The following is a 52255-nucleotide window of genomic DNA, read 5'->3' on the forward strand; positions in this document are numbered from 1 at the left end:
CAATACAGTATTTTACTTAAAAAACAACGTTCAATTTGATAACGGTGTACTTAAATCATAAGATATGAAAGATTTTGTTAACAAATTCCAAAAATGCTTTATCTTGTATACTAATTTGTTGTATTAATAAGTGTTTCGAGGAAAAAAACGACTGTACATAACGTGCGCCATTTTCTTGTCCCCACATTTCTGCACCTTCTACACTATTGCGTTCGCGCTATCTTAGCTACACTCGAGAAGCCGACGAACACTCCCCAGCAATCCCTAGTACACTACCCTAGTTCGTTTTACACTCGCGAGTGTAGAGTGTAGCTAGCACGAACAAACCTCATACTTTCCTCCGTAACGCCGTATTGTAGGCAACACGCGCAGCGTTTTGAAGGCATTGCAGATCTCCAATATGGAGCCATACAGAGCTCTATCTAGAGAACACATTAGGAAACTTGAAGACGAAACGATTGAAGGTAAATCAACACGCAATAAACTCAAAAATGCATACGTGGCAACGCCCAGTAACAGGCAACCAACAAACATAAGAACAACGTTCTAGTAGCTTCCAGGCCGATTTATATCAATATAAGAAATAATAATTACAGAAGAGAATTATATACGAAAGCACACATGTAAACCTGATTTAAAACTACGAATTATCAAATGGTTAAATACCCTAAATCTGTTAAGATAGTTATAACACAAACACCTAAGAATATTCGCAGCAGCGTGATCCTAATAATGTTAAGTAAATAGCAACTATGTCTCATAAACAATCGCTATTCTACTCCAGGTGAATAACGATAGTAATCAATTATAAGACATATGCAATTCTACATATTTACACGCTATAAAACTAACAAAACAACAAGTAACTGATATGGTAATCTTAATATATAGTCTTTATAACGAACAGGATAGTAAAAATATTTAAGAAGTAAGCTACGACTACAACCCTGCGCATCGTGACCCCAAAAATGCACACGGCACTAACGTCCACACCATTATGGATCACCTCTAGCGCACGTATGCTGTGATCACCATATTAGAAAATAGCTGCTAAAATCGGCCCAGGCCGAGGGCGCCATGGCAGAAGGGGGCGCCATGGCAGACGGGGGCGCCGCGCGTTGGTGAGATTCGCAAGTTTGCGCGCCTCTTTCTCTTTCCCGCCTTTACCGATCTTATGCGCACTACGACACGTCCTGACACGCAAATACGCATTGTTTTCCGTACGCTATTGCATACGTAACGATCTGCAATCTGCAATATTCGATAATACATTTGCTCTATTCTATATTCTTTTTTGTCAGACACCCACGCAAAGATATTTTGCACATTGTAGTACAAATGAACAGATGTCGCATAATACGTTCTTCTAATAAAATAGAAAAATAAATGAGCGTTAATAAAATGAGTGGCGCCAAACACCGTAAATTGACGATAGAAAAAGAAGAAAAACAATCGTGTATAGCCAAAAAAATTTCGCGAATTGATAATTTTTTCGTGCATCACAAAACAGTTGAAACGACGACTCGAGCATCAAGTTCTGCTACAGCTGAATGTTCGGGCGAGGTACCTAAATATTGACGCACCCTGATAATAAAATATATATTTTCTGCATTACCGTATCCTGCAATTCCTCTCCTCATTCTCCTGATATTTCAGCAAATATCGCGTTCGCATGTAGAATCTATTGTCGGAAATAACGAGGAGGAAAAAATAGTCGACGAGGTTACGAATATCGCAACTTCTGCAACTGAAATTCGTGATGATGATGATGGTCATGATGAAAAACATTCTTAGATCTTGGTCGTGAACCCTACCGATTCCGTATCGGATTCTGGAAATTTTTCTGACCCTGGTCTGTGGCCAACACGGAAGTCGGAAATGATTGATTTCATTATACGAAATCCGCCGAAGCAACAGGATCCGAGAACAAATAATTTCACAGCTTCGAAACGTGTCTATGGGTCTAAAACAAGATACTGTACTGCACAAATATTTTTCCAAAAAACACTAAATGGTGAAATGCACCGACGAGAATGGATAATATATTCCCTCTCGAAAGGTTGCATACTCGTATATTGCATACCTTGTAAGCTGTTCTCGACATCGATAAACGCATTTACAGAAGGCTTCAACGACTGGAAGAATGATGTGCGAATATCAGAACACGAGCGAAGTCTTAGTCATCGGGAAAATACACGAAAGCTTGTAATGCGAGGAAATATGTTGGGGAAGATTGACAGTAAGTTGCATATGCAATACATTCAAGAATGTAATTACTGGCGAGAAGTATTGACTCGCGTTATAATTGCTATAAAGTTTCTTGCATCCCGAGGATTAGCTTTTCGAGGAACAAACGAAAAATTTGGCTCGGATAGCAATGGCAATTATTTGGGCATTCTCGAATTGATGGCTCGAAATGATCCGTTTCTCCAAAATCATATTAATCGATTCGGAAATCCAGGAAAAGGAAACGTATCCTATTTTTCTAAAGATATTTGCGAAGAGTTTATTGTGATGATTTACGATGATCTTCTCAAAAATTTGATTTTGGAAGTAAAGGCCTCTAAATATTATGCTATAGGTGTAGATTCGACGCCTGATATTTCGCATTCGAATCAGTTAACGTTTATTATCCGGTACGTACGTGAGAACGGAGAGCTTACTGAACGTTTCTTACAATTTATACCCATCAAAGGTCACAGCGCTACTGAGATAGAGCGGGCGATCATGCAGGTATTGTTCGATAAAGATATTGACATAATGGATTGCCGTGGACAATCATACGACAATGCCAGCAATACGTCGGGCTGTTACGGTGGGGTACAAGCGAAAATTATTGAACGTAATCCTTCCGAGATTTACGTCCCATGCGCAGCGCATTCCCTTAATTTAGTAGGCCAAGCAGCTGCTGATTGCTGTTTGAGGGCAACCAAATTTTTTATGTTCGTGCAACACGTTTATACATTTCTGAGTGCATCTACGTCCAGGTGGGCGAGAGTAAAATCGAAGGTCGAGAATCAGTCTGGAATGCTGTAGCCAAAAAGTTTGTCCGGCACACGATGGTTAGCTAGAGCGGAAGCGTGCCGAGCACTTGTGAAATCGTGGGAGAGCTTGCGAGATGCTCTTGACGATATTGCAGAAAATGCTTCCGAAAAGCCATCCACAAAATCCGAAGCCAAGGGTTTGTTGCAACAATTTGGATTGCTTGCGACTGCTATAATGGTTGTGACTTGGAGTGATATCTTGGAGCGTTTTGAAAAAACAAATAAAAGTCTTCAGCGCGTTAACATCGATTTGACAACAGTTGTACAACTGTATGATGCACTCCAAGCATATGTTATCGATTTGCGTGATCGTTTCAACCACTACGAAGCCAAAGCGAAAGAGCTATCTCAATGCAACGAATACGCACATGAAAATCGGCGACGCAGAAGAAGGACCGTTAAGTTCGACGAAGTAAACGATAATGAAGCGATATTTGATGAGAAACAAAATATGCGTATAAATATGTTTCTTGTCATTCTCGATCGATTGTCAGGCGAATTAGAGAGAAGAAGTCTAGCATATAAGAATGTTAACGCTCGCTTTGGCTTCCTCAGCCGTTTGCCGTTACTCACAGATGCACAGATAATTACCCGGTGCGAAGAATTATAGACGACATACTCTACCGATCTCGATAACGATTTTGGAGAAGAATGTTTGCACTTTCGGAATTTTATCCGGGAAATAGAATTGACGGAGGATGACACCAACGTTCGAAAATTTTTAATGATTATTCGTGAGAAGAATATTGTTGCGACAATTTCGAATATGGATATCGTTCTTCGAATGTATCTTACTCTTTTCTCGAGTAACGCTACCGGGGAACGCTCATTTTCGACGTTGAAAAGAGTAAAAACTTATTTACGGAATACGATGGGTCAGAGCCGTCTCTCTAGTCTCACCTTTTTATCTGCGAACGCAGAACTTGTTGATATGGCAGAGACCGATACAATTATCGACAAATTTGCAAGCTCAAAAGCAAGAAAGCGATCGATTTAGTCCGGTGCAACATGAATCTTTATTATATGATATATATTGTAACGGACTGCTGCTCAAAATCGCATCAACATCAACGATGACCGTGACATACACAAATCATGACAACAACTGACACAGACAGCTGATCGAGAACACCATCGACATCGACCGTGACCCGCTAACATCCAAAATAATACACAAAGACGACGGACGCTGACCAACGCATACCAGGACGACAACCCAGAACCGGACACACAAATAAGGAAATGACGTCGACAGGATAATCCAACAACAGCTCTGGGAGAGTATAAAACTGGAGGACCACGAAGAGCGGTTACCAGTTGTCCGGCAAAGCGCCGAGCTGCGTCATTATCGTACGAAGCGTTTCTCGTCTAGAGAGCGTTATCGAAATTAGCTTCACGACATTTGGAGAGGAAATTCAAGCAAAGAGCTTAGTCCGAAATTTGAAAAGAGTACAGAAATTAGAGTCCACGATAGCCCAGGATCTCTAGAGGAAATATTGAATAGAGCCGCGTATTTCACGTTTGAGCTGTAGGGAAATTTAGGAGCTGAACCGACGAATTCTGATAGTTTTATTATTTCTTTCATTTTGTTTTTATTCTTTGTTTGTCTACGGTTAAATTTTGTAAAACCATATCATATCATAACTGACAAAGATCATTGTACTTGAATTTATCGCTATTAAAACATGTATTCTATATAAACATACACTCGTCTGTCTCGTAGTCAACATATTTCCGAGCATATAACTTTACCTTGAAAAGGGGAGGGGAATAAACGAACAGCCAGCCAAGGTAATCCCTGGTCTGGAAGGTTGGCGGTGTTTTGGGTCAATAACTCATAACAAAATATAGGAAGGCGACTCTGCTTATTCCGAGTTCGCGATTAGAAGGAAGTACTGGGAAACCCGTATCTCCGACTAGGTGACATACGCCTCTCTCACTTGTCTCCAGCCGTGAAGCAACGGCTCGCAAGCCCTTGTCTTACTGAAGGGAGCAACGGGCGGAGGTGCCTGTTCACTCATCCAAGCGGCTTTGGTGATACCTAAGTCCGTACAGTTCGACTAACCAGGGTTTTTGGGTCTGATAAGCTCATTCAGCTTTTAGCCATCAGAGGGGGTTCCTTATAAAACTATTGTTTCATCAGAATTTGACAAAGAACACACAATAACGGGCTTATCTCATTGGCTCCGGCCCCAAGATAAAACGTAACCGTTACAATATATATGTATATATATATATATATATATATATATGCATCTCTCCTACATACATGTTTGACATTATAGTATATATTTTTGTTACATTATTTTTGAAGTATAATAATTATTAATTTTGTCATATGATTTTTTGAGTATTTCATGGGGGGGGGGGGGCGCTAATTTCATCAGGCCTAGGGCGCCAATTTTCGTAAACCGCCCCTGCTCGCGTAAAGCTATACCAGTGGCGGCTAATTCATGGGTGTTAACGAACGAGGGCTTCCTTAATGGAGAAATAGATACCATTGATAGATTGGTCGAAGAGTTTGAGTTGAGATTTTTATAAATTGTCTGCCGGCGCCTGAAATCGAGACGTAGTATGTGAAGTCGTTGGGACATAGGATATGTAGCGTTTCTGTTTTGGAAGCTGAATAAATCTATGAATCCAAGTTAGTCAATCCAGTCCAGTACGTGCCAGTGAAGGATGTCAGTCTCATGTCGCAGTTTGTGGTTGCTTATAATTGCTAAGGATTCAAGAATAGGTTTACTTCGCAAAGTTTATGGATTCCAATATGGAACAGCGGTTTGTTTAGTCTGCGTATGTGGATGTTTTGAGTTAGGGTGCACTTTGAGAAAATGAGTTACGATAATTCGAAGTACGATGTGCGGCTTAGGGCTATCGCTAAATAGTCACTTGCGGGCTGTATGAATACGAATTTGTTATTTGTTGAGTCGTATTTCAGTTTTGCAGGTATGGGAAGTAGGTGGTAAAGGTTAAAAGCGTCGTTATTTAATAACGAGATAGTTATGACGTAAATCAGTCGTGGTTTGATATAAGTAATGTCCACGGTCGATATTCTAATCAGTTCATCGATATCGGAAATTCGTGTTGCGGTTTCAAATTTCGAATGTGTTGCAGACTGGATATGATCTGTACTGGGGACAGGACCTTTGGGTGAACCATACCATTTTGTGCGAACAAGACGGCGTCAAACAGGTTATTTAAATCAATTTCGAACTCGTTCATGTATACGTCTAGCTCGACTAGACGGTTAATGACAGTTATTGGGAATATGTTATTTGATATATGGGTTTTGGATATAATTGCCTGGTTCCTAAGTCTCATGAGTACGTCGTCTTGGTCACGACCATGCTGTATAATGTCATCGAGTTTATTTTAATAGATTCCGAGAGTTGACTGTACAACGTGTGTTTGTTCGTTAACTATTGTCGCTAAGTGTTTTGTGTCATTACACAAGTTTTCAATTAGATCGTTTAGGTATTGTCCGTCGTATGCGTCTAGCGTCCCGAAAAGTGATTTTGCGATCGGACCTATGAAGTTTACGGCACCGAGTTTGTTGTGATGCATTACGAGTTTAACAAATTTCGCACGAGATTAACTGCTGATGCGGTGGCCCATCAATTCGTTTCCTAAGTCTAATATTTCCTGGACAAATTTAATCTCTTGGTCAACATGTGTATACGGTCGCCTGTATTATAATGATTCTGTGCTTTAGTACGTTTATTACGAATTATGTCTAAATATTCGGAGATGCGTTTGGGTTTCTAGAACATGTTACCAAGGTCGATAAGGTTGATCATTTTCCATTGCTCGTTAAAGGTCCGAAGGTTTCTTAGTTGTTCGAAGTAGATACCCGAATTAAGCTCGATTCGCTTCATGGAATATAGTACTGAGTTATCAGTGCCGTGAACAATTATGAAGGACCTATAAGAGTATGTTATGAAGATAAAGTCTGTTTACATGACATAATATTTTGGATGTAGGATGTGCGGGGGGGGATTTTCAGAAAACGAGAGTCGGCCTTTATATATACTAACTTCAGTGTGCTGCCTTAAGTTTATTTACGTGGACTACTTTTATCTTGTTATTCGAAAGATATATTTCGGTATTGATATCGTTTATGATAAGTTTTATCTCGTACGGCCCTTTGTGATTGTCTCCGAATTCCGTTTTGGTCTCACTGAGTAGGTAAACTTATTGACCGGGGACGAATACGCGAGGGTGGGAATTCTTGTCATAGCACGTCTTAGATTTTATGTTCTGCTGCTGTAAGTTTGATTGCAGGTTGTTTGCGGATTGCTGAGAAGTTATTGATTAAATCAAGTACAAGGGAATTGTAAGTGCGAATGTAGGTAGAACTTGGTGAAACGTCTGTAGGGAGTCTAGCCTTCATGCCGAATACTAGTTGGTGTGTTGTGAAGTCTGAGTCTTCATGTTTTGCCGTGTTGTAGCAAAAAATTGCAAATCAGGTGAATTCATGCCAATTGTTGTCTAAGTCTGTGTAATGTTTTATATGTTCGATGAGTACCACGTGGCTCCGTTTGAGTGAGCCGTCTGGTTGTAGTCAGTAAGCTGTCTTTCGTAATTGCTTAATTTTGAAAACTTTACAGAGGTTCTTGATAATAAACTCATGAAATTTTGTGCTTGATCAGGATTGTTAGCAGTAGTATAGCATGGAGATTTCAGAATACAGATCCCTACCTTACCGGCAAAGCACAACTAGACGCAAACCCTTGAAATTTATCCCCACCCTTGTCAAATAAAACGCGCTTTCCCTCACCTCCGTTACTGTCCCCCATCCGCATTGCGTTGTACGGTACCGACGTTTACAAGGTAAGTAATGTTATTATTTATTTACAGCAAGTACCCCCTGCAGATATATTGTATGAATTGATATTGAAATAAACAAGTTGAAATTATTTTTGAAGGGTTCATATTATTAGTAAGAATTTCTTCTCTGCATGCACGATGTACGGAGACTGTAGTGTGTAGATGTTTATGTTTACCCTTTTCAATCCTTTGCTTCCGATGAGAAGCCCGTAAGACGGCAATGCCGTCTAATGAATGAGATGCGGGTGTGCAAATCATTAATCTACGAGAGAATTTTGTTGAGAATATGTAAATTTGAACAACTGGTGAATTTGAAAAATTAACGACGGAGCCAGGAATCGAACCTGGAATCTAGCGATGCTTTACCGGAGACTTACTCCACTAGACCACCTAGCCGCCCTGACTCTGTTGTCATTAATTTCTCTCATAACCAGTGAGTTCAAATTTGTTTTCATGTGCCCGATTTGTATGAGTAAGAATTTCTTCTCTGCATGCACGATGTAAGGAGACTGTAGTGTGTAGATGTTTATGTTTACCCTTTTCAATCATTTGCTTCTGATGAGAAGCCCGTAAGACGGCAATGCCGTCTAATAAATGTTCATATTATTATTGAAGAATAAATAATTTGTCGAATGAAGGTCAAACAATTTAATTTTTACAACATGTAAAATCGACGTTTCGGCCGGGCCCCGCCAACCATCTTCAGGCTAGAAGGATACAGGAATGTTTTGATAAACATTCGTTTCTTTATCTTTAGACAGTGTATTGATTATTAACAAAGTTATTTAGTAAATTCTAAATATAAGTACATATGTTACTACGAACGATATACTGTCAATTTATTGAGGACAGCATGTTCTTGAAGGTTGGGTTGCATAAAACTATAATAGTTTATGACTTTGATGAATATTATCAAATAATATATACAGACATGTCGAAAGGCAAATAAAGGGTTTAGAAATGGAATTTAAGTTATAGGAGAGCGATGTTACAAGATTACTTACAAATAAGTGACAACCTTTTCTGCTTAGATGTTAATTAGACGCCATGATGAAAGGAAGTAACAAGAGATTGATGGCAATTTATTACCAATATCGATAATTCAATACGATAGTCAATACAATAGACCAACCGATGTCATTAGACGTGAAAATTTTATTTTTTTGTAAACTACAGTACATCGAAATATGGATGACTTAGATTTTGTATATCTGTACGTCTATTTTTCCTAATACATATCATCTCTTTGATATTGCGTTTATACCAATTTGGTTCAAATCTTATAACCTTCGCATTGTCCAAATCAAAATAATGTCCTTATTGTTAAGAATGAGCTGCTAAAGCATAGTGTTACGGTCATGGCATTCAATATTCGATTTATGTTTGGAAATTCGTTTCTTAAATGTTGTGATGATTGCCCAATGTAGGTTTTATTACATTCTAAACAATCGATTTTATGAACAGTGTTAATTTGATCTCGAGCAGATGTTTTGGTTTTAAGAGAAGTGAAAAGACTATTCCCCTGCTCTCCTATATACATACTTTCTCTGTGTTCTAGCACGTTTTTGTACCGCCTCTCTTTCCGATTCTACTCTAGATTTTTCTCGTCCGTGCTTCTATCAATATTATCGACCGTGTTCTATATTACCTTTGGGTAATAAAGTAATCCGTATTGCCTCTTTTCTTCAACGTAAACTATCATAGTTTTATGCACCCTCACCTTCAAGAACATGCTGTCCTCAATAAATTGACAGTAAATCCTTCGTAATGACAAATGTACTTATATTTAGAATTTACTAAACAATTTTGTTAATAATCAATACACTATCTACAGATAAAGAAACGAATGTTTAGCAAAACATTCCTGTATCTTTCTAGCCTGAAGATGGTCGGCGGGGCCCGGCCGAAACGTCGATTTTACATGTCGTAAAAATTAAATTGTTTGACCTTCATTCGACAAATTTGTCATTCTACACAACTACCTGGTCACGAATAACTTACAAACATATTATTATTGGCAATGGGCAAGAGGGAAAATTGCATTTCAGGGCAAGATGGAATAGTAATAGTCGATCTTGAAATGAAGAAATGATGCAGAAGGCGATGGATAAGATGGAATAAGATGATCAAATGTTGCAACATTCGGAGCAGCTCTCACTAGATGATGTGTTTCATCTATTTTATGGCGAACAATATGTGGAACCACTTACAGACTGGGTACAGTGTTCATTGTGTTGTGGTTGGGCACATGAGCTGTGTACTGATATAGAAGATGGTTGTCTCGTACGTACTAATCGTAAAATGTAGGGTTATCCTATACATTCCATGTTGCCCGTGTAAGCTTTCCATTTTTCCCGCAGGTTAAGGCCAAGATGTAATTTTTCATGTTTCGCTTCATGAGTCATAACAGATTTTACACTTAATATCAATTATTATCAATTACATCATTATGTAGGCGTGTAAGATCGCTCTTAAGAATCATTAAAATCAAAGATAAATATTATGTTGTTTTATTCTTTTTTAGGTCATACAGATAGATATTCCATCTTCACAGCCAGTATGAAGTTTTAAAACGATGTTATCAACGTGACAGGTTATGCTCACATTAAGGTCTTTTATCGCCTTTTTCATTAATGCGCCTTCAATCGATGGAATTCATTCAACACAGGGAACCGACAAAGGTTGCATAGCAATGTGTAGTAGATGTAGGGTAGACTCAGTTGTTTTTAAAAGAAATACAAGATGTACCGCCATATTCTTCACAAATTCTATCCGCAAATGCAGCGTAATATTTTAAGTAAACACTTTTTGTGAGCATAATTACCATTCTTGTTCATTAAACATTCTTTCAAATCATAATTTTCGTTATCATGTAGCTGTACCTCTAATTCAGCTCTGTGTTTGCCTTCAGCTTACTCTGTTATTTTCGAAGCACAGATAGCGATAATTGTTAGCGAGAAATGAATATTTCACGTCGGGCTTTCCATGTCAAGTCAACAAACGGCTGACCTTCGCACGGTTAGGATTTTTAAACTGTCGGTTTATTACATTCCTTAGAACGAAGTAGACACTATATATTTTTTGGATATTTATCTCACTCAATTTTCTACGTAAAAAGTATTCAATTTTGAAAATTTAGCGTTCAGTAGTTATAGTCCATTGAAAATATTCTTCATAGAGATAATTTTAAATATGAGACATTTGATAACTACAAATTTGTATGAGATAAAATCTAAAAATACTTATTATCTACTTTGTCTCAAGAAATGTAAAAAAAAGTTGGCAAAGACGCCAAGAAGGTAAGGATTGTACGTTGTCGAGTTCGGATCATCTCCCCATATAGATAAGGCTGTTGTTTTTTTTTGGTTGAATGCTCAAATAAGATTTTTCTGTAGCGCATGCATGATTTTCGCTTTTTTCTTTGACCCATTAAGAGGGACTAGAGTCTTCAAGCCGGCGGACAGAAAAAAAAAAAAACAGAAAACGCCAGCAAAAATATTTTTCAATATTTAAAAAAAAATTATCAATAATTGAGATAAAATATGTTTATTTACTTATAACGTGTTTTAAATTGTGAAAATAATCCATAGGTACATGCGTTACAAAATAGTATATTGGGCACCAAGGGCTAAGCGGATTTAGTTGGTAACCTTGTGTGGTTGCTTCGTGCTAGCTTGCCTTCGACTGGTACTGCAATCTTCACACTCAGTTGAAAAAGCTTGCCTTACGCCCTTGATACGCAATATATTACTTCGAGTTATATTTACGTTGATGTGCTACAAAAAATATTTTCGTGTCAGTTAAAATTGGCGATGTTCAAATAAAATCTGCGATAAATGCAGTGATTGAATAATATTCTTCGGCCCAATAAAGTTTTCACCGAAAGTTAATGTTTACGTTTTACCGAAACTTTTGTAAAATCATATAATGAATTTAGATCACTTCAAAAGGGTCAATACATTTAACATTTAGTTTTACGTATTTGAGAATGAACACTTATAGATAACTTTGTTCTTTCATTTGTTAATTTGTAATTTGAAAAAGACGGAGTGAAACTTATCATAAGACTATTTAAGTTAAGCTTTTTAGCCGCGGTATTTTACTGCAACTCGGTGTTATAACTATAATATTAAAACTAAACGCAGCTCGTCGACTATAACGGTTTTATCTGTCATTCGACGTGCCGCGATTAGTGCCGGTCCACTAAAGCGAATTAAAGAGATTGAAGAACAAGAAGGATAAGGAAAAGTAAAGGATAGCCAGTGTACATAACGTACAGAGGACGAAGAATTAACGCTCCGCGCTTTCCTCTCGGTGTTGTGCTGCGCCCAGAAGAGAAAGAAAGAAAGAAAGAAAGAGAAAATAAACGGATTAAGGGAAAAATTTAACAATCTACGAATCTGTTTGAATTAAACTTTTTATTGATATTTTCTGTTGGTTTTCAATCTCTTACTATCTTCATAATTATTTTCCTGTTTAACCTGAAAATAAATTTCACCTATCTTTTTTTGTTTCTTCTATAATCATTTGCAACGTTCCAAACTTATTTCTTTTTCATTTCTTATCAAGAGAACGAGAGAGTGAGACATTATTTTTTAGTGATTTATCAAGTTTCAAAATGACCAATCGCCATGTATACGTTTTCATTCGAATTTTCCATCGCTTCGAATAATTGGTATTCTTCATTCGCATGCTGTAATAATAATAATAATTGTGTATAGAATATAATAATTCTTTCAAAGTGGTATACGTAAGGGGGCGTCCATTAATTACGTGAGGTAGTTTTGAGAATTTTTTGACCCCCCCTCCCCCCTTGGTGAGATATTGTAAGATTTTTCTCGACCCCCTCCCCCCTGCCCCAATCTCACGTGAGATTTCCCAAAATTTCTATTTTGGGTATAAAAGCGTTGAATTTATTAAAAAAAAAAAACACAATTTGCTTAATTATTTTTATTTAAGACTAGTATTGCATGAGAATATTGCTGTAATCTTAAATCACAGTGATAAAATTAGATAATAAATAATTGAACGAAAATTAATAAAATATTTATTCTAATTCAGTCCATGGAGACTCGTGCACGGTCTCAAGAGTGACTATTGGAACCAACATATCCAAGTGATTTTCAGTGAAATCATCTGCTCCTTCAACTTCGCTCTGATTTAGCCACTCTAAGCCGTTGTCGCTTGCACACAGAAGCTTATTTAAATGTATTTATAATTCAGATTAAGTTAGTGTACGATTTTTAAAATAACAGAAAATTTTAAGATACTGAACTATTGCGAAACAGAAATGAAAGAAAGAAAAAAAGGATTCAACCTACCTTATAAAGGAACGCTAAAGTATTTCGAGCCTTTCTCTCCGCCGCTTCTCTCAGAAGCTCGTTGATCTCATGTTGAACGTGCTGAACCAAATCTTCTTTCTTCGGAAAATTATGTTTTGCTGTGTTCCATAACTTTACCACCTGTTCCTGACAGCGCTTTTTTGTCTTTAAGACGTGTCTTTTGACGTGAGCATTATAATAATCTTGAAAACTCATTTTAAATTAATAAAAACGTCGGCTGAATTGTGTCAGGTTTTGCCATATTTTATTCAAGACACGTTGTTTACTTTTATCTAGCTTTAGTTTAACTTAATTATAACGCAGTTTCACACCGTTTTCTGCTAGAAAAAATTTCGTGATATTTCCCAAGACCCCCCCCTCTCCCCCAAGTGAGATGTAGTAAGATTCGGTTCGATCCCCTCCCCCCCTGAACACCTCACGTAATTAATGGACGCCCCCTAATCTGATTTATTATTATTATTATTATCATTATTAGTATCACTGATGTTGTTGTTGGTGTTATCGTTTTTGTCATTAAAAATATTATTATTACTTTTACTGCTATTGCTAATGTCACTACACTACTACTATTACAAACTACTACAACTACCACCAACTACTATTACATCTATTATCGATTGACGAGGTGAGAAGAACGGCTTGCAGGGAGCTAATCTATACATACAATTTGACGAAGGGACAACATACGAAAACGAAATAATGAATAAATTCATACCCCTCGGACTGACGTTAGACAAGAGTGAACAGAGTATATAATATTAATAAAATTAGATAAGGAAAGAAGGAAGGTAAGAGAAAGAACTACGAACAACAGAGGGGAAAGACGGAGTACGAAAATTGAATAAATGGAACTAAACAGTGGATCAAAGTATGTTTAACGGACGCTTAACGTTGTTTGTACCAGTCCGTGTGTTTCACTACGATTTTTATTACGTCACAGGCGATTCAATTTATCGTTCCTTACTAGATGGAGCGAAATTTTTAAACTTTTTATGAACAGTAACTCGTAGACCTCTCGTGACGCAATGAGTCTACCTATATAATATAAATAACGGATAGCACATCACCATTTAGCAATTTTATAAACCTCCGTGAAGTATCACTTGTGCTGGCAAGCCATAGTCAGTCATGTCTGCAGAAATTGCCGCAGCGTTCACGTGCCAATATAACGCAACGAACTATTTGTTGGAGGTGCTTTTATTGAGCATTTGTCTTACCAATTGTAACGTACCTCAGCCGGGAAATGTGCCGATTATTAGTCAGGAAGATCTGCCGCGGCCAGAAACGACGATTCCTCAAGGAACACTCCGAGGTACAAATATGGTCACACGCCGCGGGAGAAGTTTTTTTGGCTTCAAAGGAATTCCATTTGCTCAGCCCCCCGTTGGAGAACTCAGGTTTGTGAATCAGGTTTAGGATTTCTGATTAGTGATTTAACGATAATTCTCGCCCATCAGTTTGAGGTGAGTGTCCCAGTTATTGATCTTGTCCCAATTATTGACCTTTCTTGGTTGTGTCTGCTTGAACCTTAGTTTTAAACTTGACAAAAAAAAAAAAAAATTTATAGTGTCTAACCCTCTGGTAATTGGTTCTAGTCATCAAGAAATTCACAATTCGTAATGACAATTAAAAATTTTGCTAAATAAAAGGTTCAATAATTCGGTCTAAACGTATCAATAACTGGCACACTTACCTTAATATATATCAATTTGTGCCACAGTATTTGAGGTGGCTAACAAAGTTCGTTGATTTTGCTGATAATATCATGAATTCTACTAATTAGTTATTCCCAAGATGCAATCATGTAACAGACTAAGTGAATCCCAATTTAAATAATTCATGAACAGTAATCGCTTATAATTTAGTTCTAATATTGCAGAAGACTCATAGCAATGTGTTTTTGCGAAACTCGAAATCTTGCAAACATATTGCGCAGTATTGAGGAAACTTAACTTGGAATATTTGAGATGTTTCATACCATAATGCGCAATGTATATTCAACGTAGTCATCACCCCGCGGCAACGTTTGTGTCTCTGTTTTTTTACGTGTACTTACGATATTTCTGCAACGATTTAACGAAACATTTCTAAAATACCGTATTTCTGACTTTTTAAACTACAAATATGATGCAACTTCGTAATATTTTGACCATTAGAATAGAAGCAAATATTCTAGCAATAATATATTTTTACAACGCTGCAGCTGCGTTTGTAGAGAACAAATATTGTGCTAATATTTTTGTAATACAGAGCATGCGGTGTGAACCGTAAATAGAGGAAAATAAATTGAAATGAGTAGTTTTGGATGTTTAAGAAATGGATTCATACGATTTTCGTAAAATCTTGATCAAATGCGTTTCTTACTTTTACGTTTTTTTCGTTCGTACGATAAATTCCGATGGTCTCGGCAATATCTGCTCGTAGACTACATCAAACAGTTTCATCTGTACCTTACTCGCTTAAACGTTTTTCACACCTATACGTCACTTATTGGTGCCCATAAAGTGCTACTTTATTTTCACCTGAAACACGTTCATCTTACCCCAGACCTGAACGTGAATCGCAGCTGATTTTTCAGTCGAGACCAGAGTTTTCATCTTTCATACACCTAGTAAAAGGTTTTTCAAGCAATCGAAATACAAGTAATAAAATTTGTGGCAGATGCATCATCGAAATCTGATAGTTTGAGAACAGACTAAAATAATAGCGAGAACTACCATATTCATATTAGTGAATCCAACAAACATTTCGTTCAAAATTTGATTTATGTCGCATTCCTTGTGAAAATGCCCTGCTCCGCGATATGGAGTTGGAGCTGTAATTTCACATATTATGCCAAACGGGGAAGAACGTCTAATCGCGTTTGTATCAAAATCATTGATAATAGCGGAACAGGGTTATGCACAAATAAACATAGAAGGTTTGGCTATAGTTTTTGGTCTTGTTACGTCCGTGAAGGAGGTTTACTCTCGAGCGGTTATAGGAATAACCAGATTCGGCTTCGCTTTTACGTACTAGGAAAACCGGAAGTTGGGATGAGTGTTGAATAAACTTAGGTGTGATTGATATATCGATTATGTGTTTATTGCGTAAAAGTTGAGATAGCCATAGGAATGAGGTGTGCTGTGCGAAAGACATATAAGAGGTCTAGATGTGACGTTGTTGAGAATTAGAATAGGAGTGTCTCCAGAGAGGAAACGTACGGGTGCAGAAAAGGTGTGAGGATGCTGAAGGATGGGAATGGAATTAGATGAGTAAGGGCGCTGGTGAGTAGCGTGAGGCTAGATAGAGATAAGAGAACAGGACAGAGATCATGATAAGAATATAAAAACTGTGGGAGAGTTAGCGAGCAGGAAAAATAGAGAGGGGTGGTACGCTGGATGTAACAGTTTTAAAAAAATTTTACATCTTCTTGGAACGTTGCAAATTTGTATTATTTACTGACTAACAACCTTTGACAAATTTTTAGATTCTAAATCAGGAGTTCCAAGAATGGCTGTAGCTCGATTTTAAAATGTTGAGATAAAGTATAAACGGGGAGAAGATATGGGAAATTCAGATGGACCGAGTCGATTACTTTTGAAAAGTGAATTCATTGAAGCGGGGAAAGTTATAATATTTCCACAATTCAAGATTGTCCATTGTTTGGAAAGATAATTGTTAAATTCAATATGAAAGATAACATTTTCGAATAACTTATTGATTTTACATTGTTTGGCGGGCCGATATTTTGTCGATCTCACAATTTCACACCATTTCTCTCGCGTAAAGATGAGTTGTTTGGTAAACAGAATTGTATAATTTCGTATCATAGAGTGGTTATTCCCTGTTTACTAAAAAAGAAGGTTCTTGCTTTGTTGCACGAAGGTCGTTCTGGTGTTGTGGAAACAAAAATGTTAAATAGAACGTAGTTTTCGTTGATGGCCTAAGATTGAAGATCGTTTGACAATCTCGTTAAAAAGTTTGAAACTTTCGTGAAATCGGTCAGAGGAGGAAAGGTGAATTGAAGCTCGGGGTGTGCAATTAAAATAATTAGTTCAGTGACTTGTACGGTTTTAGTTTATGAGACAGGCTTTTTTTTAACGACACATATATACCTTTGTTTAGCTAATTTTACTCTCTTGAAAGCCTTTCACCCGGCGCGACTTGGGTCAGAGCTGCCGGGGCTCAAGAATCTATTCAACAATAAATTTCATTAATTATAACAATCGTCGGAATGTTTGGGCGCCAGTTGTTTTAACGATAAACAACAACGACCAATTGAATCTCAGGGAGTGAGAGTGAGTTGGAAGACCCAGTGTAGAGAGAGAATGAAGGAAGAAAACTCAATAGATAGGATCAAATAATTCTTACAGTTTCGTTATACTTGCACGTTTCTCGTACTTTTATTCCCAGTCCGGGCTTCTCGGGGGTCGACTCTTTCAACATTCTTCGTTATATAATATTAATAATCGATGTTACAATACTAATTGGACGCGGCACAAATGTTCTTAGACAGAACGGTTACCTGACGGTAAGGCCAATAATCGACATCTCCTGTCACATTTATGAAAAATCGCATTTTTGCCATGCGGATCTTTTGAAAAATAGAGACGAGTCCTCTAACTCAGATGTTGAGTTGAGAGTTGATGTTAAATTAACAATAGCGGAGGAGATGAATCAAAGAGGGACTAACGAATCTCACTGGGATCCTGAAACAATTGAATCTAATATATCAAACGAAACCCTAAGTAAGGCGATCGAAGCAAATAGTTTATCTGATTTCAAAAGACCAGCAATACTAATATACAATATTCTTCAATGACAACTGTTTTCGAACTTGAAAATAAACCGAATTTAACGCCAGTACGAAAGTCGTAGAGAAAAGCGAAACCTGTAAATAGGTTAAACTTTCAAAGCGTTACTTATGACGGAATGGCAGCTTAATTAGGTGTGCAGGAATGTGGTATATGTATTGTGCTTAGAACGCGAACGAGGTGGGGTTCAATCTTTTGTTATGGTCTATGTCGCGTCGATCACAAGTCAAGCCTCTTCCCGCCTTTCCCGCGCCCAGATCGTTTGACATGGCTAGCTAGGTTTGCACGCTATTCTGGTACTTGACTGTAAATTTCTATTTACAAATAATAAATATACTTCAGTCAAAACATGACTGTGTTTTAATGTGGAAACCCAATAGCAATGTACGCAACGAGAGCAGCAAGTTCCAAAATTCAATGACGGCTGACGTAATCGAAAAGCATTGTATCACCAGTAAGTGTAGGCAAGGAAATTCTGAAAAAAAAATGCGCGACACATTTTTGTAAAATAAACTATCATATTTTTTCAATTCTGCATTCCTTAATTAGAAGAGTTTCGTCGGGGAAGGTCATTGAATGACATGTTGTCAGATTGATAGCGATCAACGTTTTGGGTTGACCCAGTACAACCATCTTCAAGCAACAATTTATTTAAATATAACAATAAGGCAGCTACTTAATTTGATAGTGCCAAGTGCTAAGTGCACTAACCATTTTTGTAGGTTAAACACGTGTGTACCACTGTTACGTTAATTAAATTTATGCACAAATTACAATTTTGTGAGAAAGAGAGATTAATTTCAGTTCGAGAGAGAAATATATATGATGAGTTGTAAAATACAATCTGAATGAGGAACAAGATTTGCAATATTTTACTATCCTTAGCGCTTGGGTGTCGGTTTCACGGTATAAGAGGAGGAAGTGATCGCTTGTTAAGAAGTCAAAATGCTTGTCTTACCGTATATCGATGACTTAAGTTGTCTGAATTAATCATAGATCCAATTTTTATTGGAGTTTCAAAGGCACGAAAATTTGATAATATTATTTTAAAAAGATGGACTTACAATTAGTTAAATGATGCTAGGATATAAGTGGCTTATGTGTTGAATGTCGGTGCGTTCGTTAATTGTATCGTTCTTAGAAATGTGTATGATTACTTTAATAAGACATTTTGCCAATTGTCATCTTCATCGATAATCTTGACATCATCGAAACTAAATGTTTGTGAGTAAAGCGCTCGCTGATAAACACACTGACGAAAATACACAAGTTAAAGTTGGTGAAGTTGCATCAATATTACGTCCACTTGTATCCAAAGCTAAAAAAATCATTACATCACACGTGTGTCCTGTAATACCCCACGCTATAATAGAAACAGAAGTTGAAAAACTCAATATCGATCCTGTACCACAAATGAACTCTATCAGAGCAGGAATGAATATACCAGGATACACACGTATTGTAAGCTTTAGACGATAAATGTATGTGTAACCTACGGACGTAAAAAAAATTTCAAACAACCTGGAATTTCTGCATGACAACACCAAATATTGCGCGTATTTCTCCGCTGAAAAACTTACTTGTTTTTTATGCAAAGAAGAAGGTCACCTAGCGAAATACTGCAAAAATGCAGAAGCCAATCAAGTCATTAATACAGACCAAACATTAATCAATGAAAGCGTTAATACAAACAATCAGAACATAAACGAAAATGATGAAAAAACAACGAAAAGTCAAGAACAAACAGTAAATAACGACTTTCCTGCCTTACCTCAAACTACTCAACAAAAACGAGTGCTATCAAGCAGTGGCTCCTCTGCCTTAAACAAAAAAGCTCCTTGCTGTGAACATTATAAATTCCTTCTAACATTGTTTATCTTGTAAGTCTTGCTAAACTAGAAGAATTTATCGCTAACATGCATACGGTGAAAATAACATGTTAAAAATAGCTCAAAAGTACACAAACAAAATGGTCCCTCTAGTCATAATGCTAAACCACTTATATTACAATATTACTGACCGTAACCGGAAAAGGAGAATCATGCGTACATGGAAACTCTTGAATCCAAACGACAATATACAGATTTCAGCGACAGCTCGATAGATGATACAATGCAAACCCAATAAAAACAGCATCTACTTTAACAAGAAAATAGCTACGAACGCTAACTCACTTAGAATTATGTACTGAATTATATTAATAGTACGCGCAGTATTAATCAACAAAAAAGTGAACTGAGCTCTATACTAGAAAATATTGATTTATTCGTGTGTGTAGAATCTTAGCTAAAAACTGAAGATAAATTTAACATACCTGGTTTTGACACATTGCGCAAAGATAGACTATATATGCTCGCGGTGAAGGTATTTTATACATAATTCGAAAAAATCTAAATTTTAGCGACTTGAAACAAGTATCATCTCAAACAGAAAATATTAAACTATTCGGCATACGCTCTACACACACCTTCAATCGATATTATTACTTGCTACAGAGCCCTAGGAGTAACTCTTACACAAAACGTTTGGAACAAAATAGCTGACTCTATCGGTCATAATCAAAACTCAATACTGCTAGGAGACTTCAGCACACATAACAAAAAATGTATTTGCATAAACACTGATACAAACGAAGAAAGACCAGAGTGTAGTATTGATCCAAAAATCTGTTTGTAGAACTTATCATCGAGAGTGCAAATCCGGAAATTTCAGGCGAATTGAAAAATTAACGACGGAGCCAGGAATCGAACCTGGTATCCAGAGATGTTTTGCCGGAGACTTACTCCACTAGACCACCTAGCCGTTCTGACTACAATGTCATTAAATTCTTTCATCACCTGTATTCGAATGTTTTTTGGTCGTGTGCCGTGTATTTGTAGAACTTGCAGATTTCGTTGCCAAGAGGCACATTTGAACTATCTATTACTCATTGAAAATTTAGAATACTCTGAAATAACTCAGAATAGTTCTGTCAGCAAAAAGAACTTAGATTATTTGAGTACAGCACTTAATACTTATAATATTTGAAAACTTACTTTTAGAATTGCAAAGCGCAATTTAAAATACGCGAGGAGCATAATTGACAGATTCTATAAAGCTTTATTCTACGTTATTTCATATTATATTCTTTTTCGTATTTCATTTATTTTACATTTTGTTTCTATACGAATTACGACTTTTCTTTATTATTGGAACTTGTGATAAAGCCAATCTGTTTCCTTGTTCGGTAGAGTCATTTCAATGCTCAATTTCGATCAGGTTAAGCAGATGGTGACAGTAAACCTTTTGGAGTTTCACGGCACTAATAATTCTCTGTCCGACAACGATATCTGGGGATCTTGAACCAGACAGAGAGCCACGGATCACCCCCTGGTCTGAGGTTATAGAAAAATCGTAATAAAACGAGCTAGGCACTTCAGACATGATTTCTGAACCCTGTTTTGGGAAGAAAGGCGGCTCTGACTAACACCCGAGCCTGAGACAACCAATGTAATTATTTAGGATGTTTTTGGATCCACGAATCCGATCCTTCTTTTCCACCATTTAAAAGAAGTCCTTTAAATTCATCTATTTTAGTCTTTATTAATCTCAAGGCAAAGACAATAACGTGAGGTTTTCACAAGTCTGTTGGCTTAGAAAGACTCGCACACGTTACAATAGATAGCGTCGGTTATAATCACGTTATATAAAGATCTGTAAAAATAGACGTGTTTAAAAATGTCGTCTTAGTAGTATATTTGTTCGAGGTATTAGGTTATATTTGGCACAAGAACTCGTGATTGCAACGGAAATAAAGGATTTTATTACTTGGCGAATAAGTCTACCCACGTTTACTGACATCAAAAACGAAAAGAGGAGGAAACGGGAGCGGTAACATAGATATAGTTTCAATGTTTAGGTGTCACTCGTCATAGTTAAGGGGGTGACGCGTGTATTCAAACGTAGTGATTAGATACTAAGATAATACTACATTTCTATTTCGAACAATGTTATTAACACTAGTGAAACAAATGTGACAAGGGTCCTCTTTTACAATAACTTAGTTTAATTAGATTATGTATGGGTTATGCCTAAGTCTAAACTCTTTCAGTTCACAATGCACTTACAAGTATCGAATTTTATCACTCTGCCTTATCAAAATATGTGTGAAATGACACTAGTAAGGCATAAAAAATTAAAACAACTCTTTCAAAAGAATAATGTAATTGATAGAAAAATATGAAAGTACAAAAGATGAAATCTTTCAATGACAAATTAGTCAATGCGTAACGTGAGCTTGCTGATCTCCACATATTTTTTCAAATCTCGGGATAAGACTTGATACTGCTACTGTCATTTCTTCCTCGACATTGATTTTTGACCGATATTTGCTCTTTATTACAGCTACAGCTGAAAAGCATAATCGTTATGTTAATCTAACAAATATTGGTTACGCAGCAAGTTTATAATTTTGTTAGAAAAAGTATTAAGTTGCCTTCGCACTTTCTGCTGGCTACATCAATTTTTTGACAAAATCGTTAGACCATCTGAACAAAATCCTAATACTGGAAGTTGTATAGATAACTTTTATTTAAAATCTGACGCACAAGATGTACGGTCTTTGAAATATATGAATGTAGACTAGACTATTATCTGCTTTTTCTGTCTATAAACTCGTCAATAAATACTAAAACATAACTAAATGAAAATACTAATATTGATTATTGTACACTTGTTAATGATGTTAAAAATACAAATTGTTCTGAAATACTGCATGAAACAGATCCTGAAAGAGCCATGGATATTTTTATAAATAAAGTAAAAGAAGTAACTGTTGGTGCTACTAAAGAGAAAAATAAAAGAAATAGGCCTACTCCGAGAAGTAAATGGTTTCCAAGTGCGATGATCAATTTAAGCAAAACTAAGGAATTGTTATGTAAAATCTGAAAAAGGGAACTTAATAATGAAATATTGAAAATTGATTCTAAGATCTACTATGTAATTATATTAATTGTAAAATACACAAAAATACTCCCTCTCTGGTTCCATCCTCAGGCTGATCTCTTGTGAGAAGGTGGATAAGGAAGGGCATATGACAAAGAAAAGGGAATGTGATGAGATTGACCTTATTGTGCGTGAACTGCCTTTCGCTGCCGTTAAATATTTTACGGGGTAAGGGGAGTCGGAGGTCACCAGCACGTATAAAATACGTATAACATCCGTAAAATGCATTAATTAGGGATAATATACATATTATATTAGCTCGCAGGAGTTGGGCGGAGCTAATATTCATCGCACATTTGTGCGATTGCCCGGTTCTTTTTGGCTCCCGGATTACAAAATTCTTTAATAGTTGGCTGATGGATTGGCCAGTGCTCCATATTTCGCGCTGGGTGTTCCTTCACATTTAAAATCGTCACTAAGTTATCAACACGTGACTCCACTTGGTGCCGCAAAATGCAAAATTGAAAAGTGAAAATAAGTAAAAACTCTGAAACATGGCTTATTCGCTAGCTTGTCCTGGCGCTCTTTGTCTGATTTAATTGCAATTCCTATGGCCATTTCCCTTATTTTGGGTTCCGCCTAGGGATCGAAGACCTGTTCGTAACGAGTATTAAAATTCCACGTCACAATGTATATGAAGATGATATGATAAGTTTGTTTAACAACAGCGTAGCAGAACTAGAAATGTTAATCTAATCCTATCGTTTAACCGTTTAAGAATTGTGAAAAAGAATTTTAACTCGTATGCGATTACATTTCCTAATAAACTGCCCGTAAAACTAACGAATATTTCTGCTAATGCATGTACTTTAAACATACTATAAGAAAAAAGATGCAACTTTTTTTGTATTTGTTATGTACTTCAGATATCTGATTTTATATTTTTTACCTAACATAGGTGTAATTATGTTATTAGTTCTGATTTGAAGTTTTTAATTGCGGCAGACGTTCATACTTTTTCGTTCATCAATGCCCACGAACAAGTGCTGCGGTATTTTCTGTGGGTACAAGTGTGTTAATGTTGATAAGCACTTGTAACGGTGGTGAATGAATAACTAAATGAATAGACGATATGTAGCATGCGAATCAAGTTCAAAAGTTGACGTGAGTGGAGCAATTAAATGGCATGATGCATAGGGTAGCTAGGTGGTCTAATGGTTCAAGTCTTCGGCTGTAAGCATTCGTAGTATAGATGTTGGGGTCAATTCCCTGTACCGCCGTCAATGTCTCAGTCACCGAAATTTCTGAATTTACCGCGTGATATATCTAAAGTATTACTTAGGTCTTTCTGTCATCAATGTTATAAGTACAGTTTCTAGCTTAACTTTGAACTACGGACAATAATTTGAACCATTAAACGAATAAATACTTTCCACCAATCAGGTTCAAATCACCTTTACCAGCAAGATCTTGGAATGGGACTTTGGACGCTGGCAGTAATCCTACTCCATGTACACAGCTGGTCAACGGAAGGATAGTTGGAGGAGAAGACTGTCTGTATCTCAACATTTATACGCCACAGGTTGTATCCAAATCAGGGTTATCCTTTACAGACACAATGGGGTGATTTCGTTTTAGGCAGTTTATTTTCCTCGTTGCAAGGTCAAAAGGAAAATCTGATTCTACACTTATATAATTGAGATTTCAATTTACGATTTAAAATTTATTCACAGTCAACGTGTATACATCACAGTAAACGAAAAATACCCTTCGATGAAAATGGTCTTAGTAGTAATACAAGGCCGGTTCTGGCTTCGGATTCCTACTACCGACATCTAACCCAGACTCAAACCCTTCTCCGTGATGACGTCACCGTTATCGACCCCTCCTGTACCGACCCGGAAGTCAAAATTGCGCTGCCTTTGTTTATTCATGAACGAGGAAACTTACGAAGACACTTATTCTATGTGAAAATAACTTGGACCAGGGAATTTAGTTGGGAAAAAGCCGTAAGGCATAAAAAACCCAAATTTATTTATATTTCAACACAAGAACAAAGGTTAGATGAAATCAATTAAATATCGAAGAGGTATGAATATTTAATAACGTGTGAATGATTAAGTGTGGGAATTGGGAGGAGACCGCTCGACTCCACGAGGAAAGTCAGGAGGAGAAAACGCTCGACTCCTACGGACGGGCTCGTTAGCCCGTCGCGTTATATTGTGAGAGACAAGCTCGATCGTATGATTCAGTTGAGAGACAGCGCTCGATCGTATGATTTAGTTGAGAGACAGCGCTCGATCGTATAATTCGTTTGCCAAAGGCAATTGCTTTAAGAAGGTTTATTCGATTTTATATGGGTTTATATGTTTTTTGCTCCGGGACTCCGTGCGTACGGTAAAAAGGTTTCGCGATAACTGAAACTTCAGTTGCTACAACAAGAGTCCTTTTTTTTGAAAGAAGACTCTCGCGAGCTAGCAAATGTTATTTGTTTATGTGTGTGTATATATGTGCTGATATACATATATATTTATGTTTTTACTCTTCCTACGGAACAGCCTTACCAACAAATTTATCTTTCGAAGGTGAAAATCACGCTGATTTACCAACAATTTGTTGAAATTTTTTATTGATCAAAGCTCAAAATTACGCTGCTCGGCCATGAATCTCACTGTTATGCCCTACCGATGGTAGAAGTATAGCGGAAACGCAAACCCTTCTCTCTGGAGCGTTTTTCGTGCGATTAATCTGTCAACCTCAGAAATGTTCTCGTTACCCTTAGGCGGCTACTGATGTGACATTAAACACCTCACATTTTTATCCCATCATCGCGATATCAACCGCGTGACATTATTTACCTAATTATTGGTACTGAGAACTGCTGGTCGCTTGCAACTCCGGTGTAATATCAACCACGTGACATTCTTTGTCGCATGATTTACAGTTCCGAGAACTGTTTTGTCAATGAAACATCTATTCAACTCTAAATTGATTTTTAAATCTAAGAAAATATTGATGAGTGTGCTATTCTGAATATCAAGGAGAAAATATGAAGGTTGTCGGGCTGCGTTTGAAGCTTGTTACTGTTATGTAAACTATTCAATGAAGCTAGAGCGGACTCATAAGTCGAGTACAGAGTGCAAGGTTGGCTGACAGCTGCGGTAGGGTACAGTCAAAGCTTCGGACTTGAAGAGTTGGGTTACTATCGTTCTGGAATGCAAAGCATCATTTAATTGTGTTGGAGTACAGCTTGATGAAGGTTATGATGTAAGGTCGATCACACACACACACACACACACACACACACACACACACACACACACGCACACGCGCACGCGCACGCGCACGCACACGCACACGCACACACGCACGCACGCGCACGCACACACACAAACACACACACACACACACTCAAATGTGGCACTCAAAATACTTAGCTGCTGAACAAAATTTTGCGAAAGACGTCAACGGTTGGAGAAAAAACAAGAATTATCACAACGATCAGACTGTTCAAATCATTTTGGTTACACGAACGCTAGTTGTTTAGACACACGTAACGAATTCACTACGGTAGTTGAAATACACTTGTATTGACTTGTATAGAATATAATGCCACCTTGTTACATCGTGCCTCCGTATATCGCGGTTTTTAAATTTCTCCTTGACGTTCCCATCCTCTGCAGCCACTCATGCGCATTAAGGGGGTCGTCTAGTCTATAGGCTATTTTTAAAGGTTTTTGGTTTATTTTCTTTTTAAGATAAATCATTGCAATAAAATTTCTCATAATTTTCACACTAGATTTATTGAAATTTAAAAAAACTTTATACATTTCTTGGAAACAAAGTGTTGAATATAACCTGATGTATACTGCCCGATAGGAACGTATGTAAAAAAACATGTGCTTGAGCGTAGACATGAATCCAGCTGTTTTCATCAGAAATCAAAAGTACAATCGGCATTTTATCTTTAGGCTTGTGGATATGGCATGAACCAAAATAAACGTTAAACCTTTTAGTTAAAATCTTTTACATAGTTTAAAAAAAATATATTGAAATTTGCGTTTTTTTCACTTGTTCAGCTCGAAAAATAAAAACTACCAAAGCAATCATGATTATCCCAGTTCACGCGATAGGTATCAGGATAATAAAGATCATATGAAAAATTCAGCAGGATCGTTCTAGTGCTTTCTGAGATATCGTGCCAATACTTTGAAAAATGCTGTTTCGAGAAAAACGCATTTCAAAGTTAGCATGTTTAAAATTTTGACTTCGGTTTTGACGTTAATTTCTGTATCAAATAACATGGGAATTTTTCTTACCCTTAATCGGCGATTCTTGGGGCATACATGAGGCTTACTCCCACATTCGCAGCTTCCTCATAGGCTGTTCTTTCTAGCATTGAACTCGTTATATCAACAAGATCCGTCTGCCAGATTTGATCGATACCGCTCACGTCTATACGGCGCCGAAGGTAATTCCGGCGTGCAGGCTTATGCAGTTCCGTCACGAGCGCTGGCTTTTCCTCGTTCATATTTCTATGCTCTAATTCTGGTGTCCAAGTTGGAAATGGTCTTAGCGTCTCGAATCGACAGGGCTGTGTCCATTCTAATGTCTACATATAAGGTTTTTCTCGTGGATATCCCCGAAGTTTAGATCATTTGATCGAGGTTGTGGATTTGTTTTTGCAGCAAGTTAAATTTTTGTTGTAAGATTTTTGAAGTTACAGCATTGTTTTGCTCAACAGGATCTGTGACATTGCGGTGTTTTATTCTGTAAATTGTAATGTTCACCACCGGAAGAGCCGCGATCACGTCGCGAAACACGTCAAAGCTCATCTTGAACATGGATACGAAAGCGATGAAAATAGCTTAATAAATGATCCCTGCTTCACGTAGTTCTTGGATAACGGACATTATTTCGTTGTGACTCAGAGTTCCCGTTTGAATACCTTGTCGAGTAATCATAGCTTGCGTAAGTAGACTTTTACCCTCTCCCTGAGGTGATGAGAAATCAACTAGCAATTCGGTAATGAAATGTTTCAATTCGTAACTGATATCGCTTCGAACAGCTCCATCAGATGAGTCATATTTTGTATGTGCGTTCGTTGTGAGGATTATGTTTTTATAATTCTCCTGATCTCTGTTGCTCATATAAGACTTGTCTGGCTTTTTTTTAACAAAAGTTCCGGCAGACCCTTTGTTTTTGGGTAAGGCGTGTCACCTGTATAGATGCAGTCAGTCTCAAAACTTATCAAAGAATTACCAATCATGAGTCTATTGTTTGAGAGGTGGTGTACACCGTACATGTTGTTTAATTTGCTTTTCCGCTTCTCATCTGTCATAATTTCAAAATACGTATCCTCGGTTTTGTCAACAGGTGTTTCTATAATTTTTTATCTCCGGCCAAACAAAGGAATCATCCAGCTCCGAGATTGTTTCGTTGTTTATTTTTCATCTGCTTTATTTCTTCTTCAATACCTCTCACTTCTTGTTTGTCAGGTTTTGTATCGTTTGTAACATTTACAAGTTCTTGCAACGGAGTCACTACTGGTTTGAAATTTCTGAGCCATAGTTTTCTCACCTGACTTAACCAATCTGTGCTTTCGGCGGAGCGTGGCACTTGCTTGTGCGATCTGATGTAGGATTTCTTTTTGCTTAGGAATTTTGGAGCTCTGCATGTTGACGCAATTGAGTCTGCGACCCTACTGCATTTCTCCCTTGGAAACGCAAGACGTTATAACTTTTCCAGGCTGATGAAAGTATCGAATCCTTTCCTGTATCGTTCTTGGTTGAGCTTGTTGACTTTGTCGATCACAAGAAACCCATACTTATACCCATTTCAGTATGCCGAGCACACATTTTTAAACTTGAATAGACGTATCGGTGTTCAGATGCTTGATGTATAAATGTTCATGTCGTCTTGTTTGAATAAGACCAGTAAGTTTCCGTTGTCGTGTATGAGGTGTTTGGGAATACGTACGTACGTCTGACAGAGATGAACACAATCACAGTGCAATTCCTGCTAATGCAGAAGTAGGCTCTAATATTGCCCTACTTCTTGCATACTACATCATCAAATACGATCATTGAGTTAGGTTACGACATGATGAACATACATTACCCAACGCATACTGTGCAGCTCGAAACGTCATGTAACTTCGAAATTGGTTATTGAAACATTATGCTGTATGGATGGCGACGCCTAGTGATTTATGTTGTTGTGTAGAAGCATCTGAAACAACAATCCCGTATTTCTGGTTGAAATATCATGGTTATGATACTGCTGAATAGAACAAATTTTGTAGTAACGTTATAAAGTATTTACATTTCACCTGTGAGCTAATATTTTTTTCAATGAAGCTTTTGCGAAGAATATTCATAAATTAATTTCACACCTTCACCTTCACTGTTGAGAGTGGAATTTTGAAGCAATTGCTTGATTTTAAAAAACCTAAGGGGTACTGTTAGAATGTTACCCATTTTAAATACTTTTTTGAAAGCTCTTTCCATTTTTCATTCTAAATGTATCTATTGACTCATTTTACCTAGCAGTGACCAGAGATCACCAGGTTGATCCCACGTGAAACGTTCTAGAGAGGAGGGTTTGCGTCTCCGCTAAACCTCGACCATCGGTAAGGGAATGACAGTAAGATTTTTGGTAAAGTAGCGTCATTTTGACCTTGGAGCGATAAAAATTTAGCGCATTGCTGGTGAAATGCTGGTTAAATGTATCTATTGAATCATTTTACCTAGCAGTGACCAGAGATCACCAGGTTGATCCCACGGGAAACGTTCTAGAGAGGAGGGTTTGCGTCTCCGCTAAACCTCGACCATCGGTAAGGGAATGACAGTGAGATTTTTGGTAAAGTAGCGTCATTTTGACCTTGGAGCGATAAAAATTTAGCGCATTGCTGGTGAAGTAGCGTGATTTTGATGTTCGGTTGATAAAATTGGGGTAAAGTAGTACGATGTTGATCTTTGGGTTAGTCGTTACGACGTCATCGCATAGAGGGTTTGAGTCTGGGTAAGATATCAGTAAGAATCGCTAGTAGGCATCTGTCTCCAAAACCCTCCTTGTATTACTATTGCTCTATGTGTATCTGTTTAGGGTTAATTCAGCATTATGAATAAGATGTGCTGTATCTGAAATATCACATGTTCAATTCTGTTAAATCAATTACATGACCTGCATTTTTTCATAGCTTCCGAAATACGAAAACGCTACATTACTGCCTGTAATGGTGTACATCTATGGTGGACAATACAGAGCAGGAATTAATCACCCTGAGCGATGGGGTCCACAGTTTCTTCTTGACAAAGATGTGGTGTTCCTAGTTCCTAGTTACCGTCTTGGAATACTGGGATTCTTTAGCACCACGGATGAAGCTTCACCCGGAAATTATTGCCTAAAGGACATAGTTCTGGCCTTGGAATGGATCCAAAAGAATATTCAATACTTCGGTGGTGATCCTAAGCAAGTCACTATATTTGGGGGAAGTTCAGGCGCTGTCACCATCCATTATTTGACGTTATCGCCCTTGACGCAAGGTGAGATTTGATTGACAATTTTGTAAAGGAATCATTCTAGAATGATATAGTATGTAATCATTCACGACGTTCCGTCTACTAGCATCAACAACTGCAATTGTAGAGTTTTTGAACAGATTATTTTTTCTATGCATGTTGCGCTATATGCTCTTTTATGTTTTTCGATGTCAATTAGACGTATGATGTTCATTCATTGAAGTCGGCCTTTTTGGATCGAGGTTATTTCAGAAATTCAAAAATTAAAACGAATTCGTGAATTGAAACGACTGCAGTTTAATTTAAATGACTTTGAATAACTTCAAGTTACTTATGAATAAAAAAATCACTATCGAATGTAAGTTACTTCATGTGAATGAACCATATTCCAAGTAAGTTCAGTCAATTGTATATGACTTCATGCAACTTTGAGTCATTCCATGAAACCAACGGCTTCAAATGAATTCACATGATTTTCGATAACTTTGAGTTCCTCCATGAATTCAAAAAATTGCTACGGAATTCAAATGACTTCAATTAACTCCCAGTTACTTTACATGAATTCAACTGCAGTTTTGTAATGAATTGGGGCTTTGCATGAAAGAATTTTATATGCGTATTAAACGGAGCAACGAAAAATCTTTAGGTCATATTTTTCTGTTCTTTCCATTAAACAAAGTTTGGTAAAAATACAGCACGTATCAAACTACAACAATATGAGAATACCTATGTTAAAGTAAATCTACATATTATGAAATTAATGAATTTCAATATCTTATAATACCCACAGTTACACATTTTAATAAAAAAAAAAAAAGACCTAATTATTTTGTGTTCCTCTGTTACACACATCGAAATTTTTTCTTCTTCAACAGTAAAGATCTAATTCAAGTGACTTTACGAATTATGACGTGGATTTTTCCTGCACCTCGGTCACTCGGAGCAAATGACCGAGAACTTACCGCGTGCACACTGAATCGGCGTCCGCGCGGTATCCTGGACCTAAAAACAATATCGCGAAATCTGTTGGGCGCCTGTAGCGGGATTCTGTAACTCTCTACCGACAATTGTCGCTGTCGCTAGCTAGCGACAGTTGTCGCTTGCATCGACGATGCTAGCGATGTAGGGTGATTCTGTAACTTAGACGTAACGATATTCATCGGTGCAAAACTAGTCACAGGTGCATCGATAAATGTCGATAGATTTTCAGCAAATTTGACAACATCGCAGATATTATCACTGAAAATCTAGTAACTTCGGACAGATTATTTGTGAACGCAAACAAAATCTGTATCTTTGCCGTGATCTTTCCTCGAGTTGTATAAAAAAACTTTTCTCCGATTAATCAAACATGGAAAAAAATGGAACAGTGCAAGTATACTGAGCCCAAACAGTTCCAATGGTTTTAGCTACTTTGAGTACTATTAACTATATAAATGTTGCAATGCTCAACTAAACTGATTTGGAGAAAAGGCCTTATGTCCTCTGTTTGTCATCTATTAATGATTAGAATCATTCTATCCAAGTAATTGTATAAAATTCAGAAATATTTTTTTAGGTTACTTTGACTGAGCCCTCTTTATAACTCTATTTCTCAGCATCGAAAGAGTTGATTAAAGACTATTATTTAATCAACCCTTACGATATCTTATAAATGGACTTGTATATTTGGAAAGATATTGAGGATTGAGTCAACTTAACCTTAAAAGTATGTTTCTGAATTTTATACAATTACTTGGATAACGAACACCGTTTTATATAGAACGTTAAAACGATCATATTATTGTGCTGAACAAAATAATTGCTTGTTAAAGTGGATCTTCATATTCACTTGCATTATGAAGTTTACAATCTTTCTTAAATCTAAATACTATTTTGAAGGCTAGAGCAAAATTCACGCGCAACATATTGACACGTTGTTGCACCAATACTATCGCCCACTGTGTCACTGATTATCGTTACGCCTTAGCGAGACTTCCATATCCACCGCTAGCCGACCGACAATTATCGTAACCTAACGATTCGAACTAGCGACAAATGTCGTTAACTGTGTCGTACAGAATCACCACTAGCGAAAATTGTCGATAGGAGGCGTTAACGATAGCGATGATCGTCGTTAGAGAGTTACGGAATCCCGCTACTGGCGTGATAAACACGCCTTGAAATCGTTGATGCGCTACGTCGCGACGATACATTCGGCAGGTCAGTACCGCGGAGAGGGGAGGGGTAATTTTTGGGTGGAGAGAGATATGCGAAATACGTAACGCCAACACGTTATTTTATGAAGTAATGATAAAATCAACTAACATATTTTCTCCCAATGATAGTACTAACAAAAAAAAAAAATTTATACAAAATCAAAAAAAAAATATAATTCTTTAAATGTCGCTTGTGGCGACTCCAAATACAAACGAGAAATAATAATGCCACGGTAGCTCTTCGCGATCCGAAAGGCTAAACAATAGAAATGCTGATTCGTAATTCGCTATTCGAGATTCATAGTCAACTACTTAGAGTTAATAAAAAAAAGAAAATAAGAATAATATAACAGAAAAGGAGAAAGAAAATTAAATGAATAAATCTGGACGACCTCTTAGTCTTACTGGCGCTAATCGCTGCCTTAATAATAAACACTATCTCCAAAACAAAAAAAAAACAGAATTTTACTCGACGCGCTAACTGCGTCCGTCCTCTACTAACTACAGCGCTAATCGCCGACTTAACAACAAACCACTAGGTCAAACTAAACTGAAATCGTAATCGACGCGCTAACCGCGATCGTTACTAAATCTAGAAAATTCGTTAAGCCTACGGGAGCTAATCGCCACTTTACTAATAAATAATAATTCAATACTTAAACAAAAGAGAATGTGACTCGACGCGCTATTCGCATCTCCAGCCGTTATTTTTAATGGCGCCGGTCACCACTGGGATCGCCGAGCTGTTATCTAAACGCATCCGAACTCGACTTTCTTCGCGACATCTTAACGCAGTTCGCGAGTGCGAACGCTCCCACTTTGACGACTCGCGACCTACACGCGAAGTTACACTTATCGTACTTGATTCGACGTGACCCAGGGTAACGGAATTTGGTTACTCCAAAATTGCAGTTGTCTTGCTGCGACTCAAACCTGTGACGCTAGTCGACCAGGTCGGTCTCTTAAAATTGGCTCTACGTTATTCCGCGCAACTCAGGCTACGGTCACCAAACGAGAGAATCGGCAAACGAATTTCGAGGATTTTCCGACACGCAAATTACAAATGGCTATCCTTTTTCGGACAAGCCCTCGCTCAATCCCCCTCGAAATCCGATCGCAAGAATATCAGCAACGCTTACCGCTCCATATCCAGTGTACAAACGGTCCTACTCCCTCGTAATTGTGGCCGGTTATCGTCCCTCGCGATCACTACTTCCGAACAACATAGAAAACCCAATAACCTAACCTAACGCAACTTCGACACGTGACTACCGTCTTAGTTAGTCGCCAGAACTCGAGTGATCTCAGATGACCGATCGGCCGCAACGCCGATCTCGTCACGCTAATCCTTCGTGACGTCATCACCCTAAGAATGCGCAACAATACATCTGTCATCGATTTCGGAGATTGCGCAACTTGACGCGCACCTGTCGTCGCTACGCGGCGCAGAACTTAACGCTAGATCGCGATGTCGTCTTCCGCGCAGCTCTACGGTGTCCTGGGGTTGGGCGGGGTGGTTCTCCCTCGTCGCTAGCTGGTCTCTCGCGGTTGCCTTGGTCAGGTGTAGGCGGAGTGAGTGGGGAGGCCGCGGCGCGCCGGCCGCCAGCGGGGGAATCGCATCCGTCCTGGATTCCCGCGCTGCAGGGATCTGCGATGTCTTCCCCTCCGTAGCCTCGGCATCCTTCACGCAAGATCTCCGCGGTTTTGCCTCGCCTCGAAATATCTTCGGCGTCGGAGTTGGGCGCTGGCTTGTGGCCGGTGTACTCAAAAAAAAAAAAAATAAATAAAAACAAAAGCCTGCAATATCTTAGTCGTAATTCGCTATTTCGTCCCTGTCGAAGCTTGCATGCGTGACTCCAGTTCTGGCGCTCTCTATTATTATTTCGCGACCCGATCTCCGAAACCCTTATCCCTGGACTCCGCCCAAGGTTCAGAGAGTACCTTGTAACGGGCATGCCTAACCGAAATGCCACGTTACAGAATATAAGAGATGGCAATTGAGTTCAAATGACGTCGAACAACTCCAAATAACTCCATGAACTCTAAACTCAATAATTGGATTAAAATGACTTCAAATTAGTTTAAGGTACCAAAAGTGAGTCCAATTAAGCTCGTGAATTAGAGAAATTTAAATTGGATACAACGGATTTTATTAAGCCTGGGGGTCATCTTTAAATTACGTCACACCAATTTCATATAGGTTGAGTTTGAGAAAGGTTAACATCATCTATAGTCGACGCTAGATATACGGCCCTGCCGTAGGGCCCGAGGAGAGGAAAATTCTCCGAAATCTCTAATTACTAATAGCTCCCACTGCCGGCGTCGAAAGCGAGTATCGTGCGCGGTGGGGGGTGACAGCGCAGCTCAGTGTGCGATGGGCGCGCTTAGGTGGGGGAAGCCGCATTTGCGTAGGTCACCGTGCGGGTGAGGGGCATTCGCTCGGCTGGCCTTATAGAGACTGAACGCAAGTATGAGTGGCTACGCCATAGCACGAAATTAACCAATCGGTTTGAATGACCCTGTCGCTAGATACAGTAAATAACGGTTTACTGGATATTTCTCCAGCTGTTACAACAACTAATAGTGCAAAAATTAGCTTTGCCTTTCCTTTCACTGGAAGGAGGCATTTTCTGGGTACGAATATTTGTTTTTTTCGGAAAAATGATGACAAATGACCACCAGAGCACTCGTCAACGTTAGTGCAAGTCCTGCCGATAGGGACAAATTAGGCCACTCGTGGCGCCACTGATACTAGCGCTCGGTCTCGATACTAAAAGGCCATTTATCTAACTTCCACTGTACAAGCTAGGCAATCTAGCGACCCGTCAGCTCTTGTAAGTAGTGAATCGTAACACTTTTGACAATACTGAGAAAACCCTGTTATGCTGCTGCCCGTTGATCGGAAATGTGAGTATCCTCTGGATCGTGGTCTAATCGTGTTGTTGCAAATTATTACCTTATAGTAAGCGCGGCAAATATTTGGAAACAGTGACGTGTGACAAAATCTACAATCACCCCGACGTAGATCATAACTGTAAAACTGATAGAAGTTTAACTTGTAGCAATACATTCGACCGTTGAACTGATTTTTTGAATATCAGGTAGTTTCGGCGATGACGCTTATACATGTATTTATATGTTCGAACATGCCAGGTATGTTGGAGTGGTGGGGGTGTATTTAAATCTTGTACTTCATAGTAATTTTGTCGGCAGCAAATTATAAATGGTTTTGATATTCATGGGCTTTATTATAGTTGGAAGGATGCCTGCGACAAAGACGATGCATTTATGGAGGTCAAATGTGGTTCAACTATGTTTGTTGATAATCTATGAATTACACAGCGGACGCTTACCGATTGCGATCGAAAATGTATTGGTACGAGTAACCTTTGTGCCGTGCGACCGCAGTGCGAATGCATTTTTATAACGAATGAGTATGAAAGCGGTTAACTGAGTCAGTGGTAATGAAATTTGAGTTCAGAAACTTAAGTAGAGGATGATATAAAAACGTTTCGAAAATACTACTCATTACACTGGCCCACAAAAAAAAATTGATCTGTACATTTGACCAGACCCATCTGGAATTATGTATTTCGATGCGCTGAATCCAAATCTGAGGTCTGCTTGGCCCGTACACCCTCAAAATTTTGAGTAAATTGCTAAAACCTGCTAAAAATGGCTAAAAGTCGTGACAAATTGCAGTTGTGCAAACAAAAGAAATTACTTCAAGTAAATCAAGTACTTTTCTTATACTGTATTTCGATTCACTGAATACAAATCTGACGTTGGTTTAGCTCGTAAACCCTCCAAATTTCGAGTAAATTGCAAAAAAGCGCTGAAAATCGTTAAGAATCGTAAACAATTACAGATATGAAAATGGAACATTTTTTTTTCAACCAGGTCAAGTATGTTTCTTACGTATTATGATGCGTTGGATCCAAATCTAAAGTTCATTGGATCCGTACACCTTCTATATTTGAGTGAATTTCGAAAAAATAGCAAAAAATCGTAAAAAATAGCCATGAAATAGCAGAAAATATCAAAAACTAATATTGTTCTCACCTACAGCAATAAACTAAACATGATTACATCCAAAATAAACTATGACATTCGTAGATTGTAATTAAAATTAAAGAAAAAAGACGACCTTCATTGATTTTACACTCTTCTTCGCTTATATCCAACAAACTTTCGATTCGGATTCAGCGCATCAAAATACATAAGAAACATACTTGATCTGGTTAAACAAAATTTTTTCCATTGTCATAACTGCAATTTTTTACGATTTTTAACGATTTTCAGCGTTTTTTTGCAATTTCCTCAAAATTTTGAGGGTGTACGGGCCAAACGGACCTCACATTTAGATTCAGCGCATCGAAATACTTAATCCTGGATGGGTCTGCTCAAATGTACTGACCACGTTTTTATTTTTATGTGCCGGTGTTATTAACCCGTATTAAAATAAATTTGGAAGCAGTACTGCGGTAGTAATGAGACCCTGTTATACAGGTGATGTATAACCGGTTAAATACCTATTCCATATGCAAATTAACGATACTGTTGCAATGTACTTTGGGTATACAATGTGCTTTGGGTGTGAGGATGATCGAATTCGATACCACATGTGTATAAAAGGAAATAATACTACGACGGAATGTATTGAAAAAATATACCACTGCATTACTTGATATTCGTATGTGCGTAAAATTGCTAACGTAAGAGAAAAAATTGAATGCGTGAAAATGGCGGTGCTGGTGGCGTCATCCATTACGCAACATTGGCGTAATAAATAATCAATATGAGCAATTTACTTACCTCGAATCGATATATCTACTTACCGGCGTCATAGCCCACCACTTGTCATGCCAGGATGGTATGTACATGCAATAGCATAATTTAGCCGTACACGCACTAACACAAAAAAATTGACCCCCATCACTTTTTCGGATTCACCAATGTTTGCACAGCTCACACGTATACGCACTATCGCTAGGTGGTCCAGAAACCCCATACCTACTCTACTTCTAGTGCATTTTCCGAAATTTTGATTTTCGTTTTGTCGTACAGCAAATTCTATGCTAGAGGAAAAACAATCGAGTGTTTTGTGCTAAAATACTATAAAGTTGCGTGTTGTTATTGGCAACTTTCTTCCTCGGTCATTTAGCCGATGTCCATGTAGAAGTCAATGGTTTCAGAATTGACTTTTTTTTAGCGGAAGCAATTTGAAAGTTTCAACCTGCAGTTTTTCCCAGGCTTGCACTTACTTCCACGTGAACTCTTTGTTATTTCTCTCAAAATTTCACAATGTCAATCATCCCTTATTGTAATTCGCAGAAAATTGAAGACTGACATCTTAAATTACGCCTCACAGATTTTTTGGAATCCTCAAAATTTTGTAAATTTCTAGTCCTTGAATCTGTTTTCATGGAATCCACTTATACTCCAAGTCAGTCATATTTCCGTGGAGTTACCCATACGTAGTTTAAATCATTAATATTTTCAAGGAATGACCCGTACATTCTGTAGGATGCTCGAATATCCTTGGAATGACCCATAAATGCCTGAAGTATGATTTTAATCAGCTCGAAAAATGATATTATATGAACCGATTTCAATTAAATTTGTAGTTCGTAAATGGAAAAAAAATTATTCACATAAAATTTGTAATTAGGAGAAAAACCGATACTAATAACATTTATCATTTGTAATTAGGAAACAAGACTATTTTAATTAGAATTGAAATTTGGTATTATCAGAAAAATCGATACTAATTATATTTGCAATTTGTCACTAGAAAACAAATCGATACTAACTGCATTCGTAATTAGTAATCAGAAGTGAAGTCGATCCTGATTACATTAGAAATTTATAATTACAGTGAAACTTCCCAATAGCCGCCATCTTCGCGACTAAAAATATTATCTGTTATTGAGAAGTATTCGCTATTAAGAACAATATTAAGCTGTAAATTGTGCTTCTGGCGATATTTACACTGCCCGTTGTACAGATGAATCCGTTGTTGGGAGGTGACCGTTGAGAGAAGTTTCAGTGCAGAAAAATAAGCGATACTTTTTACATTCGCCATTTGTAATGAGACGAAAAGTCGATACTCATTATATTCTTAACTTGTAATTAAAATTTTTCTAATTATAAATCATAGTTGTAATTAGTATTTTTTACTCGTGTAAAAAATTGAAGTTGCAATTAGTAACTGAATTCTTTCGATTACAGATTACATTTACATTTGTAATTTGTAATTAGAATATAATTAATTAAAAGAAACCCAAGACTGCTTATGATCATGCGCTTGACTAAATCAAATAAGAGCGCTTTCTTAGCCATTGGGGGGTACAACCTGCTCAATATTGTCGCAATGGACGGTGTGCTATATTATGCCGGTATCGCCCTCTCTGCTGGGTCAGGTTGCCAGACAAAGAAGGATTTCCAGATGGCAGAAACCCAGCTCGTTACAGGACTACTTCGCCACAACGGGAACAGCCCTTGCCCCGTAGCAGTGGCGAACTAAGAAGGATTGGCACTCGGGGCAAACGATGTAAACCCCCCCCAATTTTTATTTTAGGACAATTGTAGAAAAAAGGAAAATCAAAGTCTGGCGTATTTCAGTTACGCGTACTTGCATGCTTTTATTGCATTAAAATTTTCAATTACATCATTGAAATCTATATTCTTCGTGTGTCGGCTTTCTATTGAAAGTCTGGCGAGTTGATCAGTCTACTTTGGCTCATCGTTGACCTTAAACAGTTTTTTATTAACTTCAGCTTTGAGAAACTTCTTTAGCAAACTGCGACTGATACACACACAGTTAAGTAAAATCTCATGCACAAAAACAAGTTGTGTAATGATTCGGAGTAGTCCCATTTTACAATGAACATCAGCAGTTCTAATGTTGTCCAATTCTCAGCCTCTGCGAAAGTGGAAACCAGTTATTCAAAATTTTGTTTCATCGGTGCCACAGCATCGTAATGACCACTCCATCTCGTCTCTGCGAGTCTTTTGACAGATTCACCTACATTCTTGAGCAGTATTTCCTATGAATGTGTTGATGCTGAAAAGAATGTATAGACCCTCTCCAAGGTTCCAAAAAAAGTTACACTTGAAAGAATTATTCCAAAAGAGTGGACTCCACAAAGATTTAACGAATGGTTTGCACAAGGCATAGCCAAAGCTTTGGAATTAATTTCTTTGATTTTTTTCTGAACTCCTCCATGAACTCCAGCCATAGTTGCTGCATTATCATATCCTTGAGCTCGACAAAGGTTGATATCTAGTTTATCTTCTTCCAGTTGCTTCAATATATCTTTCGTGAGTTCAGCGGCGATCTTTCCGGATAGTGGAAAGAACCCAAGGAATTATTCCTCTACTTCAAGTTTGTCACCTTCAATGTGAACGTATCTGATCACTTCACTCATCTAATTAATGTGAGCTTCGTCTAGAATACTATCAAAAAGGATTCCAAAGTCTTTGCTTTTGCTAAATCATCCAAAATTTTCTGCTTCACTTGATCCCCCAGAACGCTGATGAACTCATTCTGAATGCCCTTAGACAAATAAGATCCTACTCTCTTGGTATTGCCGACAGCATGCTCTACCTTAGCACATGTTTTTTTAAAACGACATCATACTTTGACTGCAAACAGTGACGCCATCTACGCACCTAAGTCAGAGGCGCAAGGGGAGGGGGCTTAGTGCCGCTCAGTACTCCCTGGTTCGCGCCAGGGTGAAGACGCAGTTGTACGATGTCGGTATTTTAATTGAATAAGCCTTAGTAACCTGTACTTAAAAACCTTCCATGAGTTTTATTTATTCACTAAACTATTCTTACACATCGTCAGTTTTTTGCCACTAGTTCAATTATATAAGGCTGGAAATTTAAAAAATTTCAACTAACTAAAAAAAAAAAAAATTACTGTGTCGAGGGACAGAGGGCCACAGTGAAACTTAATTTTTTTCCCCAAAAATAAATTCGTTAAAACTGTACAATTTTAAATCACTTATAATAACCAATTTCTCTGTCTCTCTCCAATGAATTTTTTTATGCTTTTTTACTATTACATACAATTTTAAACAGAAAGTGAGTGTTTAATGACAATAAAAAAGTTGCCTGGAAGTTCGGACGTGTGAAATTTAATTTGTCATTTTGTTATTCTGTTTGATTAATACATCCGATGTTAGAAAATGTGAACGAGGAAGTAGAATAAATTTATTCGAGATATAATAAGACGGCGCTGTTCATATTATTTCACCTATTAGTCCTTTTGCAGAGCGAAGACTTTATGGTGCAGGGCACATATATATGTAACATACTATTTTTCACACGTAAAATGTCAGATCTGACAGTTTGTCGGCTGATACAACGGTGAGCGGCGAGGGGACGGTTCGACAGAGTTTCAGCAGTCCTCTATACAGATAGCACGAGAATCGTGCCACACAAGAAAAGGTGTATGAAAGAGAGAAACAGCTAATTGTTTCACATTTCTGTTAGTAGATTGAAATGTGATAACGTCACATCTGCTGATTCGCTGTCAGTGTTCTTGTTTTTGTATAGTCTGCCGTAAGAAGTTTCACTTCAAAAATATTTCATGAATTCAGTTAAGGAATCTAGAACCTAAGTCCGTCCTAAGCTCCGTAGTCAACTTCGGACAACACAACGCTAGTGCGGTGCCGCAACTGGTTCACTACACGAGACAGCTCTCCTCCACAAAACCAACTACAACCACACAGTGTTAAGCCACCACAGAGAAATAAATGTATACGTGACGACACAGCTGAAAAACAGAATTGATAAATCATAAAAGAATCAGAAATTGGAACAGATGCTGAATGCACGATCATTCTCTGTGAAATCTCCTATCTATCTGACTTGAGTTGAGTATTTTCAGAAGGTCTGGCCATGGGCAACCATCCCCACACCGAGTGCAGTGGATAATTAGATGTCTTCTTGAGTGTATGCAAGGAAGTAACGTAGGCTTTTCCCGAAATGGCCCAACTCAGGCTGCTTCCCATAAATTATGGCTCGTAAGCGAGCGCGGCGCGAGTTTGCCCTTCAGGCTTCGGTTATGGAATTTTCATTTAGCGCAGAAATGAAAATGTATTGTAGTTTTTTTATTTAGAATTGTGTATAGAATGGAGCTGCGAGGCCCTTTTCGTATTTGTGTTACGTGGACGTCGATATTTGGAGATATATACGACAATGTCGAAATCGACTAGGGCATCCTCTCAAGGTTATATAATTCTCTTACCTTTATCGACGGAGCAGACTCACTCTGTTTCTTTCTATATTAAATAAACAAACGTACGGGAAGGGTTCAAATTTCAATCATCGTTTGCCGACCTTGTGCTCTTTTGTTTACTCAATAAAGGAAGAAAAAAGGTGAGTTTGCTCGGTCAATAAGGATAGGAGTATTGCATGACCTTAAAGGCGATCGACGAGTCAGTGCGCGAATGTTTTGAATAAAGCCACGCGCGCCGAACAATAGTTAACATAAATAGTTTCAAACTTGAAAAATGACGTACTTATGACCCCCCCCCTTCATGTCTTGTCAAACTTTATGGACTCCATCTCTTCCCCTTTGCGTGTGACCTAATTAATGGATGATCCCTGAGTGATCTAACCCATGACGTGACATGATAAATTCAAGTATCTTTTCAGGCTCGTAGCACAAAATACTTATACATATATGTATAAGCAAATGTCAGCCGGCGCGCAGAAATAAGATCAGCGGCACATACGCAACCTGCATTTAATAAAATACCACGTAGACCCCCCCCCCCTCCTCACTGACCGTTAAATCGAGATCCTGTGTAGAACAATCTTATTTCAGGACTATTTCACAGATACATAACTCAGAGTGGGTCAGTACTCCAGCCTGTCGTCCTCAAAGACCGTTCGTTAGTCGCTGAAAAGGCCATTCAGCTTGGCGAAATTCTTGGTTGCCCGACAAAGACGTCAACAGCCATTGTCGACTGTCTTAGAAAATTTGAGGCAACGTATCTCACTGTCGCAGACGTAGTTTTCTTCAGAGGTAGAGATACTTGGATCCCAATTGCTGAACCAGATGTCCCAGGCGCGATGTTCACCGACACTGCGACGAATCTCATCGCCGCAGGGAAAATTCGCGATCTTCCCTATTTGGTCAGCGTTTCCCGGGACGAGGGAATTGTTCAAACCGCAAGTAAGTAACGAAACAAATAATCTTAAAGTGGCTGCCGGTATTTTGAAACTATAACGTAATGAACAAAGTTTATATATATGAGGTATTCTATACCAATTTGACATGGGACTAATTCTTGACCTCTTGGATTGGGCTGGCGATTTTTGTATGATTGTCTTGACTTTTGAAGGCATTCAGTTTTTTCGGATTGTTTTAGTTCTATTTGAATTGTGAACAATTTTTCAAAATCAACATATGGTCGACACAGTTTAACAATTTGCAGTAATTCTGAAAAGTACTGTATCAGACATCCAAATTTTCGTCGAGAGGGTACATCTAACATCTCAGGTACTTGACGCCGTACTGTTAGGGCAACGGTCAATTTATTTCTAAAGCAGTTGTTTGCGAGGAATATGATGGTAAAAAAATTGTAATGAACTTTATGTAATTAGGTCACGTTTTGTGAAACGAGTAATAATGGTGTAAATATTATAACTAGTTGTACAGATTAAATTCATTTCAAATATTAAGGGGAAGTTGAATTAACAATAACTGAATGTAACTCTCATCTTTTTTGAAGCATCATGTGTTAAAAATAAATGTTAATCCCTTTAAGTTTGAATCGTCAGTCCTTATAGATCTCGTTCAATGTTATAATTGGCGTTAGGAGATTAAAGGAATGGTACTTTCTGGCCGACTGACGATTTCGTTGTGATTTTATTGTTCAATAACTGTTAAAAAAAAATAAAACGTCGTTTGAGCTGAAAATTTGGAGAACATTCAGGAAGTTTTTTTTGTCACTAAATACGAGAACAAAGCACCATTAGTCGAAAAGTCATACCATGTGGTTGATGAGAGTTTTTTTTTTCTTTGTTTTAGACCACCGATATTTGCGATGTCATGCACACGAATCAACCGCGTACGAAAATAATCGAAAGGCGCAAAAAGACCTACCTTCATTAGATTTTTTTTCCATTATATTTCTTTCAAATACACTCCTCAACGTGTACATGAATGGAAATCAAAAAATTATTGATATTGAATTAGTTTATCCCAAATTAATTTCTGAAAATCAGCCAGTTTCGACGCCCGCCGCAGTGGGGCAACCCCTCAAGTTTTTCGATTATTTTTAGGAAGAAACATTCCGAAAAAAATGGAAATCAGAGTCATGGATGGTTGCTGAAAACTTTTCATACGTAACACCGGATTTTGGAGAATTTGTTAAATTTTTCAGAACTATGTCATTTGTGGCAATTTTTTTATCTTGAAAACAAATTCTCATGGGAAGTAATCTGGAAAATGCTCAAAAATTACATACCTGCCCGTACTATACATATAAAAAAATGGGTGCGTGTACTTATATACGCGCGTGAGAAGTTATACTTCTTTGGCATCATTAAACAAGCCTTGCCGAATTTTTTCAGCTTCCTTGGCAGCTTACTTTCGATTGTAATAGTTTTTACAGATTTCCGTATTTATTTTACCCATCTTGAAAACTGGAATAGAAATTCAATAAATAATTTATAAATAATAATACATACGGATAGTTAACCTCAATTATATTGGAGCACTTGAAAAAGTATATAAGCACAATTTTTTTCACTAATATTTACGAATAGTAAATAATATTAATCAAAATATTCAATTCAAATCACTACTGAATATAATTTATAGGATATTGTGTACCGAGATTCATTCTCCTTGAATTTCCACCTCCATTACTTAATCATGAATTTTGGAGCCAAAAGTTATCCGAAAGTCATGTTGTTACACATGGTTGGACGCGTTTTGATGTCAGCTTCCTTGTAGTGAGCAAAAAAATAGGTAGTCCTAATTAAAAAAACCATCGTAAACACCGAAATCTCATTAGATATGACCTTCAGATGACATTCACTTCCAAAACTCATTTTCCCCCTTCAAATACAACACTTTTTCTGGAAGACACTTTTCGGTACAATCGATAGTAACCAAGTTACTCGCGGTGGCAGAGTTAAATGGACCACCCTGTATAAATCGCACTTGTATGAAACTAGAACACGTGTTGTGAATGTAGAAACTAGAAACATGTGGATAAATATTATAAATATGAAAACAGTGATCAGAGGCGTCGAGTGTGTCAACATGCGCGACTAATAGAGGTTCTATTTCTATTTTGTTGGTAGCTATGAGCGGTTTAGCGGGCAGCTTCAACCTGTTACTTTTGTGTTACACTTTTGCGTTACAGTGATGCGCGCGAATCTTAAAATTTCACTCTCAACGCGCCTAAAGAAGTATAACTTCAAAAATGTTCAAGTGACCACTCATAGTGAATTGACTCTTCGCATTCCTAATTTTGTTAAATGTTCTTTCTGAAAATAATTGAAAAAATAAGAAAACGCCATCCCACATCAGCTCAAAGCTTAAAAATTTTGATATCTGATGTAAGATTTCGCAGAATCATATTTTCAGATTTTTAATTGTGGCGATCAATTTGCGCATTCTGAAACACATTTGTGGATACTTCAAATTGATTTGAAAAGCGGGAAAAAAGCTGAGTGCCTTCGAGAGTTAAGATAATAATAATGACATATAAATGATCGCCACGCGTAAGCCAAATCTAAGAGGCCCAGGGTTAAATCCGGGTCGAATCGATACAGAAATTTCACATTCTGAAGAAACCGCGGTTTCAGTGTTGTGAATTTCTTTAGCCTACCTTCTGTACACTAAATATAGGAAAATGAGTGTTTTTGTTGTTTCGATTCAATTATGTTTTCGATTCTTTTCATCGTTTGTTAGCGAAGTTTTCAAAGCAATCACGATAATTCCGTAATATCTTACAAATTCAGCCATTCTTTTATTTTGAAAAGTATTTCGGATTGTATGCAAAGAATCATTTTTGTTAAATGTGAGTTATATCAGATGTATGTGACGCAAAGAAGAGTCAACAAGATTTGCGACTTCTCTGAGGACTGCAGAATTCTTGATCGACAAATGAAAAAACTCATTTTTCGTGCATTACTATTTTCTTCTTGCATTGTAATCTGTAGAAATAATTTTCTAAAATGCCTTAGAAATTCCAACTTGTGTACATTGAGTTGTAATCGTAAGAGATGACAAAATTTTCGATTTATTTGAAAAATTGAAACTGACGGCCTTCGATTTAAGCGACAGTCCCCACCATGTCGCATTTATCGATCGATTTGCCGCATTGTGGGAGACAGTGGAGGACGCTTTTTATCAGGCTCATAGCGTGGATTATATATGTATATGGGGCATTCTACGTCAATTCGACTAGGGTCTAATCCTAGCCCTCTTAGATTTGGTCTGCGATTTTTTGTATTGTTGTTCCAATTCTAAAAAGTATTTCAGATTTTTCCAACCTTCCTGGCGCCCCGAGAGCTCTCTAAATTATGATATTATGACAGTGATTGCGACATTTTTGAAAATCTTTAAAAAAATTACATAATTTCTGCAATTAAAACCAAAAATATCCCAACCAAGATCAAAGTGGGCAGGCAATACAGTCATTTTCAATAATAATTCAACCAATTGACAATTTTATCAATAATTTTGATGTTTTTTTTTTAATTTTCAGGGTTCAATAAACTTACTAATGTTATGTCCGCCAGATCTCATTTTCCTTTCCCACAGTTATAGAGTCACTTTACACCCTGTAAGTACTCCCTATGTTCACCCAGATGCCTCGGTTCCCACACAGAGTCAGCAGGTTCATTTCCTGTTCAGAGGGGTAGGGATAACTACTGGATCATTGACGTGCGATCCGCGAATTAGTGATGACAGATGGAAGTGAGAGAAGCGTGATAATGATTTGCGACAGATGATGTTCATTAGCAATAAATGATGTACTTTATTCAAAAGATGTACGATACGAACCGTATCGCACGGGGATACAACTCATTGTCAGGTTTGAAGATCGAAAGAATACACATAGATAATACACAGACATGATTTTGCGATAGCAGAAAATACATGAAGTGTACAACTGTTCGGTTTCAAGGCGCGATATAGGCAAGCGGCAAGATTTCATGTAGTGATGGACAGGTAAACATTGCACGCCAGTGTGAGTACATATGTGAGGACAATTTTAAATAACGAGTGAAATGAAGCCGTAATGACCGCGGGATAATACTTTTATTTGAACTGTTACATCGCTACATAGCCGAAACATCTCTAAATAAACTAGCGAGTCTTCTACATTCTCTAAGCTCGTCACTTTCATCGTAGCTTTCCCGCGAATCACTTATAATTATATATCTCCATGTTAATTCAAGGCCTTTCCCCAAGCCGACTTTTTTATATGGACCACTGTCATAATTCAATCACTTGATCATTAATAATAAACCAGCTGTACCATTTAAATTGTCTACCTCTTTAAAACCGAATCCTTCTTTCTTTTATCATTTCCTGCATTGGGAGTAGTGGCACGTAAGTGCATAATCGACGTATACGAATCCTATAAATAACCAAATATCACTTTGGCTGGGCGTAGAGTGGATTTCGATAGCCGCTCACGAAGTCTATACGATCTACCCCGTAACATCAATATAACAACTATCTCAAAATATTTATCAAAATTTGAAATTTTTTTTTTTTTAATCCAAAATCATTTTTTTTCAGATTTTTTCAACGACCTAGATGGATTCCGGAAATTTCTGGATGTTATTGATTTTCATTTACCATTACTTTTGCATTATGAGCATTTACCGCAAATCAACGTAATTGCACGCACCAAAGCATTGAAGTCGTACTATCTCAACGATCTGAATGCTGATATACGATTGGTAAGTATATTTCTTGAACTTATAACAGTATATTGAATTATCCGATCGTTTTCACGACTACGAGTATGAAGTTGGCAGTACGAGCCGAAGACGATGTATTACAAATCCATAAGTGTTAGTGTAAATAAACACGATCTAAGGCAAGCGCTGTAATTAAACGAATTCACAGACCTAGGAATAGGGCACGGACTCACGATAGTGACTGTCAGTACAGTACAGCAACCTGCTTCCTCTTGTACTTCCAAGATTCATACTCCTTGTCCATAAGCCTAGTATACGATCCACCCATAAGTCCTTAGTTTAAGACAAGTAGAAGATTGAATCACGCTCAGTGACGCCACTGGCAATGTAGAAAGCTACCTGAAAAAAGGCTTAGTGCGAAAATTTATCTTCCTGAATTCGTTTTAGCACTCTTCCGAAGTGAGGCATTATACGCATGATCCAAAGGCTCTGAAAATCAAATTTTTGCAATATCTGCTTGGAAACTTGGATTTTTCAAGATTGTGGAACGTGCGTCAAGTACCCCATTTCGGAACTGTGTAGTAATAGTTATTTATGCTACATGTGGGATAAGTAGCAAATAATCGGACAGTCGTGATTACTCGTGTGGTTCTCGCAACTCGCCTGACGGCTCGTAGCGACATCTACCACACTCGTCTTCATACGAATGTCTCATAACCCTTACAGCGAATGTCGTAATCACGAATGTCATATTTGCTACTTATCCCACACGTAGAATACAATATTTTTTACAAAACTGATCTGGAAGTCGAATTTGAGAGGAATATAATGATTTTAAATTACTATAGCGGCATCAGATGGCGTTTGAGTAGTTTCTAGTAAAGTGAAAAAGATGGAGTGAGTTTAATACAGACTGTACCCGTGTGGTTATATTTCTATAGTAGTATAGTTTAGGTGGAATCTGTGCAGTTATCTGATATTTAACCGAACATGTGCGCTTATGAAACACATACCTATGTATAGTTTCAAGAGATTGTCCCGGTATAGTCAAGTATGCGATTATTGTGTATTTTGGAGATGACATACAGCGCTCGAAAAGTCAACTTCCAGAGCAGGTGTTGTAAAAAATTATTTTGTTGCATGCCCGCAACTAAAATTTTACACCGTATAGTGCCTTCTTTGACGCATACGCATTTTCGAATAACTCAGTTACACTTACCGTGTTATTAAGCGTAAGTTACCTGAATTTACTTTCAAATAGTCTCAGTGGCACCACCAGCGCGTTTAAAATCACACTTTTCTTCACAGATGTCGCAAAAAATAGTGTGTGTCACACATGCGGATATACGATATCTGATTCGCAACGAATTTTAAATATGTAGATATTTAATTCGTGTGATTCCAATGCTCGCCTTAGTTGATGCTGTGTTCATATTAGTATTCGTCCGATTGCTGCAGTTCTCGTTTTTGCAATCAATCCCCCTTCCGCTAATTACTTACTTTTCGCATCAGTAACACAATATGCTATTTTCATATTTTTACATTTATTCTAACAATTCTCCATTATGACTTGTTGCGTTTGTAAATTTTTACGTTTTCACTGTTCTATACTCCGAGTTTGTACATTGAAAATTTCATGAACCAAATTTTCAAGCTGTTCAAATCTCGATTGTGACCACTGATTTCTATGCTAACTGGATGGCTGACCAGCGTCTTCGGCCTGAGGCGATTAGAAGCGGCCGGAATCGACACCAGCGCTTCAATAGCTTCAATGGTGCTGAAGAATTACGTGATTCACTGTGTATGTCATTGGTTAAAGTGACAGAACCACGTGACTAATAGTACATTATATGACAAGGGGATAAAGTCGAATTTTATTCCTGTGTTACATATAGCACTTTATTTCCAACTTAACTACGGACACATTATTGACTTGAAAAGAGAGACTCGATATATTTTCTGCAATATTGAGTGTACGATTGAGAACGTAGATTAATAATGAAAAAATTCCTTCTCAAAAATATACATAATTAGTATATCGGTGTGGGTCGGCGGGAGCTAGGGCGAGGGAGCGGGAGCTGCAGGCCACGGCGAGAGTGTAGAGGGCGAAACCCCCACCGAAAGGCTTGGGGGGAGCAGAGTTTCCCTCACGTAGGAAAAAAAGTATATATCTGATATATTATTGAACAGAGTGGATGTTCCATTGAATATTGCACAACCATGTATTATTAAAATCTATTCTCATCGAAAAATCCTTGTGTAATCGAATTTCAAGGAATGTAATAAATTTCAACTTTATTTATCGAAATGTAACGAGTATGTTGAGTACATACTTCTAAAATTGTGGATTAAAAAGCATAATAATTCTTTTATTTAAGCGTAAATGTGATCATTGTATCAGTTTGAAAGTTCATAATAATACATAAGTCTATTTTTGCCATCTTTTCGAATTTTCACACTCCCGACGTTAAGAGAGAATATTATGCTAATTTCGTCCCGCATGTCACGTCAAAAAGTTAACATTACGGTTGGATCGCGAATGAGTCTATTTCTGATAGGCTGTCATCCGCGTGACCTTTTAGTATAACTTCGGATATTGCAGCGTTAGTTTCGGTTTTTGGAGCTTGTAATCGGCACAAGCTGCCGTGTGCTGGTAGCATCTGAGTCAGCCATCCAGTTAGTACAGAGATCAGTGATTGTAACCTTTCTGTGGTGTGGCCATTATACTTTTTGACCCTATACCACTCTTTTAGCTGTTGGGTAACTTCACACAACTCATGGGCGACGCCACGTTTATTTACCCTGCTTGGGCCTCGGTACAGCAACATGTGATCCACGCGAAAAATCCCCTGTATTTCTGCTCTTTTGACTACCGGGGCACTGTAAGCTACAGCTACATGTTCAGCGGCGGTAACGAAGATGATTGGGGCGTGGCACATGCTGATGAGTTTCTATATCTCCTTCCTGGACGGCCGGAAATGTTTGGACCACCAGGTTACGAATTCAGCGATACTGATTGGCACATGGTAGACACGATGGTGCAATTATGGACATCTTTTGCGACCAAGGGGTAAGGTTTCTACATGATGTCCAGTATTGCAGAAACAAATTTATATGTAACGTCAAAGAAATATTTTAGCAATATTTTAACTTTCTGCTGGCAGTGGAAATGTTAAAGACAGTTTGCAGGAATATTGCAAAGGTATATTCTTGTACTTTCGACACAAAATATAGCTGCAGGGTTTTATACAACATTGCATAATGTGGTCTGAATGAACCTAAATGTATGAAATCTTGCAAAGTTACGTCACTGTGAAATTTTATAAATTAATTCATACCTTGAAAAATTGAGTTGTTGCAATGTTACCTTGCTGCAATATTTCTACAATATTCCATGCCGTGTTAATCATACAAAAATCTACAATTACAGGTCATATGTATAATAAGGCAGACTAGATATACTAGTTTTGCTTATTTTTAGTTTTAATTGTGGCTATCGTAGTTACGTATTATTGAAGGTTATGGCCACAAATGGTACAAAGATGCTCCGACTAATGCGAACACTGATTTTTGATCCATAAAGTACCTTAAAAATTAGATATTTTTGTCAAAAATGATCTCAACGTCGTATTTTAGTAATGAATTGTGTAATTGAATAGATCAAAAGTCATATTAATAAATAAAGAACCTTATAAAAGTGGCCCCAATTGGTGCACCTAATTTATTTTAAACGATATTCAACGATATGTCATGACATGCTTCCAGAGTTCCAGAACTGAATACAGGCAACACAATTTGGAAGCCATACTCACCGTCCGAAGATAATTATCTTCAGATAGGGAATGGACCTGATGCTAGTATTGAAATGAAAACTGGTTTTCACGTGGAGCGAATGCAGTTTTGGAATAAGCTCTATGCCACCACATAATTGACTTTTTTACTGTTGAATATATTCAATAAAAGTAAATACGAATAATACCGCGAACAAAAAAAGTTAGACATAAGTAGGTTGGCGCCTCTGTCGGCACTTAACCCTACTACTTACCTTTTTTCTAGTCGAACAAGTATAGTAATAAGCAAGTATTATATTGTATCACATAAGTTCTGTTATTCAATAAATATCCAAGTAATCAAACAATCGAGCATTGATTAGCCCGAATAAACAATACTTACAAACTTATGTCGAATAATTCCCCAGGCAGCACATTCACATTCCAGTAACGTAACAAATACTTGAATCTTGTTCCTTCCGAAATTACAGCTACATCATATGTGCTCTACATGTACCGTACATTTACTCTATTATGTCTGCGACAAAACATCGTGGCAGCTATATAACAGGCACAGAACAGTGATACGTATCAGTGATATCACAGATATGGATGAGGTTCATATCCTTGCAAGTCCGTTATGTATCATTTATGTTCTTATTTGTTGCATCCAGCGCATGGCAGATATATTTTGCAGTGACGGATCAGATTCCTATCTGTTACGTAATACATCCAAATCAGAACCATTGAATAAACATACTTAAATCAAGTGCAAGGGAATCGTAAATGCGAATGTAGGCAGAGCCTGGTGAAAGGTCTGTAGGGAGTCTAGGTTTTGTGCCTAATACTAGTTGGTGTGGTGTGAAGTATGTGTCTTCACGTTTTGCCGTGTTGTAGCAAAAAATCGCAAATCGAATGA

At 37.6% G+C, this 52255-nt stretch overlaps 2 protein-coding genes across 3 annotated transcripts; both read left to right on the forward strand.

Annotated features, from left to right (window-relative positions):
• The first annotated feature begins 400 nt into the window (after positions 1-400).
• LOC124293013 (zinc finger MYM-type protein 1-like) lies at positions 401-3654 on the forward strand. The gene is made up of 3 exons (XM_046731909.1): positions 401-464; positions 2123-2917; positions 3068-3654. The coding sequence occupies exons 1-3, from the start codon at positions 401-403 to the stop codon at positions 3652-3654; spliced, it is 1446 nt and encodes a 481-aa protein (XP_046587865.1).
• A 10651-nt stretch (positions 3655-14305) lies between these two features.
• On the forward strand, positions 14306-51687 carry LOC107217536 (esterase E4-like). 2 transcript variants are annotated; one of them, XM_015655105.2, is made up of 7 exons: positions 14306-14610; positions 24376-24514; positions 30134-30479; positions 42495-42845; positions 47442-47605; positions 50320-50636; positions 51332-51687. In XM_015655105.2, the coding sequence occupies exons 1-7, from the start codon at positions 14342-14344 to the stop codon at positions 51492-51494; spliced, it is 1749 nt and encodes a 582-aa protein (XP_015510591.2). In that variant the 5' UTR covers positions 14306-14341; the 3' UTR covers positions 51495-51687. The 2 variants fall into 2 exon arrangements, with proteins under 2 accessions (XP_015510591.2, XP_046587739.1); XM_046731783.1 differs by lacking the exon at positions 42495-42845.
• The last annotated feature ends 568 nt before the right edge of the window (positions 51688-52255 follow it).

The sequence above is a fragment of the Neodiprion lecontei genome, chromosome 2, assembly GCF_021901455.1.
Source record: "Neodiprion lecontei isolate iyNeoLeco1 chromosome 2, iyNeoLeco1.1, whole genome shotgun sequence".
Classification (NCBI taxonomy): Eukaryota; Metazoa; Arthropoda; class Insecta; order Hymenoptera; family Diprionidae; genus Neodiprion; species Neodiprion lecontei.

Bases quoted from the DNA above. Each gene is read 5' to 3' on its own strand.
- LOC124293013 (XM_046731909.1), top strand. From the start codon at position 401: ATGGAGCCATACAGAGCTCTATCTAGAGAACACATTAGGAAACTTGAA. The intron at 465-2,122 runs GTAAATCAACAC...ACGCATTTACAG, and splicing joins TGAAGACGAAACGATTGAAG to AAGGCTTCAACGACTGGAAG. The intron at 2,918-3,067 runs GTTTGAGGGCAA...CACGATGGTTAG, and splicing joins CCAAGCAGCTGCTGATTGCT to CTAGAGCGGAAGCGTGCCGA.
- LOC107217536 (XM_015655105.2), top strand. From the start codon at position 14,342: ATGTCTGCAGAAATTGCCGCAGCGTTCACGTGCCAATATAACGCAACG. The intron at 14,611-24,375 runs GTTTGTGAATCA...TCCACCAATCAG, and splicing joins CCCCCCGTTGGAGAACTCAG to GTTCAAATCACCTTTACCAG. The intron at 30,480-42,494 runs GTGAGATTTGAT...ATCTTATTTCAG, and splicing joins GTTATCGCCCTTGACGCAAG to GACTATTTCACAGATACATA.